Source organism: Lolium perenne, chromosome 1 (genome assembly GCF_019359855.2).
Source record: "Lolium perenne isolate Kyuss_39 chromosome 1, Kyuss_2.0, whole genome shotgun sequence".
In the NCBI taxonomy this organism is placed as follows: Eukaryota; Viridiplantae; Streptophyta; class Magnoliopsida; order Poales; family Poaceae; genus Lolium; species Lolium perenne.
This window is the reverse complement of record NC_067244.2, coordinates 175,010,676-175,081,837: the sequence shown is the minus strand read 5'-3', so window position 1 is coordinate 175,081,837 and position 71,162 is coordinate 175,010,676. Positions and strand designations below refer to the sequence as shown.

At 43.7% G+C, this 71,162-nt stretch overlaps 4 protein-coding genes, 1 long non-coding RNA gene and 1 pseudogene across 8 annotated transcripts; 3 read left to right on the top strand and 3 right to left on the bottom strand.

Annotated features, from left to right (window-relative positions):
* Positions 1-12,332: 12,332 nt before the first annotated feature.
* LOC127304900 (chitinase 2-like) lies at positions 12,333-13,507 on the bottom strand. The gene has a single exon (XM_051335473.1). It carries the CDS (start codon positions 13,455-13,457, stop codon positions 12,582-12,584), a length of 876 nt encoding a protein of 291 aa, XP_051191433.1. The 5' UTR covers positions 13,458-13,507; the 3' UTR covers positions 12,333-12,581.
* Positions 13,508-27,708: 14,201 nt separating this feature from the next.
* LOC127313410 (uncharacterized) lies at positions 27,709-29,936 on the bottom strand. The gene is made up of 6 exons (XM_051343918.2): positions 29,504-29,936; positions 29,234-29,345; positions 29,028-29,121; positions 28,423-28,604; positions 28,277-28,342; positions 27,709-28,155 (listed from the first exon to the last, which is right to left on the bottom strand). The coding sequence occupies exons 1-6, from the start codon at positions 29,848-29,850 to the stop codon at positions 27,820-27,822; spliced, it is 1,137 nt and encodes a 378-aa protein (XP_051199878.1). The 5' UTR covers positions 29,851-29,936; the 3' UTR covers positions 27,709-27,819.
* A 2,756-nt stretch (positions 29,937-32,692) lies between these two features.
* Positions 32,693-39,784, top strand: LOC127313419 (PHD finger protein ALFIN-LIKE 5). Its single transcript, XM_051343928.2, has 5 exons — positions 32,693-32,993; positions 33,117-33,149; positions 33,857-34,085; positions 39,081-39,210; positions 39,279-39,784. The coding sequence occupies exons 1-5, from the start codon at positions 32,879-32,881 to the stop codon at positions 39,555-39,557; spliced, it is 786 nt and encodes a 261-aa protein (XP_051199888.1). The 5' UTR covers positions 32,693-32,878; the 3' UTR covers positions 39,558-39,784.
* A 423-nt stretch (positions 39,785-40,207) lies between these two features.
* LOC127313429 (uncharacterized) lies at positions 40,208-53,775 on the top strand. Of its 4 annotated transcripts, none has more exons than XR_007858983.2 (5): positions 40,208-40,522; positions 41,294-41,401; positions 41,831-41,927; positions 49,867-49,962; positions 50,307-53,775. It is a non-coding gene; the product is annotated as an uncharacterized lncRNA (long non-coding RNA). The 4 variants fall into 4 exon arrangements; XR_007858984.2 differs by having other exon boundaries at positions 49,864-49,962; XR_011744889.1 differs by having other exon boundaries at positions 41,821-41,927.
* A 99-nt stretch (positions 53,776-53,874) lies between these two features.
* On the top strand, positions 53,875-59,204 carry LOC127313407 (wall-associated receptor kinase 2-like; annotated as a pseudogene).
* Positions 59,205-61,460: 2,256 nt separating this feature from the next.
* LOC127313399 (protein root UVB sensitive 6) lies at positions 61,461-65,824 on the bottom strand. Its single transcript, XM_051343909.2, has 13 exons — positions 65,426-65,824; positions 64,573-64,671; positions 64,376-64,489; positions 64,211-64,282; positions 64,011-64,121; positions 63,794-63,913; positions 63,573-63,674; positions 63,409-63,481; positions 62,748-62,828; positions 62,605-62,669; positions 62,399-62,500; positions 62,111-62,305; positions 61,461-61,971 (listed from the first exon to the last, which is right to left on the bottom strand). The coding sequence occupies exons 1-13, from the start codon at positions 65,783-65,785 to the stop codon at positions 61,903-61,905; spliced, it is 1,563 nt and encodes a 520-aa protein (XP_051199869.1). The 5' UTR covers positions 65,786-65,824; the 3' UTR covers positions 61,461-61,902.
* Between the last annotated feature and the right edge of the window lie 5,338 nt (positions 65,825-71,162).

The following is a 71,162-nucleotide window of genomic DNA, read 5'->3' as shown; positions in this document are numbered from 1 at the left end:
AAAGTAAAAGATTGACCCTTCGCAGAGGGAAGCAGGGATTAACATGCGCTAGAGCTTTTCATTTTTGAAATCAGGAGTAAAATTATTTTGAGAGGTGTTTGTTGTTGTCAACGAATGGTAATGGGTACACTAACTACCTCGCCAACCGGACTCCCAAGAGCGGCTCCCATGAATTATTTGCATATTTATGTGGCACTCCTTCCAGCCTTTCTTACAAAAACCATGGCTAACCGAATCCTCGGGTGCCTGCCAACAATCACATACCATGAAGGAGTGCCTTTTTATTTTAGTTTTATTATGATGATGACACTCCCCCCAACCTTTGCTTACACAAGCCATGGCTAACCGAATCCTTCGGGTGCCGTCCATCAATCACAAACCATGGAGGAGTGTCTATTTAAGTTAATTAATTCGGGACTGGGAATCCTATTGCCAGCTCTTTTTGCAAAATTATTGGATAAGCGGATGTGCCACTAGTCCATATGAGAGTCCGTCAAAAGTAAATGATAAGGTTGAAAGCTAAACACCACATACTTCCTCATGAGCTATGAAACAAAAACACAAATTGAGAAGCATTTTGAAGGTTTTAAAGGTAGTGCATGAGAATTTACTTGGAATGGTTTGAAATGCCATGCATAGGTATTTATGGTGGACACTTTTGGAACAACTTGGTTTTCAGGTGTTTGGAAGCACGAGCAGCGTTCCCGCTCAGTACAAGTGAAGGCTAGCAATAGACTAGGGAGCGACAAATCAAGAGAGCAAGAATCGTCATAATCATGCTTGCGGCAAAATAAATTAACGGAGGCATAAAAGTGATACAAGAACTCTGAAGCAATATAGATCATCGAGGCTTAATTGACTTTTTGTTCAGTCATATGCATGCGTGAGCATGTGCCAAGTCGATATAAATGAATTATTCAGAGGAGGATACCACAATGCCATACTTACTTATGAATAAAACAATGCAAGCAAACATCCATGACATGCTACTCATATTAATAGATTGGAGCTAAACATGAGAGATCATAAACTACTAGACTTTCTCAAATAACATATACCTCACATGAACCAACTAAGCATGCTCACATGGATGAGTATATGTACAAAAATGAAAACAAATAGAGTTCATACCAGCCTCTCACCACAATCCAATTGTCGTAGATCGTCATTATTGCCTTTCACTTGTGTACCTTGGATAATATGAAATGAAAACCACGCTCCAGCCACCGAAGACCATTGAACTCAAGATGAACTTTACAAACCAAAGAAGAACAGCGAATATTTTTGGTGTTTTCGAATTTGGAAACAAGAACAAAAGGAAACAAGCGAACAAAGCAAAATCTTTTTGGGTTTTCTTATAGCAAACTAACAATAGCAAATAAAGCGAAACAAATGCAAGAAACCAAAGCAAACAAATTATGAAGAGAAACAACAGAAATATTTTTGGTCTTTTTGTGTTTTGGGAAGGAAACAAAGCGAAAACAAGAAACGGTAAACTAGAAAACTCACATAAACACAAAGCAGCAGAAATTCGTCAAACTTGACAGCAGTACAGTACCCGATTTTTAATAAATTCTTACACTGCTCAAATCGAAAAGTGTTCAACTAATGAAAGTTAGATAACAACCTGGGGAACATGCACAAAAATTGGCTTCGTAAAATACTGTTCTGGATATTTTTGAGAATTTTTTCGGTAACAGTCCAGAATCTGTTTTCAGGCAGCACTTCCCCAAATATCATCTCCCTCTCATTAGAAAACCACTCAAACAAACTAAACAAGTATATACAAGTATCCAGCAATCATAATATGCAAAGAATGAGTGATGCCGGTATACCTCCCCCCAAGCTTAGGCTTTTGGCCTAAGTGGAGTTCAACCCCAACGAGGGTCATTGTTCTTCGCCGGTGGATAATTCATGGCGTAGTCATAGTAAAGTTCCTGTGCAGAAGAAAAGCGTGGAGGCTCCACATGCCCAACATGTTGATGCGAAGAACTTGCTGCATCGGATGATGAGTCGAGGTGTTCCTCGGCCTCCTCCGTGTTGTCTCTTGCATGATGGCCTCCTCCCTCTACGTGTGCATTCAGTGCACCTTCTGTGACCGACCAATCTTCCCTGGAATCAAGGTTAAACAGAACAGGCGCAGGCAATCTTACTAGTTTCTCAGTTTTCTTAGTTATTCTCCAGACTTTCTTATAAAATGTCATCTTGTAAAACAGGTTACCCAAGTTGGAGGAGTCAGAAACAAATTCATGTCTAATCATAGAGACTATGTCAAGTTTTTCTATGGAAAGTGGAATGTCAAGATGATGAGGTTCTACATTATGCAAAGCTAGTAAACGAGAGGCAATGAGACCTCCTTAAATTCCACCTTTCTCACGGTTAGTAGCAAGTCTATAAGCTATCAATGCCCCCAAATTATAAGTCCTACTACCTTGCAGTGCCGCAGCTAGAAAAACTAAATCCGGGATAGATAGTTTACCACCAATCCTTCTAGCAAGAACGCATTTAGTAATGAAATAGGCAAAGTAGCGGATAGCCGGGAGCTGAATGCTAGTGATTTTACCACTATCCTCTGAAAAACTCCTTCCATAACAAATCATCTTGAAGAGGCCTAAGAGTTCTTGCGGCGATCCCCTTATCTTCTCGCATGATCCCCATTGCGGTACTCTAATTTCTGCACAAAAATCACTGAATGGCAAGTTGACAGTTTTATTATAAATCTTATATTGAACCATGGGGTTAGATCGCGACCAATTGAACTTAAAGTCCTGCACAACAGACATAGTTAATTTCGCATATTGGCTTGGCTCTCCTTCAACAAAACCACTCAGCCCTGCACGAGAAATTAGACTCTGGACATCTTCCAATATTCCCGCGCTTCTCATGAAATCCGCGCACGGGTAGTAAGAGGGGTATACTCCCTCTTCACAGTTCACTCTCATGACTTGTTGGACCTCCAATTCTTGTTGGTTAAGTTGATATCTATTCCACTCCATTTTCTGAAATTTTCAACAAACAATATAAAATTTGATTTGGTGACATATAATCAAGGGGAACTACTATAGGAACTTGCTAGAGTACTAATCATGCATCAAAACTAGTTTATACAACTTAGAACAAGCATGCAAGCTCACTAAACATGTTACCTACAGCAGCAAAATATTCAAGATATACTCAACCAAACAAAATTCTATTTGGATAATCGGAGGAGTCACACACCGGAGAGCAAATGTGCCAAATTTCAGACAGAAATCTGGGCTGAGCAAAGAGATCGAAAAATCCTGAGCTCTTGAGCAAAAACGCGAGTGAGAGAAAGCTGGTTCGAGTTTTTTCGGGAGAGAGAAGATGCTGGGAGAAAGAGATGAAGTAGTGGGGCAAGGAGGAGCCCACACCACAGGGTGGCGCGCCCCCCTCCTTGGCCGCGCCGGCTGGTGGTGTGGCACCCTGGGGTGCCCCACAGGTCATCCTCTGGTGCTCCTAGGTGCCTCTTCGAAAAATAGGACCAACGGTATAATTTTTGTGAATTTTTGAAAACTTTGAAAAATGCACATTTCTGGGTATTAAGTTTATTATTACTGGCCAGGAAATATTTTGAAAACTCTAATTAACTAAGGAACTTTGCAAATCAAAAGTGCTACAGCAAGTAAGACAAGTGGAGGAAGAAAGAGATGTTGTTTACCTCCTCTATGCATATAAAAAGTATTCGTTAACAAGGTTGATCAAGTCTTGCCACCGAATAATTTTTACATAACATAAGAAGAAATAAACCTCAAATCAATCATGTTACCTTGAATTGTATTGATATGGATCCAATCATAAGATTTTGATAACCTTCTTTAGGTTCATATATAGGACAATCGATAGTTCCAACTTTGATAGTTCTCACATTAGAAATAGTATTGACTCCACATACTTTATCAATCTTCTTGGGGAAATAGACCGTATGCTCTTTATCATCAACATTGAAAGTAACCTTTCCTTTATTGCAATCAATAACAGCCCCTGCGGTGTTAAGAAAAGGTCTCCCAAGAATAATAGACATATTATCATCTTCAGGCATTTCCAACACAACAAAATCAGTTAATATCAAGCAGTTAGTAGTAACTTGAACAGGAACATCCTCACATATACCAACAGGAATAGCAGTAGATTTATCAGCCATTTGCAAAGATATATCAGTAGGTATCAACTTATCTAGATAAAGTCTCTTATAAAGAGAAAAATGCATAACACTAACACCGGCTCCCAAGTCACATAGAGCAGTTTTAACATAATTATTCTTGATAGAACAAGGAATAGTAGTAATACCTGGGTCACCCAATTTCTTCGGAACCTTGCCATTGAAAGAGTAATTAGCAAGCATAGTGGAAATTTCCTCATTGGGGATTTTTCTCTTGTTAGTAACAATATCTTTCATATACTTTGAATAAGGAGGCAATTTAATAGCATCAGTCAAAGGGATTTGCAAGAATAAAGGTTTCATCCAATCGCAAAATTTATTATACTGTTCTTCTTCCTTTGATTTTAATTTCTTAGCAGGAAAAGGCATTTGTTTTTGCACCCAAGGTTCTCTTTCATTACCATGTTTCTTAGCAATAAAATCTTCTTTAGTATACTTTTTATTTTTAGCATGTTTTTCAGGTTCATCTTCTACCTCTTCTTTATCAGAAGCATCATTCTGATCATTATCATTATCATTATCATGTTCATTACCACTTTCAGTTTCAGCATCGGAAATAGAAATACTATTAGGATCATTAACAGGTTCAGAGGATTCTACAGCATTTTTATGTTCCTTCTTCTTTTTCTTCTTAGAATGAGCACTAGGTTCAATGCGTTGAGAATCTTGTTCAATTCTTTTGGGATGCCCTTCAGGATATAGAGCATCCTGGGTAGAGACACCACCTCTAGTTGTTACTTCATAAGCATGTTTCTTCTTAGAATTATTATTAAGCAAGTCATTTTGCACTTTAGTGAGTTGATCAATTTGAGTTTGAATCATTTGAAAATGTTTAACAAGCACCTTAACATCATTGGAGGTTCTCTCCACAATATCATGCAAATTGCTAATAGCTTGGGAATTTTCCATTAGATGATTCTCTACTCTCATATTAAAATTTTCTTGCTTAACAATATAATTATCAAACTCATCTAAGCATTGCGCAGGAGGTTTTGAATACGGAATATCTTCCCTAGTAAAGCGTTGAAGGGAGTTTACCTCAATCATGGGTGAAGGGGGAATTATCTCACATATATCTTCTATAGGAGGTAGATTCTTCACATCTTCGGATTTAATACCTTTCTCCTTGAGAGACTTCTTAGCTTCCCGCATATCTTCATCATTCAATTCAATTAAACCCCTCTTCTTCAATATTGGCGTTGGAGTTGGTTCAGGTGTTTCCCAATCATCATGATTCCGGCTTATTCTAGCCAATAAATCTTCAGCTTCTTCGGGAGTTCTTTTCCTGAAAACACAACCAGCACAACTATCCAAATATGCTCTAGATTCAATGGTTAGTCCACTATAAAATATATCAAGTAGATCATTCTTTTCCAAATCATGTCCAGGTCTAGCTCTGATAAGAGAACAAAATTTTGCCCACGCCGTAGGCAATTTCTCTTCATCTCCCTGATCAAATCTGTAAATTCTCTGTAAAGCAGCATGTTGAGCACTAGCAGGAAAGTATTTTCGAAAGAAAACATCACGCAAATCAGATGGACTTTTAATAGAACCAGGAGGCAAATTATTATACCAAGTTTTAGCATCATCCTTTAATGAGAAAGGAAAAATTTTAATGACAAAGTAAGTACGCATCTTGATATCATCAGAAAACAAGCTACTCATAGAAGAAAGTTCATTCATGTGTTCTACAGCACTTTCTTTTTCAGTACCACAAAAGGGTGTTTTCTCTACAATAGCTATATGAGATAGATCAAGAGAAAAATCATAATCTTTATCCTTAATGCATATAGGAGATGTGGCAAATTTAGGATCAGGAGACAGCTTATGTCTAATAGTATATTGTGCGAGAAACTTTTTAATGCTTCTTGCATCAGTAATAGAATTGCATTTATCAATAAAATCATCATTAAGCTCCACATAATCTTCATCAGGATCATCACTAGAATAATCAAGTTCAGGTGAATTAACAGGCGTAGTGGCATTTTCATCAGGAGTTTCAGCATTTTCAATTTGTCTAGACCTAGCAATTGTAGCATCTAGAAAGGATCCCAGTGAACCACTATCATCAAGCACAGCAGAAACATTATCAATATTATGAGAGTTTTCAGATTCAGCAGACGTACCAGCTTGTGGCGGTGAAACAAGTTGACTTATCACAGATGGTGAATCAAGAGTAGCGGAGGTACTCGGAGTTGTACCTTTTCTTGTAGTGAATGGTAATATGGCGACTTTAGAATCGCGAGCTTTACCCATGATGGAGAATTTGCAGCGAACAATATCAATCCAAGTGAACTTCCAAATAAAGCTATGCTCCCCGGCAACGGCGCCAGAAAACAGTCTTGATAACCCACAAGTATAGGGGATCGCAGCAGTCTTCGCGGGTAGTATAACCCAATTTATTGATTCGACACAAGGGGAGACAAAGAACACTTGGAAGCCTTAACAATGGAGTTGTCAATTCAGCTGCACTGGAAACAGACTTGCTCGCAAGAGTTTATCAAGATAATGTGAGTTTTATAGCAGTAGTAGTAGTGAAATAATAGCAGCAGAGTAACAGAGACAGCAGTAGTGATTATAGTAAACAGCAGGATTAAAATACTGTAGGCACGGGGACGGATGACGGGCGTTGCATGGATGAGAGAAACTCATGTAACAATCATAGCAGGGCATTTGCAGATAATAATAAAACGGTGTCCAAGTACAAAGCAATCAATAGGCATGTGTTCCAATTATAGTCGTACGTGCTCGCAATGAGAAACTTGCACAACATCTTTTGTCCTACCAGCCGGTGGCAGCCGGGCCTCAAGGGAAACTACTGGATATTAAGGTACTCCTTTTAATAGAGTACCGGAGCAAAGCATTAACACTCCGTGAACACATGTGATCCTCACATCACTACCATCCCCTCCGGTTGTCCCGATTTCTGTCACTTCGGGGCCATCGGTTCCGGACAGCGACATGTGTATACAACTTGTAGGTAAGACCATAAACAATGAATATCATGATGAAATAATAACATGTTCAGATCTGAGATCATGGCACTCGGGCCCTAGTGACAAGCATTAAGCATAACAAGTTGCAACAATATCATCAAAGTACCAATTACGGACACTAGGCACTATGCCCTAACAATCTTATGCTATTATATGACCAATCTCATCCAATCCCTACCATCTCCTTCGGCCTACAGCGGGGGAATTACTCACACATGGATGGGGGAAGCATGGCTGGTTGATGGAGAGGCGTCGGTGGTGATGATGGCGATGATCTCCTCCAATTCCCCGTCCCGGCGGAGTGCCAGAACGGAGACTTCTGGCTCCCGCGAGGGAGTTTCGCGATGTGGCGGCGTTCTGGAGGGTTTCTGGCGACTTCGACTTCTCCCCGTGCGTTTTTAGGTCGAAGGCAATATATAGTCCGAAGGAGGGCGTCGGAGGCCGGCCGAGGGGGCCACACCATAGGGCCGCGCGGGCCCCCCTAGGCCGCGCCGCCTTATGGTGTGGGGCCCTCGGGCCTCCACCTTACTTGTCCTTCTGGCTCCGTCAGTATTCTGGGAAAATAGGGCCTTCTGCATAAATTCCGAGGATTTTCCCGAAAGTTGGATTTCTGCACAAAAACGAGACACCAGAACAGTTCTGCTGAAAACAGCGTTAGTCTGTGTTAGATGCATCCAAAATACACAAATTAGAGGCAAAACAATAGCAAAAGTGTTCGGGAAAGTAGATATGTTTTGGACGTATCAACTGGTATCATAATTTTCTTATATTAATTGATTTGTAGAATCTCAATGAAGATCTATATACAAGATATATTTGACATTAAATTTTCTAGTACTACGTGTTATGATACAGTATCTACCTATGCAATCCTCTCTCTCATCTTTAATTGCACTTTCACATCAGATTTTTTGCATGCATGAGATGCATGATACTACCTATAACACTCCCATTGTGGGTAGTTACTCCGTCAATCTCACTTTGTTAGACCAATGTGAAGTAACATTTGTACCAGATCTATTACCTCCATTTTAAAATATAAACCTTTTTAGAAAGCTAATGGTACTATATTTTAAAACAGGGTAGTACTTTGCTATTAATACTCTTTAATTAGTCTCCACCGCTTACTTCCACAACCACTTGGTGCATGCATGCAGTAGACTAGTCACAATGCATAGTATCATATAGAAGTATCATGCGTATGATACTGCTACATGTTACTATCTCCACAATGTATGGTAGCATAGTCTCCATATATTAATTATTTTGTAGAATCTCAATGCAAATATATGTACAAGATTTACTTGACATTAATTTTTCTAGTAGTATGTGCTATGATACAGTAAAACCTATGATACTAGTATCCTCTCTCTCATCCTTAATTGCAGTGCCACATCAGCATTTTGCATGCATGAAATGCATGATACTACTTATGAGGCCCTGTTTGTTTGGGCTGCAGCTTTTGAAAAGCAGCTGTAGCTGGTGAGCTGTGAAAAAACAGCTGTGGAAAGCAGCTGTGAGAAGCAGAGATTTGATGTTTGGCAGAACTGCTGTTGATGGCTGTTGTTGCTGCTATGAAGGATGAAATGTCTGAAATAACCCTGAAGTCTGAAGAAGTTGTATAAATGTTGATTTGACACGAATTAGCTACTTCTGATTGTTTATAACATTATTGTCATGCTTAAGGGTTAATTTTGCCGTGCTCATATTAAATATAAAACATCACATTTATCTGAAATTTGATTGTTGATTTTAAAAGTAAAATATTTGAAATACACATAAGTGCTGAAGATGTTGTATATATAAGTACCATGTTTAATAACCGAAATACCTCAATTTATCTTGTATCACAAAAATAATTTTAAACACGATTTGTATGGGAATAATTTTGGAGTGTTTGGTTCACTGTTCAAAAAATCGTCCGATTCAACGATTAATCGTCCAATTAATCCCTATTCAGTGGTCATCGATTAGCCGATAAATTCATTTATCGTCCGATTAACTCATTTATCGCCCGATTAATCGTCCGATTTGCCTATTAATCGCTTATCGTCAGCCGACCGAGTTGAACCCGATAAGCGATTTTCTCAACATTGGTTTGGTTAGAATTTGTTTTGACAGAATATTCGTGGCTTTTGTAAAAAAAAGTATAAATAATGTTACAAGAGATATCCATATTATCAAACCTATAACATATTAACATCGTATATATATTCATCATAAGATAATACAATTCATTTATACTGGATAGTTCCAAGAGTGTTTGAGCACAAGGGGAGTAGAAGAGTTAATCATCGTTTTTTTACAGTAAATAATCATCGTTGGTGGAGAATCTTCCGTGAAAGATTAGCATTAGCGCTGTTAGCTTGTACACCAAATGGTTTGAAGTCATCCATGTACAAAAACAATCCAAAAGATGGGAGGTGGTGGGGCTGCTGCAGATGAACTCGATCCCGTGCGGCTGCTGGAGATGAACTCGATCCGGTGAGGTAGCAGTGGCGCCCCGGAAAGGACTCGCTTCGGTAGCGAGACTCGTGTCGGCAGGAGCATGACTCGCATCTGAGCTGATCTTGACCAAGTCGACAGGCAGGATCTCATGGACGGCAGCGCGACGGAAGTCAACGCTGGCCTGAGCTGATGAAGATGGCGCCGATTCCCTTTGCCCCGACCCGATTCCTTTGGAGGGAAGGAGCGGCACCACGGGGAGGAGGAGATGCGCTGCTCGGCGGGTCCTCACTCCGGCAACGGCGGCGCGACGGAGGCAGTGAACGAGGCCGTCGATTCAGGAACGAGATCCACCGACGGCGGGAGTCGGACGAGCGGGAACGGAGAGGGAGGCGAGCTCAGGCGCTGGCGGCGTAGAACGTGGCGGCGGCTGGGAACGGCGGCGGCAACGGAAACCCTAACCTGCCATGGCTAGGGACGGGGAGGAGGATGGAACACGTGGGGAAATGGGGGTCGGGGCTGGTCGGTTCGACCAAATACACGGGCAGGTTGGTTTATAAGGGAGTGGCATAAATTTTGTAAATATGCTGAAGTGTTGAGACCAGTTTAGTCCAAGCCAACTCGGGAAGCGGCCAAAAGCTCGGGAAGCAGGTCCGAGGTTGCTTCCGGGTTATTCGTAGTTCATTTTTTAGGAGCGCTTCTGGCCAGCGCTTTTCAATTTCTAGGTGTTTGTTTGGACTTCTGCTTTTGGACACTAAAAGCAGAAGCAGAAGCCCAAACAAACGAACGGAGCCTCATACTCCCATTGTGGGTAGTCGTAGGAGTCCATATTATAATCACATTAATTTGTCAAACCGATTAGATGCCGTTTATTCAAACTTGAGTACGTACGGGTACACCATACATTAGGGATGAATATAAAGCTTGAAGCTCGGAGAGCTTAACAAGCGCTTATTTACTTGATTCGTTTGAGCCGGTACGTTTCTTAATAGCCAAACATCATTTTGTGCTCGTTAACTTTAGTAAGTTAAACAATCAAGCCAACAAGTTTTGTGAGCTACTTGTTAAGCTCACTAGCTGCCAGCAGTTGACAAGTATAATAACTAGAACGATACCCCGCGCGTTGCAGCGGGTATCTTTTTAGAAAATCTAATAAAACACATAAATTTGGTTTATAGAATATGTAATATTTAGTTGGTCATAGTAGCTGAGACACTAAATTTAATAGCCATGAAATGGATAAGTATTTGAAAATTTCAAGATTGTTATATTTCAGAGGTGTACGTGGATTGATTTAGATAAAGTGAAATCAACCGAGTGTAGAACCAAATGATATGGATGGCTTGCATGAAAAATGCATGCACATTGCGGCATTACGTTTTTAAATATCTTGTATAGTTATCGTATATAAGAGCTCATAAGTAACACTGAGTTTAATTTGCAAAGAGTTTATTTGGTTGCCAAAATTATTTGGTGATCAAGTTGTACATGACTTAACTATGTAAGGATATAGCATGAGGGTGCAATATTATCAATCGAGCAGCAAATAAAAAGAATGCCATTGCTAGTTTAATGGTTAAAAATAGATAATCTAAATATCTTGCATGTAGAGATAGATAATAAATAACAGAAATTCAATTCGACTCCCGGGTGCATATGCTCCCTCTATCAAAAAATTATATTTTAAAATGTCGAAAAAATTTGAAAAAAAATTCTACATGTACATCTCCACAATATACATACGTTCGTCAAGTTTCGCGAGGAACCAATATGTTTTGTGGTCTGTGTAAAAAAGAGAAAATTTATCTCCTGAAAAGCCTTATTTTGAGCATTGAATTTTGTCTTTTTTACACACATCACACGACAAGACGGATTTTTATGAAACGACTTTGTGAGCGTGTAGGACATGAAGATGTACATTCGAATTTTCCGTTTTAATTTTTTAATATTTCTAAATGTATGTAACATGCATTTCAAAATAAAGGGAGCATATGCTCCCATGTGTCAAAACACCATTCCCAATAAATAAGAACTATTATTAGTGGGATGAGGTGGATAAATCATTGGCTAAGGAAGTAGGTGATGTGGATTGCTTGCATGTTAAAATAGACAAATATTAATTGCACTTAGTGGAGTTTTGTTTTATAAGAAGTATAGATATGTCTCAAGAGAAGTAGCCGATCTTAGGTGACTTGACCGTGTATGGCAAGCAACGAAGCCATCTGGTAAGCGACCGACCATTCCTTATAATGACCACTACTCTTAATTGCACCTTTCTTATCCCGTAGTCTCATCTTATTGAACTCCTAGCGGGACGCTAGCGGTATCTGCTGACTGCATCCCCGCTCATGCTGACCTCCCAAGTAGCCGATCTTAGAGCATCTTCAGCCATGTCCCCGGAAAGGCCCCCGGGACCTCTTTTTTTCATCCGAACGGACGAAAACGGTCCAGTCACACCCCTAGCTTCTTGTTTTCGTCCGGATTTAGGCCTAAATCCGTCCGGACTCTCCAGGCCATCCTCGGTTTCCCGGGGTGCTGCCGGGGACTCCGGATGGAGCAAATTCCGCGCTCTGGCAGCGTGTCAGTGAAGATTTCGCGCTTTGACCCGCGCGAATTCCTCGGGACGGCTGGAAAATCGTTGCTCCCCGCCATGCCAAAAATAGGTCCAATCTGAATCAATTTTTGGGGACCTCCAACGACTAGAGATGCTCTTAGCTTAGAATTTTTCTTGCATGTTGAGCGTGCGTACTCCTTAACGACTTCATGAACGCTGGTTAGCGCACAATGAACCGAACCAAACTTCACTTTTACCCGTTAGAGATAATAAGTTTACCTATCCGCGCTTTCATGATCACGTGACTTCGTATACATGGTGCATGCAACAAACTTGTCTTATTAAGTGCATATAGATGACTAAGACGACGTCAAAGTGTGGCCGCAAACATGGACGCGTCCATCCGTCAATGGTTGGCGACGATCTGCTGAGCCTTGGTCTCGAACTCAAACCTGTAGGGGCTCGCCTTGGAGCTATCCGCTGACCAGATGAAGAACCCCGGCAGCTTGCCCTGCCGCAGCAGCTCCTTGGCTCCGGCGATGCCTTGCTCCGGCGAGAGCAGCCCGAGCTGCTGGGTGATGTTTCCCGTCTCCAAGCTGGCGAGCAGCTTGGCGCCGGAGCCGGGGTAGTTGCGCGCCTGCAGGTCGTAGAACTTGACGTAATAGTCGACGTTGGTGTTGGCGCCGTAGCCGTAGAACTGGAAGTTGATGTAGTCGATGACGCCGGAGTACTTGCTCCACAGTGCCTTGTAGTGCTTCTGGACCTCGACGTCCTCGAATGGCGCGATAGAGGTCTTGATGTTGGGGAACCGCGCCTTGAGCTGGGTGAGAAGACGGCCGATGCACTCCACGAAGGTGTCGACGTCGGCACCGCCGAAGTGCTCGTAGTCCACGTCCACGCCGTCCAATCCGTACCGGTTAATCATCGTCGACAGGGAGGAGACAGCGTTGGCCACCCAGGAGTCGACGGAGGTCGGCGCGAAGGCAACCTTAACGCCCGTGTTCTGCACGCTGTCGCCGCCGAGGCCGACCATGACGCTCAGGTTCGGGTGGGCCGCCTTGGTGGCGGAGATGGCGGCGGGGGAGAGGTTGGCCGTGTCCCAGAACGGGGTGAAGACGCCGTTGGTCGGCGCCGGCGGGGACGACGACTTGCTCGCCATGTAGTCGATGGCGAAGGCGAGGATGAAGTGGAAGCTGAGGCCGGCGTTCACGGGCACGTCGGAGAACCGGACGCCCGTGATCTGGGCGCCGATGTACTCGCGGAACACGTAGCCGTTAGTCATGGCTAGTTAAGCTCACTGGATCGAATCTCACTCCCGTTCGACGCTAGTTTGCTCCCTCCAAATTCGAATAACATGAATGGTCGCTTGTATCCAAATTTATAGCCAGTCAACGATAGGGTGCCGGTAGTCGCTTGGATGCCGCATATACGGAATTCTGGAACAAGTCAACAACAGGGTGCTGCTAGTTTCTACACTTCGTCTTGTTCAGCACTCAGCACTGTGGTTGTTTTGACAATTCTTACGAACGCGTGCCGCGAAATGCGCTGGAACAAATACCATCAGAATGTTGTGATACCAGCCTGAGGAGCCTGAGGAGACACGGGATTCGATTGCGAAGTGCAATTACACCACGTGTCCTCCAACGTGCCTTGTCAGCCCTTTCTGTTGGGCATGTACGTCACGACGAAATAGCAATAGGATAAGTGCATGAACAATCGTTGATAAAACTGTTTTATCTTAATCCCACCACGTAATCTAGATATAATAATAAAACATGATGTACAATGGACTATTTTTAGTCTTATTTCTAGTAATGAGGCATCCCTAAATATGTGGTGAGAGGGATTATGCTAAGAGATGATCTCTTAGCTAAGAGAAGACAAATCTTTTTTTTATTTCTCTCTCCTCCACATCGTCAATTATCCTAGGTGACAGTGCTAAGATATAACCATTGTACATGCTCTAAGAAAAATAGAACGGTAGAAACATATGATAAAATGAAAGTGGATTTTGTACTTACTCATGGGTGTGGGTGTGTTCTGAACCATCAATTTATTCCTTAAGATTTCCGCTCGTCTTGGTAGAAGGAAATATTATTTTCTATCTTCTCATTTTATCTGAATCTTAAAGCAAAATGAACGGTGACTCAAACACCCACATATATAGTGTAAGTACAAAAGTATTTGCTAAACTAGAAGAGTTCAAATTACAGCACCCGCAGTTTAGTAGGTGGGGCATATAAATTGATTAATAAATACTATGTTAAAAAGAGGTTAAATCAGACGATTAAAGATATAACCACAACAAGGAACCCTCATACTCATACTGGCACACATGAGAGTCAGTCCAGTTGGGAGCGACGTGCATTCAAGGGCGTTGTGAGAGTTGGGAGCGAGGAACTGCGCACACATGCATACACCATCACATTAAAAAGAAAGAAAAGGAAACAAACAAACAAAAAAGTACATGGCTACTCAAATTAGCAACGTTTTCATATTGTAAAAAATAATTATTTTGCTAGGCAGCTAGCCGCGTCGTTGCCGAACGTCTAAAGTTTTAAGTCGCGAATATTCACGTGAGGGCACGCGTTATTGATATGTACTTCATCTTAGTACTACTATCTAGAAGAGAAGCAAATGCCTCCTTAGTGGTCACCAGCTCTCTAGGGCACTTGTCCTAGGGCAGTTGTCCTTGCTAATTTCTATGGAGACTCGTGTATGGATAACTAACAACAATGTCTTTATTGTGCTAACCGGCACCATTAGTGATTCTTAGATATTTTATACAAAATATTTTTGCTTTTTCTAGAACACATTATGACTTTAAATGTATGTCTTTTACCAGCATTTTGTTCACTACGCAATCTTAACCAATCTACCTTTTCACTAATACCTATCATAATTTATCTTATGATTGTATCCCTAAGTAAACAATCATGTACTATCACACGAAATATTTTTCCTATTTTTTCAATGACAATATTTTTCTCGATTCTGTCTTCTAATAGACTAAATTGCATTTCATATATATGAAAAGTACAAAAGAACTCATGAAAGTGCATGGAGCCCCCATGTGTGGTTTTGGTAATTAATGACAATCCCTATGGACTAATGTTTGCATTGAGTTATATTTGTAGGAGTTGTCCATAGGCAATTCTTGAACCATTTGTTGGCTTCAAGGTTGCAATAAGAAGAAATTGATGAAGGATATCAAGTGTCAAGTATGTCTTGAAGATGAAGATGAAGTGAGCCCTCAAGTGACTTCAAGACATCAACATGATGAAGAATGAAGAAATGAAGTGCAAGTTCAAGATGAGCCAACACGAAGAGTTCATAAGCTTGAAGCTTGCCATGGAGAAATGAAGTGCAAGTTCAAGATGAGCCATCTCGAAGAGATCCTTTGCTTGAGTCTTGCCATCCATATGGTGATCATGGATATGTGAAGATGCGCCAAAGAAGAAGCTCTCCCATGGTGGTTTATGGGGGAGCAATCCACATGGTGGTCATGGTTATGTGAAGATGCGCCGAAGAAGAAGCTCTCCCATGGTGGATTATGGGGAAGCAATCCACAAGACTTCGCCAAGCAAGCACAAGCAAGAAAGACGTTCCATCTTGTTGCGGTCAAGATCGTCATCATCAAGCTCAAGTGGAATGCGCAAGGTTAAGGTTTGCTCTTGATAGGGTTTCTTTCTCACCGGTCTCATAGTGTAGTTGGAGACCGGTTTATAGTTTAGTTGCCGTACTATCAAGAGGGCTCTCGAGTGAGTAACTCGATCGTATCATTCGGAGAGAGCTCAAACCTTTGCATCCTTGCATCATCTTTCTTGGTTGTTATTTGGACCTTATCCATGTGATGTTTTAGAGCTTGTGCTTATTCTCATGACAAGCTCTAGTTCATCGAAAACGGATTTCGCATAGATCACTTGTTGCGTTTTCGAGTTTGATTCATCATCTTTCTTGGTTGTTATTTGGATCTTATCCATGTGATGATTTAGAGCTTGTGCTTATTCTCATGACAAGCTCTAGTTCATCAATAATGGTTTTTGCACGGGCAACTTGTTGCATTTTCGAGATTGGAGGTTTTACCGGTATGTCTTTTTTAGATAGGTCAAACCTTTCATCATTTGTTTCTATCCTCCCTTGTTGGACTATGATGGTTTCCTGCATGATCTTGTAGAGCTTGTTCCTAGCTTCAAAACAAGCCCAAGATCATCAAAATCGGAGTCCGGATGCTAAAGTTATGCCCGTTTTAGTTTTGGTGTTTCTGCAGTTTTGCCAGGCCGGATTTTTCAGAAATATCCGGGCCGGATTATCCGGGCCGGATATTTCGGAAATATCCGGCCCCCCCGAAATCGGCTATGGACCAGAAGAAAAGCAGCTCTGGATAGGGGCCGGATTTTTGGCCGGATTTTGACCAGGTTTTGTCCCTGAGGCCGGATAATCCGCCCCCCGGATAATCCGGCCCTTACTTAGGCCGGATTATCAGTTTTTGCCCAACGGCTCGATTTTATTGGGGGGTATAAATACCCCCCTTCTTCCTCCTTGGGCTCTGGCTTCTCTCACTCTCTCTCTCCTCCATTGTTGAACTAGAGAAGCTTGCTCTATCTCTCAATCCCTCCATGATTCTTGCCCCCATTTGAGGGAAAAGAGAGAGGAGATCTAGATCTACATTTCTACCAATCAAATCCATCTCTTTGTGAGTGGAACTCTCTAGATCTTGATCTTGGTGTTCTTTGTGAATTCCTTTGTTCTTCCTCTCTTATTCCCCCAATAGCTTTTGTACCTTTGTTGGAATTTGAGAGAGAAGGACTTGAGCATCTTTGTGGTGTTCTTGCCATTGCATTTGGTGCATCGGTTTGAGTTCTCCACGGTGATTCGTGGTGGTGAAAGCAAGAAGGTTGTTACTCTTGGGTTGTTGGAACCCTAGACGGATTCTAGGCCTTTGTGGCGGTTTGTTGGGAGCCTCCAATTAAGTTGTGGATGTGTGCTCCAATCTTTGTGTAAGGCCCGGTTTCCGCCTCGAAGGAAATCCCTTAGTGGAACCGTGACCTAGGCCTTTGTGGCGAGGGTCACCGGAGATTTAGGTGAGGCGCCTTCGTGGTGTTCGGTGTGTGGTGTGAGTACCGCATCTTGGGGTGAGGCCTTTGTGGCGTTGGTGTGCATCGAGCAACCACACCTCAAGGTGAGCCTCTTGTGGCGTTCGGGAGCACTAAGCCACCGCACCTCTCCAACGGAGATTAGCACTCGCAAGAGTGTGAACTTCGGGATAAATCTTTGTCTCCCGCGTGCCTCGGTTATCTCTATACCCGAGCTCTTTACTTATGCACTTTACCTTGTGATAACCATCGTGCTTGAAGTTATATATATCTTGGTATCACATGCTTGCTTGTATTGCTTAGCATAAGTTGTTGGTGCACTTAGGTGAACCTTTGCTTAGAATAAGTTGTTGGTGCACATAGGTGAACCATAGTATATAGGCTTTGGGCTTGACAAAGTAAACGCTAGTTTTATTCCGCATTTGTTAAGCCCATCTCGTAAAAGTTTTAAACCGCCTATTCACCCCCCCCCCCCTCTAGGCGACATCCGTATCCTTTCAATTGGTATCAGAGCAAGGTCTCTCATTCTTAGGCTTCACCACCTTGAGAGTAAAGATGTCGGTTAGGGGATTAGTGCACAATAACTTGTTTATATTTGATGGCACAAATTATGATCTATGGAAAATTTATGTGCTTAAAATCTTACGGGGTATGTCCCCGGACATGGAGCGATTTCTTGGCATGGGTTTTTCTTCTCCTAAGGATCCTCAAAATTTATCTCTTGAGGAGGATAAAAACTCTTGCCTCGATGCTCTTGCTTCTCATGTGTTTTCCATTGTTGTAAGCAATGTAGTTACTTCTTCAATCATGCCCTTTGGGAGCGCTCACGAATTATGGACAAAGCTTAAAGACAAATATGATGTGTCCAATATTATTGAGGATGATTGTGTTGCTTCCACTTCCGGCCGTGATGAGTTCTCATCTTCATCCACTTCACCAAAGTGTGTCAAGACACAAGGTAATGATATGGTGAGTGGTGATGAAAATTGCAATGTTGATATTGAGCTTTCTATTGATGATACTTCATCTCTATCTCATTGCAATGCTTCATCTTCGGACTTAAACACATCTATCTCTAGAAATGATTTACATGCTTGTGTTGATAGTCCTTGCATATCATGTGTAAGTTGCTTGAATAAATCTCATGATGATATGCTTGATTTGTCTTGTGGCCACGATAAAAATGCTTCTATTTCCTCTAGTTGTTGTGTGGCTAACAATGTAGAGGAAACCAAAGATTCTATTAGTTAAGACAAGATCTTGAAAGGAGCCTCAAGGAACTCCTCATCTTTATCTCACGGTTCTCATATATGCCTTATGGCCAAGGGTTCCACGGTACCTCCTACCATGGAACCTAATATTTCTCGTGGGGATAAGGATGAGGATGAATATGAAGAAGATGATTGGGTTGTCTCTCTACGCGATAAGGGTAAGAGTGTATTCAAGGTTCTTTGCAAATATAAAATTGCTAGCTCTCACTTCTTTGAAATCTTGACTACCGCTATTGAGAGCCAAAAACTTATTTGGATGCATGAGAACACCATTGATAAAATGGGTGCTCTTGAACGAGAGTATGCCGATGATGTGGCATCTCTAAAGGATGAACTTGAAGAAGAACAAACCACCAAGGAAGCTCTTGAGGAAACCTTTGCTCTAGAATTGTCTAGAGAAAAGGAAAACCATGATAGAGCTCTTGAGGTGGCAAATGAACTAAAGCTAAAAAATGATAAGCTTGTGTTTGTTAATGCTAAACTCCTTGAGGATTTTGAGCAACTCAAAAAGGAGTCAAGGGTTATTGAGAGTGCGCTCACCAAACTCACCGAGTCGCATGAGCAACTTAAAACTTCTTATCTAAAAAAGCATGACAGCTTGCCTTCTCCCATTACTATTAATAATGATGCTTGTGCTACTAACTCTACTTCTTGTGAAGCATCTATCTTGAAGGAGAATGTTGAGCTAAGGGCTCAACTTGAATTGCTAACTAGCAATTATGGGAAATTGGAAGAAAATCATGGAAAGCTTTCTAGCTCCTATGAGGATCTTCTAGCCTCTCATGATAGGCTAAAGTTAGCTCATGAGGCTATAATATCTAAGGCAACACCTTATGAGCCTCATGTGGGTACTAGCACTACTACTCAAAATGTTATATTGCCATGTGCAAGTCCTAGTAATTCATCCACTCATAATATTGCTAAATCTTGTGATGAATTATCTTTCTTGCCTTGTTGCTCTAACAATGAAGGTTCTACTTCCTCTAGTACTTGTGCTGTTACTAACCATGTAGAGGAAATCAAAGAGCTCAAGGCCCAAGTCTCTTCTTTGAAGAACAACTTGGTAAAGAGTCATGAAGGGAAATGCAAACTTGACAAGATGTTGAGTGTGCAACAATCCCCCAATGACAAGAGTGGACTTGGATTCAACTCCAACAACAAGATCAAGTCCAAGAACAACAAGATTAAGAAGGGCCAATTACAAGTCAAAGACTCGGCCAAGATTGTTTGCTTCAAGTGCAAAATTGAAGGGCATCATGTTAGATCTTGCCCTTTGAAGAAGAAGCAAAAAGGGAAGCGGCCTCAGGCTCAAACTCATATTCAACCTCAAGTTGAAGAAATGCCACTTCCCAAGAAGAATCAAGCCAATGCTCACATTGTGGAGAAATCTAGTGAGAAGAAGGAGAAGAAAAGAACTTGCTACATATGCCGTGAGAAGGGCCACATCTCCTCTTCTTGCACTATTGGTACCTCATCCAAATCTATCTCCATTGATGATGTTTATTCTCTTCGTAAGGATGAGGGTGGCAATGTGTTTGCCAAATATGTTGGTGCTCAAAGTGGTGTCAAGAAAAGAACCATTTGGGTTGCCAAGCCTATTGTGACTAACCTCTTAGGACCCAACTTAGTTGGGGACCAACAATCCAAAACTTGATCAATAGGTGCTTGTTGGAGGGCATTGGAGACTTGGCTACATCATGAAGAATTAATGGATCTTCATCATTTATATTATATCAAGCCAAGTCTTTTGATTATCTTGCTACAATCATATATCCAATGTTCCTCCTTGCGGTAACATGTTCTCAACTCATTTATATTGAAAGTTACTCGCCCCTTTGCATGTGTTAGTTTTGTTCCTAACATGTGTTTGTATATGTTGTGCTTCCTAATAGTTTTGCTTGAGAAATCAAGTCTATGCATGTTGGGTTGCACACCATGTATTTGTGTTTGTGTTGGAGCCTCTTTGCATCTTGTTGTATCTTATATGGCTCTTATGAGCGATTAATGGACAATCCCATTTTGGGGGAGTGATATTCGTTTGGTAATTTCATGATCCTAAACAATGTGTGTACATGAGGAATATCACTTAGAATTGATATTGCGAGATTATCTAGTCGCTATGTGGTATGTCATCTTCATGAGAAATTCAAATTCTAATGTCCATTAATATCTCTACTTGGATCTTATTTGCCTCTTGTGAAAATAAATTCCTTATCACATTATGGGGGAGTAATAAGCTTTGTGCATATTACAAGCCTAGAAAATATGAACATTTGAGGTTGTGTTACATAGAATTGATACCGTAAATTATCTCTCTCCTATGTGACATGTTTGCTCAAACAAGCTCCAATTTGCTTAAATGGCTTCATGGCTAATATATTTGTGGATCTTATTTGTGAAAGTTTTTCTTGGCATGGTTTTTCACAACGTGTCCTTCAATACATTTTTGGAAAACCATGTGCTTCAAGTCATACTATTAATTGCTTTGCATGTTGGTATGAATACTATTAATTGCTTTGCATGTTGGTATGACTAATTGAAGCTATCAAGAAACTATCTTTGCATGATGGTTAACTCTTATCTTTTACCATATGCTTTATTCGTTGTAAATATGATCTCATGAATTCTTACAAACTACCACCGGGAAATATTTCCTAATACCTCTTGTCCTAGGACAATTGGTAATCATTATGAGGTAGACATTTTTTGATCATATCTACATTGGCTCTTGTGTTTAAATTGCCTTATTTATTGCCATGAATTTGTTGTGCTTTGACTCCCATGTGTCTTCCTTGCATCTTATGAATCTAATTTGTCTATTCAAACTTTCTTAGCATTTTTGTAGATATAGGTAGCGTGATGATCCTAGTTTTGTGCATTTTGTATTCATATGCAAAATCCTAGGTAATGCACTAATCTTGGGGGAGCTCTCCTATATTTGTTAGAATGCTTGATATCTCTTGAGCATTATCAAAATTTGGTTTTGGGAGACATAAATCTTTTTGGTACTTTGTGCCATCATAAAAAGTTTCGAGGGTTTGGTTTATTTGTTGGAACCTTGCTCTCTTGGGAGTTGGTTATCTCATTCCTTTGTGTTTAGGTTTAATTAGCTTCTTATAATGAGATAATTCTTTGGAGTCAATCTTGTGTTGATTTGATTCTTTGATATAATTTGGACAACCATTGTCTCTTGGTTTATTTGGTGTTTTGTCCAAATTGTATCTTCCTTTGGTTCTTGAAAGTATTGTGCATGCATATTTAATATATGTATATCTTATGGCATGTGTCACTTTCTTTGATCCAATATATAGGGTAAACTCTATCAAATCCTAATTTGGCTAAGATGTGCATGAAATTCAATTTCATATCTATATGCACATAGAATTGTGGAGTTTGTCCTATATGTTGTAGTGTGTCTAACTACTTCGGACCCAATTAGTTTGGGGACCATTTTGTACTTACCTTTGTGTTAGGTACAATGGATATGCATTGAATGCTTGTCTCACTCTTGGAAAGAAGTGGTGACTCAATGGTAACTTGAGGCAAGCTAGGATGGTCAACGAACACATATCTACTACATCCACACCAATGCTATCTTGGTAACAAGTATCTTCTCATGCATACTTTTCTTGTATCCAACCTTATGGTTGCATCTTGGCATGAATCTCTTGATTTGCAAATGTTGTGCCTCTTGCAAAAGTCTTAATGAAACCTCTTTATTGTAAATGTGAGTAATTTGAGATGAGTGCATTTGTTGGGAAGTATTTTAAATCATGCTCATGATTCATCCATCCCAACTATGCATATCTAGCAATATTATTGCATATCAATTCCTCAAGGCTCTCACATGTGCAATATAGATGAAAGTGCAAATTTAGTTACTTCTTTTGGTATCCTCGTTTGTGATACTTGTTGCCTTTCTCAAATGCATCCCAACTATCTTCTATCCCTTGTTGATATTTGTGATGTATTTTAGTTGTTTGTGGTTGAAGTTAATGAATGTACAATAAGATAAAATTGAGCCTTTGGCCATGCTATTGAGCCTTTGAGCCTTCTTATTGGTATATTGCATGACTTCGTCTTGGATATCATACTATTCTTCCTGCGTATCTATTTTGTGTGTGCATGTTTCTTTGTGGATAAATATCTTTGTGATATTGCCCACTTAGAGAAACTTATACACATAAGAGATGATACATCTCCTTTTGATATCTTATTTATTTATTGCGTGTTGATTGGTCATGCTAAGCAATATAATTCATTTAAGACTATGATGATGCTTTTTGCTCATCCTTGTAATAGTCTTATAATATGCTTTATCATGCCTTTCACATATCCTCTTGGTTGAGCCTTCTTATTATGGTGCCTCTTACTTGTTGCTCAACTATTTGTTTGTTGCAAGTGTTAAGCTTATTTTTCTATCTATGATCTATTGCAAATGTTTGTGTTTTAAATGGTAATGAGGGAGTGAGGATTCCATGTTATGCATATTGTATTCAAATACAACATTTTAATTTATGCATGTACCTTGGGGAGCTTCCTCATTTGATTTAGAGCACTATCTTTTGGTGATCATTAGAGTTTGGTTCACTTGGTATCTTTTGTTTTTGAATGATATTATGGGAGTGATGATTCCATGTTTGTGCACTTTATACTCCAATGCAAATTGTCTAGTTTTGTGCACAAACCTTGGGGAGCTTCCTCATATTATTTAGAGTAATCTTCTTGATCTTATCATAATATCTATGTTTCTTTTGGTACCTTCTTTGCGGTTCATTTGGTTGCTTGCTCCATTTGTTGAAGCTTTTAGACTTTGTTATCTTTTTGCAATCTTTGATCCTATCTATAGTGTGATTCCTTCCGAATATTCGTCATTGGATACGTGCTTTTGATTCCACTCAAATTATGAGAAATGCACACGCTATGGAGGAACTCTCACTATATTGGCCTTCTAAATTTTTCACCCATTTCGGCAATTGGTTCCAATGGGGGAGAAGTTTGGAGGGTTTAAGGGAGTTTGGTTATGTCTTTGCTTTGTGCTTAAGCATGTGCCTTTATTGCATTGCATCTTGTTGCTTTGCATAGTTGAATAGTTAGAGGAAACTCCACTAGGCTTTGAATGCCAATATATGCAATGAAAGTCAAGATCATTCACACACGCATATATTATGGGGAGTTTGCTCTATATATTCAACTTGTTTGCTACTTCAATTCCTTATATAAACCCTCTCAAAGAGATTGTCATCAATTACCAAAATGGGGGAGATTGAAAGTGCATGGAGCCCCCATGTGTGGTTTTGGTAATTAATGACAATCCCTATGGACTAATGTTTGCATTGAGTTATATTTGTAGGGGTTGTCCATAGGCAATTCTTGAACCATTTGTTGGCTTCAAGGTTGCAATAAGAAGAAATTGATGAAGGATATCAAGTGTCAAGTATGTCTTGAAGATGAAGATGAAGTGAGCCCTCAAGTGACTTCAAGACATCAACATGATGAAGAATGAAGAAATGAAGTGCAAGTTCAAGATGAGCCAACACGAAGAGTTCATAAGCTTGAAGCTTGCCATGGAGAAATGAAGTGCAAGTTCAAGATGAGCCATCTCGAAGAGATCCTTTGCTTGAGTCTTGCCATCCATATGGTGATCATGGATATGTGAAGATGCGCCAAAGAAGAAGCTCTCCCATGGTGGTTTATGGGGGAGCAATCCACATGGTGGTCATGGTTATGTGAAGATGCGCCGAAGAAGAAGCTCTCCCATGGTGGATTATGGGGAAGCAATCCACAAGACTTCGCCAAGCAAGCACAAGCAAGAAAGACGTTCCATCTTGTTGCGGTCAAGATCGTCATCATCAAGCTCAAGTGGAATGCGCAAGGTTAAGGTTTGCTCTTGATAGGGTTTCTTTCTCACCGGTCTCATAGTGCAGTTGGAGACCGGTTTATAGTTTAGTTGTCGTACTATCAAGAGGGCTCTCGAGTGAGTAACTCGATCGTATCATTCGGAGAGAGCTCAAACCTTTGCATCCTTGCATCATCTTTCTTGGTTGTTATTTGGACCTTATCCATGTGATGTTTTAGAGCTTGTGCTTATTCTCATGACAAGCTCTAGTTCATCGAAAACGGATTTCGCATAGATCACTTGTTGCGTTTTCGAGTTTGATTCATCATCTTTCTTGGTTGTTATTTGGATCTTATCCATGTGATGATTTAGAGCTTGTGCTTATTCTCATGACAAGCTCTAGTTCATCAATAATGGTTTTTGCACGGGCAACTTGTTGCATTTTCGAGATTGGAGGTTTTACCGGTATGTCTTTTTTAGATAGGTCAAACCTTTCATCATTTTTTTCTATCCTCCCTTGTTGGACTATGATGGTTTCCTGCATGATCTTGTAGAGCTTGTTCCTAGCTTCAAAACAAGCCCAAGATCATCAAAATCGGAGTCCGGATGCTAAAGTTATGCCCGTTTTAGTTTTGGTGTTTCTGCAGTTTTGCCAGGCCGGATTTTTCAGAAATATCCGGGCCGGATTATCCGGGCCGGATATTTCGGAAATATCCGGCCCCCCGAAATCGGCTATGGACCAGAAGAAAAGCAGCTCTGGATAGGGGCCGGATTTTTGGCCGGATTTTGACCAGGTTTTGTCCCTGAGGCCGGATAATCCGCCCCCCGGATAATCCGGCCCTTACTTAGGCCGGATTATCCGGCCCTGTTTTTGCCCAACGGCTTGATTTTATACCCCCCTTCTTCCTCCTTGGGCTCTGGCTTCTCTCACTCTCTCTCTCCTCCATTGTTGAACTAGAGAAGCTTGCTCTATCTCTCAATCCCTGCATGATTCTTGCCCCCATTTGAGGGAAAAGAGAGAGGAGATCTAGATCTACATTTCTATCAATCAAATCCATCTCTTTGTGAGTGGAACTCTCTAGATCTTGATCTTGGTGTTCTTTGTGAATTCCTTTGTTCTTCCTCTCTTATTCCCCCAATAGCTTTTGTAGCTTTGTTGGAATTTGAGAGAGAAGGACTTGAGCATCTTTGTGGTGTTCTTGCCATTGCATTTGGTGCATCGGTTTGAGTTCTCCACGGTGATTCGTGGTGGTGAAAGCAAGAAGGTTGTTACTCTTGGGTTGTTGGAACCCTAGACGGATTCTAGGCCTTTGTGGCGGTTTGTTGGGAGCCTCCAATTAAGTTCTGGATGTGTGCCCCAATCTTTGTGTAAGGCCCGGTTTCCGCCTCGAAGGAAATCCCTTAGTGGAACCGTGACCTAGGCCTTTGTGGCGAGGGTCACCGGAGATTTAGGTGAGGCGCCTTCGTGGTGTTCGGTGTGTGGTGTGAGTACCGCATCTTGGGGTGAGGCCTTTGTGGCGTTGGTGTGCATCGAGCAACCACACCTCAAGGTGAGCCTCTTGTGGCGTTCGGGAGCACTAAGCCACCGCACCTCTCCAACGGAGATTAGCACTCGCAAGAATGTGAACTTCGGGATAAATCTCCGTCTCCCGCGTGCCTCGGTTATCTCTATACCCGAGCTATTTACTTATGCACTTTACCTTGTGATAACTATCGTGCTTGAAGTTATATATATCTTGGTATCACATGCTTGCTTGTATTGATTAGCATAAGTTGTTGGTGCACTTAGGTGAACCTTTGCTTAGAATAAGTTGTTGGTGCACATAGGTGAACCATAGTATATAGGCTTTGGGCTTGACAAAGTAAACGCTAGTTTTATTCCGCATTTGTTAAGCCCATCTCGTAAAAGTTTTAAACCGCATATTCACCCCCCCCCCCCCCTCTAGGCGACATCCGTATCCTTTCAACTCATCAACAAACTAATGCGTTCTTTTAGGAGTTTAATAATATTGATAATATATGTGTGTGTGTGTGTATATATATATATACATCTCTTGGCAGATCGCTTTAGAGCATACCGGCATAACAAATATCCAGAGAGAGGTTTCGAGAGGGCATCGAAGCGCATCTCTACCCTCTAAATATGTTTTGATGATTAATGCGGAGCATTACGGACCCTGCCAAATATTGCAAAGAAGTCAACTACGTGTTTACGAAGAATAATGTTCTTTGAAAGGAGAACAATGATGTGTACATGAAGAGTATGTAATTTCATGAGAGTTTAAGTGATTTGATAATCTCTTTGAGTAAAAGGGGTTATTTTAATATTATTAAGACTCATTTTACATTTATTTAACTATAGTTTACTAACTATATTTATCTGGTCTCTCTAGGGCTCAATCTACTAAACGTTAGGTTAGAGCTCAGTAGGCGCCTACTTCTTCTCCAGCGCCGGTGTGCCCCCGCCTCCACCGCTCTCCGGACCGCCGACCTGCCCGCTCGTGGCTGCCGCTCTGCCGCGACGCCTCGCCGCCCCGCGCGCCCCATCAAAGCTCCTCCTCCGCCTCGGCTACCCCTCTAAGCCCCGCCCCATTCTCCGGCGCCGGCACCCCGTACCCCAAACCCCAAGGTCCATCCTCGCCGTCGATGTCTCCGCCGTGGCCAGCCACGCCGTCACCGGCTTTGGCTCGGCGAACGTTCATGTTCCCCTGCCCCCTCCCTCCTCCCGCTCGGTGTGTGCAAGGTAGAAGATGACCGCACGAATCTTGGCGCGACTCAACGGCTGCAGATTCTATTGAGCTCTAAGGTAAATCTCAGTTTACTAAGAATTAGCAAAACCAATATTTATTGCCAGAAAATTGCTAAGAGGCAGAAGAGTTCGTTAGCAAAACCGGTAAGTAGGAAAAAATTGGTTGCAAATTAAGCTATATATTACCATAATCCACCTTATAAGTTCAAACGGACACTAGAACTGCTCTACTAGGAATGGCTCCATCCTTGCTAAAGTATAGTTCATATGAGTTTTTGTCAGAAGTCAAACGATACAAAGTTTGACCAAGTATATAGAAAAAATTATCAGCATCGTACTCCCTTCTTGTATATACACACATTTTATCGGCTTTGTGCCTTAAATATTTGTGTACATTATTCAAACGTGTAATATATGTGACACTAGATATAAGGTAGGAGATTTGTGTACATTTCCTAACATGGGTGGCTGCATAGTAGGAGATTTGAAGCCAACGGAGCGTCATAGTAGTTGGCTTTTATCTTTTTTTATCGCATTTTGATGGCTACTAGACTTCAGAACGGCTGTGTGCATCCTGGTTATGCAGAGGTTGGGTGTAATACTTAAAACTTTTTTGAGTAATAAAGCACCCCTTATCGAAAAAAAGATATAAGGTAGGGAGCCGTGGCGAAGCACGGGTATTCCACTAGTTATGTTAAAGCCACCTCAGGCTCGGCCGTGGACGGCAGATTTGCCAACCATGGGAGGAGCTTCTCATGCACGAGGTCCGGCCGATCATCGTGCGGGCAGTGGCCGACTCCCTCCAGCATGTGGAGCCTCACGTTCGGAAGCTCGGAGGGGAGCCCGGAGAAGTACTTCCCCACGGGCCCGTCGATCGGGGTGAAAGGATCCTGGTCTCCCCATAGAACCAAGACCGGGATCTTGATCTCGGGCATCAGTGCGATCGGGCTAGGACCTGGCGGGCCTGTCACAGTTGACACGAATGCGTCGAGAGCACCTTCGGTATCAGCTGGACCTCTTATGATCTGTACAGGAATTTGACAAGCATCAGACATCCTTTGCCAGTCAAAAGTAGTGTTTGTATTTTATCTCTGCTGAAATGCACTCGAGAATTAGCTGATAGTTTAAGATATATAAGCACATTACCTCGACTAATTCATCATCCACGGCGTCTTTGTTTCCATAGACAGACAGTAGGATGTCCTTCAGGTTCTGCCTGTTTCAGCTCAGCAGTAAGTACACATCACCATGTAAATCAACCGATTAGACTGGGTTAAAAACAGTGTAGTGACATGCCTTTCTTTTACACGCCCGAATAGTGCTGATGCTATGCTCTTTTGTTTCAGCAGAAAGTCAATTAGCCAAAGCAGAGGCAAGAGCAACTTGATCCTCCAGTCATCAACTATTGCCTTGTTGTTCATCCCACCTGAGCAATTCAGTAGAACAAGACCACGGACAAGATCTCTGGTAGAATCTGTTGTTCAGCATTGGAAAAACAATGTTATCATTTCTGAGTCAGATGAAATCCTATAAACATTAACAGCCTGTGTATATCTAAGCTTGGTGCTGGAGCAGTGAGCGGATTGAAATGGTTAAAGTTAGCATCTGCCTGGTTATAAAGACCACCATCTGAAGATTTAGAAGTAGGTACTCCTGCACCTACTCTATCGTGTCAGCAAGTAATTGCCGACAGCAAATCATTCTTCAGAAACAGCTACATAACTAAAGTAGTTTGAAGTAAATTTCTTCAATTTAGCAACCACCTCATATTGAACATGAAGACCACAAGAGCTACACAATAGCTTATCCCTAGGCATCGTTGTGACCAGACCAGAACCGTAAACTATGAAAAAATGCGGTAAGAAGAGCTAGCGCTTCTTGCCAGGATGTGTCTAACCTGAGGCAGCAATGACACAAGCAAGGCTTCCCACAGAGTTGCCAACGAGCACAGTGGGCCTCTTGACGACCTCGTCCAAGAAATCCAGGATCAACTGCTTGGCACAAGAAGACACCCAATTACATTTATGGAAACTTCACCAGGAAGAGCTCAATTAACACGCCATGATCTGCTGTTAGCTACTAGCAACAAAACCCAGGACTCACCTCTGCCCATGTTTCCATAGTGTAAGAAAATCCGGCAGGCTTGTCTGACGCCCCGAACCCGAGCAGATCAATCGCATATACCGTGTTGGATTCAGACAACACTCCAATGTTCCTGAAAAGAAATGTTGAGTAAACATTTGTGAGGTATCTGGCTGGTTCATCGATCGAGCATACTGCGTGCACACCCGATTGCATACAGTATGCGCTCGTTTTTTGTTGCGCAGCGCAAACATCGCCGGCCCTGATCAGGCTCGATCGGCTCTTGCTCACCTGCGCCAGTGCGCGACGGAGGCGCCGAAGCCGTGGACGAGCAGCACGGGCGGGCCTTCCCCTCTGACCAGGTAGTTCACGCGCATCCCTCTCCATGTCCATGTGGTGCAGCTCCGGGACAGCTCCTCTAGCGACGACGAGCTGGCGGCCGGGACCGCGCCGCTGCCACTTGAGGCGTGCCGGAGAGCGCGTGCGCCTCTGGGGCGACCATGGGCAGGAGGCGACGACGAGGACGGGAAGGTGAGCGAGGAGGAACGGCGGTGGTGGAGGAGCAGAGTTCTTGGAGTTGCGGAGGAGGCGGTGGTGGAGGAGAAGACACGGTGGTGGTGGGCAGCGAGTGCGGCCATATCCACCGCGGCCTCGTCTACTCTACTCCCAGTGGTCACCGGTTAGTTGTGTCCCGTATGTTTTTGGCGCCGTCGATCGAATATGCACTTGAGATTTGTGACTTTTCGCTCGGTTTTCCTTTGCCGTGGTAGGCAGTGGACTCAGCTTATACTTGGTGGAGATTTTGGTGCACGTCCTGCCACGATATCCTCGTTATGTAAACTTTTTGTCCGGCCTTTGATGACTGATGAGGTGACTAAAGCTTGCTACAGAGATTCAAATTTGGGCAATGTCTAGGATGACATACTCAATGATCTTAATTTTAGAATTCCCCTGGTCTTCGATTGAGGATGACAATTGGATAATTACGCTTTGGCCAAATCATATGAAGTTAGTGTCGGTGTTTGCTCTTTGTATGTTATTTTTGTATTGATTTTCTTAGTATTTAACAGTTAACATCATGTATATATTGTGTGCCCTATGTTGGGCATTCTTTTCTTTTTGACACAAAACACCCTAGGGTGTTTTATCATATCTGAGAAAGTTTAAGGAATGCAACGCAATCTAGGGGTAGGACAGATGTCTCGAACATTACAAAGAAGCCTCTGCACAAAAAAAGAAAATGCAAAGAAGTCCACACATGACACCGTCTTCAACCTTCCTTCTTCTCCATTGCACTTCCTCTTTGCATATCCATAGAGGTAAACCACGGAAGGAAGACAAAAGCTCATCAACTTCCAGCAAGTTTGCCCAAGTTGTCGCCACCATGGGCTTTGAAAACCCGCAAGAGCTAGAGGGCATGATTTTAACATCGACATTGGTGTGTGTGTGGGTGGGGGGGGGGGGTGTCTTATTCTCTGTTGGCCAATCTCAAAGTTGAGAACCAAAGCTTGTTTAACCCAAAGGTAATTAAATAACGTGTGGAAATATTTTTTTATTATTCCCCTTTTTTGAAAGATTGGGGAGGGCTTCAAAATGATGAAGACAAAAAAATGATATAGCATACAAGGAGCTGAAAGGTGTCGTCAATGAGGAGGGGCGTGAGGAGCGCTGTTATTCCCTACCTTGTTTGTGCAATTTTGGAGCTTTGAATACTCGGAGTATAAGTAATTATAAAGTGTTATGTAGCTGACAAATGTTGTGGTGCTTTTGCAATATGCTTTCTAGAGTGTTTAACTAGGTAGTTCGCGCTCGTGGGGGTCTGAAAGAAGAAGGGTTTGTATGTTCTTGGGTTATTGGTTTGGTTAATGGCTAGTTTGTAGATGTTAGCCTCTGCCTTGTACTTCCGTTCATGTTTTATGTTTTGCTTCTAGGGCTGTGAGCAATAAGAACTTCGTTTCCTTATCTTTCAGCAGCGAAACTCAAAGCTTTTCAACCTTCGTTTGAAATAAAAGTTTTTGAGCCATGATTCACATGTGTTTTACTTTTAAGTTCTACTAGTTGTTCTATTCCGTGTACTATTCGGTACCAATGTAGAAGGTGCGTGTTAAAGCCAGCTCCATGTAGTTAGGTAGAAAGTCCTGTACTGATATTTTGTTTTCATATTCTTGTATTTTGTTGTCATATTCTAAAATGAGCAGGTTTCAACTAGCATCTACATAAAAAAAATCCAATATAGGGATTATAAAGCCTACATAAAAATAAAAATAGACACGTTTTTTTGTTAGGGTTTTGCCAGGACTTTAAACGGTCTAAATGGGAATTAATTTCACGAATCACCGCATTGTAACCCAACAACATAGAAAAAGAAACAAGGAAACAAAAGCACATGACTGCACCCAACGTATAGGAAAAAAATTAGGAAGAAAACATGTCAAACATAGAACACACGAAAAAGTTACGAGTTCAGACAAAAATCACTAAACACATAGTCCCAAAGTCTCTGGATTTTTTTTTTGGCTTGTTCCCCTAAAATCAGGTCTCTAGTTTGTACACATCTATTTCTCTTAATACGAGTCCAATATAGGTTGTATGAAGTCTACATAAAACTCAAAATAGACACATTTTTTTGTTAAGGTTTGCCCGGGCTCTAAACGGTCTAAATAGGAACAAATCTCATGAATCACTGCATTGTAACCCAACAACATAGCAAAAGAAGCAAGGAAACAAAAGCACATGGCTACACTCAACTGTATAGCAAAAACATTTGGAAGAAAACATGTCAAACATAAAACACACGAAAAAGTTATGAGTTTCGACAAAAAGGCCTTTGGAGATTTTCTCTAAAAAAAAGTTTGTGAATTTTTTTTTGGCTTGTTCCACTAAAATCTAGTTTGTACACATCTAGTATTCTCTTAACACGAGTCCAATATAGGGTTTATGACGTCTACGTAAAACTAAAAATAGACATATTTTTTTGTTAGGGTTTGTCCGGATTCTAAACGGTCTAAATTGGAACAAATTTCACGAATCACTGCATTGTAACCCGACAACATAACAAAAGAAGCAAGGAAACAAAAGCACATGGCTGCACTCAACCGTATAACAAAAAGAAATAGGAAGAAAACATGTTAAACATAAAGCACACGAAAAAGTTATGAGTTTAGATAGAAAGCACTAACACATAGTCTGAAAGTCTCTGGAGCTTTTCTCTAAAAAAGAGTCTCGGTTTTTTTTTTTTTGGCTTGTTCCCCTAAAAATCAGGTTTTTAGATTGTATACATATATCTGGTTTTCTCTTAAATAATGAAACGGTAGCGCTTGTGCTGTTTTCTCAAGGAAAAAAAAAGAGTCCAAGAAATACAAGAGATTTTCTTCAAGAGAAAGGAAAAGGTCCAACAAAATTGACTTGACGCGAGTAGATATGATGACGATAATCCCATAAAGCCAAGAGATACGATGACACATGCCCTGGCCACGCCACTTCCGAAACCAAAATCTCAAATCCTCCCGAAAACGAACGCGAAATCCTTGCCGAAAATAAAAACCTCACCACTTCTGCGACTGCGCGACCCTGTCTCTCTGTCCTCTCCACCTCCTCCTGCTCGCCCGCCTCCACCCTCTCGTTCCCGCCGCCGCCGCCGCCTCCTCCTCCTCGCCGGAACCCTAAATGGACGCCGGTGCCGGCGCCGGCGCCGGCGCGCCCTACGCCTCCCGCACGGCGGAGGAGGTCTTCCGCGACTTCCGCGGCCGCCGCGCCGGCATGATCAAGGCCCTCACCCACGGTACCCGCCGCCCTTCTCCCTCCGCCTATTCCCCGCCTCCCGGATTTCCCCCGGCCGGCCGCTCGCCCCGACGTCGCTGACGTGCCTTCTCTGTTTGCTTGGTTGGTGTTTTTTTTTTTGCAGAAGTCGACAAGTTCTACCAGCTCTGCGACCCCGGTGAGTACGCTCGATCTCCCCTGCTGTAGGGTTTCGCGCCGCCCAGCCTGCCGCCGCTGCTAGGTCCGGGCCGTTACGTTGCTCCCCTGGGAATTCCGGACCTGATTTTGTTGAATTTTGCGCTGCCTGGAGCTCCGCGACGCTCTCGTAGCTTCGCAGCTTCCGTCAATGCGGCGATGAACTGGGGCGTTTGCGTGGGATTGGAACTATAGGCTAGAACGAAATACGGTTTACTAGTTTCTTATCTTAGCTCGGAATCTTCGAGTTGGTGGTACTTTGTGGTTACTGCTGGGTTGTTGGCTCTTTCAGAATTTGACGGTAGCCAGCCAGCCATCATTGCGAGGTGGAGGAATTTGAAAAAAAAAAAAAGGTGCTGGGGAGCTTTGAATTAGTGATGTACTCCTCTATCTGTTGTGTATTGTCTCTTTGTCGGTTTGCTCCTTTTGTAGCTTTTTCCTCCATAAATGCAGTCTAGGTTCACGGGCTCATAGTCTCATAGTACGTATTGGTGAAACCATTAATCTCTGGAGTAGGTGCTGTTGCACCATAGGGTTGGGTGAGAGGTGTGAGGCTACTTTATTTATCTGTTTTGTCTAATATTGTAATGAAGGCTATCTCTGTTTGGCCATTGCACTGAACTGAGGAAATTCTGCAAGTGCTACTCGTACAGAATTGGATGTATCTACTAATTCTGTTTATTTGAACAGAAAAGGAGAACCTGTGCCTTTATGGGTTTCCTAATGAAACGTGGGAAGTGACCTTGCCAGCTGAGGAAGTTCCCCCGGAGATTCCTGAACCAGCGCTAGGAATCAACTTTGCAAGGGATGGCATGAACGAGAAGGATTGGTTGGCGCTAGTTGCTGTTCACAGCGATTCCTGGTTACTGGCTGTTTCGTTCTACTTCGCAGCACGGTTTGGGTTTGACAAAGAGGCGAGGTAATGATTCCATTAAACCTTCGCAGTCTCTTCAAACAAGAATATATGTATCCATAGCTTCACGTCCTTCGTTCGTCATTCCCTTACTAGTTTCATCTACAATTCCGTTAGTCCTTGATCAGGGGATATGCAATAGGCGTTACAGTTTTCCCCATTGGTAGCTTTTGCTTTTCTTATTAAGATATTATTTATTCTCCTTTATTAATTTTTTACTTGTTTGGACTACCCTCTCTTAAATATATCTTCCTATAAAAAAACTTTGGTAGGAGATCTTTGTTTTAATGGTTTCTTCCATGTGCTGGTTTTCTCATTCTGAAAAAGGAACTGAGTGCATGCCCATATGCTCTTAATGGTATCAAAACAGAACACGCGTTTGGAATTATTAACATCAGACAATGTCTGGGAACACTAGAACACTTACTGTAGCATATAGTCCGAGCTATGAGCATTTTGGTTGTTAAGTTTCTTGTGCAGGACTACAATTGAATTCCACTGTTTTGAGGCCACTATGGTCTGTGAGGAGTCAACTTTCTTAAACATTGACCACTATTATACATCAAACTATCTAAAGTAGCCATGTAAAAATGTTTTTTTCAGCTTTGTTGAAATAGCCTCAAGAATAAGTATTAAGAATATCAATCACACGCACAACCTGGATACTGTCATGTCTGGAATAACATACATTCTATTGCTAGTGAAGTTCAAAACAAAATAAAGTTAAAGCCATTGAATTCTAGCACCAACTGTATACATAAGGCAGACTGGCCTGGGTTGGACTGGATTCAAATGAAGTTAGTCCCACCTCACGAGTATTTATCCAGATAGTCTAAGGCCTTGTTCGGTTAATCCCCTTGTCAAGTGGATTGAAGTGGATTGGAGGGTATTAGGGGGTATTTTGACGTAGATGGGATTTATCACTTCCAATACATTCCAATCCCGGTGAATTTGTAATAAGCTGAACAAGATTATCACCCTGAACATCATATCCTGGACTTGTAGCTTGATGCTTTGGAAAACATTGTGGTAGGAGCTGGGGTTGTACCGTGTCTAGGGCGTAGATTGTAGGGGAAGGAGGAAAGCGGGCGCGGCCGAGGAGGAGGTCGCCGGCGACAGGGCGCCGTGGCGGCAGGCAAGGCGGCGGCGGCTAGGGTTAGGAGAGAGACCCACTCCTTTGGGAGTCGGCAATAATGATATGATTATTGCTTGCTTGTTCACGTCTGATTACAACTAGTATTTATGAGCTGAAAAGAGATAAAATAAATGGGCTAAGCCCCTAATTGGGCCCACGGTTGGGCCCCCTCCTAGTATATGACAGGCTGGTCATAACACATTGACTTCTGCCTCAAACTAGTTTTCTTGTGTTTAGGTGGGAATAAAGTGGTTCCATTGCTCGCAATTTATTTGGAATCTTGCAAGATTATGTAATAATTAGGCAACATGCTAACTGACAGCTATCTCAGAATGTAATAAACTTTCACATTCTGATGAACCCTGGACTGGCTTTTTCTTTCATAGTGAAAACAAACATGATAGACTTTGAAGTTTTTCTTATTAGTATTCTAGACGAGTGGTATAATTCCAGATTGAATCATATAGTTAAGATTGGGTTGTGCAATTATCTTTGCCAGCATAAGTTGTAAATGCCAGATTGATTTGGAAATGACACGAGGATGTTGTATCTGCAAAGAAAGGTGCAGATAGTATCAGTATGGCAATTTATGTTTTTCAAACATGATATTGCATACTATGTTGCAGATCTAGTTCTCCAAAGTCCCCTGTTTTCCTTCAGTACTTGAGAACTTTGATACATTTGCGTCAACATGATTTTAGAACATTAGAAATTTATAGTTAAGAAAAGGTTTGGTTTGAATTGTTGAAAACTAGAGTACAAAGATGTAAAACAAACACAGATGATTATAATCCGAGTTTTAAAACAAAAAACATCTTGTTAGCAAATAAGATTCGAGATGCAAGAAGAAAATGCTGCAATGACTCATATCCTCGTGAAGTTGACTTAAACTCTAAAAGCTGAATGCTACATAACTGGAGTGCCTCGCGCAACAGGAACTTCAACATCAGGACATATCTAAAATGGCCTCTTATATTCAATACTAAGAAAGTTACGAGATTAACACGAAAAGTATTAAAGTACTTAGTGACTGGGTGGATGTTAGACTTTATGAGGATATGAAAGAATGTATCAAAGCCTAGATATCTCCTAAGCCTAATTTTGTGATTATGGGCCACTATACTTGTCGCGGGTCCTCATTGATGAGTTATTCACTATTCAGATAGGTATGGCTTGCCAGGCAAAATTAGCTGGGTGCAACTTTAGGCTTCATTATTTGTTCAAGTTCAAGAACCCTGTGTCAAAAGGCAAAATTGGTCAAATCCCAGGACTGATTGAACTGTATTTCAGCATCCAAAGTTGGAGTAAATTTGAATGCTATTATGGGTAAATTGCCTAACAGTTATTACTGGGCTACTTCTGTTTGATATTGGTGTGTTCCACTCCATGCGCAGAATTATTTGGGGCCAGCATGGGCCCTGCCCCCAGCCAACAAGAAATAATTGTTCAACAGCTACTATGTAGGGAAATTTGTCAGAGAATTACTTAATGAGCCCCTGCACCTGCAGTGTTCAAAAGCCCACGAATTGCCACTTGCTGCCATCCCTACCAGCCAGAGAAGCCACCAGTTCACTTGTCCACTGTCCAACAGTCCAAATTTGACTGATGCCTTCCCTACCAGCCAGAGAAGCCACCAGTTCACTTGTCCACTGTCTAACAGTCCAAACTAGACTGATTCCCTACCAGCCAGAGAAGCCACCAGTTCACTTGTCCACTGTCCAACAATCCAAACTTGACTGAATTTTATTTCCTCACTACAGGTTTTACCATATAAGACTTATGGTAGTTTGATAGTTTCAATACGTTGAATTGTGATTTGTCCCCTCATAGTAGGGAAATTTGTTCACTCAAGCTCTGCCACTGTTCCACCTGATATTTTGTCACTGTTTTTGCAATTTGCATGGCATAAGGATGTTGCAAGAGTTAGTGACTCCTTAGGTGCAGTATTTTTTTTGTTTGTTTTATGTTGATGGTAGTTAGTTAATTCTGATGTCAGCCTGTATTTTGTGGAAATGTGCAGAAGTCATTTGTGGAAATATAACAAATATCGGGGGCCAAGAAAATAAATGAACCATATCAATTTCGTAGGTTATGTAGCTTGCTTGAATTGATCTACTTCCTTTATGTTGTTCTACACAACTACGCCAATGTCATGTATCTCTTTGATCTACTCCCTCCGTTCCATATTAGTTTTCGCTGATTTGGATGTATCTAGAGTCTAGACACATTGTGTGTATAAATACATCTGAATCTGTGACAACTAATATGGAATGCAGGTAGTATTTGTTATTTTATAACCAAAATTGCTGTAGTATTTATTATTTTGATACTTTAGTTTGATTTTATGTTGGGTGGACAACATCCATACTACTGAATTAATTTTGGAAGAAGCTTAATTTGCTACTCTATGGATCCTAGCTATCGTGTATTATATGTCTCTGGCGATCATAGTTGTTTTTCCTATTAAGGTAAAATCCTTGTTGTCAATGACCTAAAAGTATGATCTCTGTAGCACCTAACCTCATGCAATTACAACCTCAAAGGGAAAACCTTATGCTCTTCGCGCTCAGCCATAAACAAACTAAGCTGCATCCGCAGGTGATTATGTCCGGTTTGAGGCTCCCACTTCCCGCTATAAATCAGATGGTTTCATGTACCTCAAGAGGGACTGGTATTCATAGGGATGAATGAAATTTAGGTGGTTTCGATGAAATATATCTAGGTGATGATCCAGTATCAGGAAAATTTCTGAACATGAAAATACACAACAGAAAGCAAAACCATTAAGGTGGCAGAACAAACCACAAACTGTGGTTATTGCTATACACCAGAAAGGTGACGATGGTACCTGGATTGGGCCCTCTGCACCAGAAACTAAACCTTGATTGAATCTAGCTAAGGTTGTTGTCTCCTTAGCTCTTGGTGATTTTGCCAAGGTTGCATGGATATATTATTTCAACTTATTCCTGTATGCATAATATGCAACAACAACAGCCTTTATTCCCAAACAACACATGGATAGCAAGCTTCCACGCGGCTCTTTCCATGGCTAGTTCTTTGGTGATACTCCAGTCCTTAAGATCTCTCTTTACGGACTCCTCCCCATGTCATGTGTGGTCTACCCCGTCCTCTCTTGACATTATCAGCACGCTTTAGCCGTCCACTATGCACTGGAGATTCTGGAGGCCTGCGCTGAATATGCCCAAACCATCTTAGACGATGTTGGACAAGCTTCTCTGCAATCGGTGCTACCCCAACTCTATCTCGTATATCATCATTCCGGACTCGGTCCTTCCTCGTGTGGCCACACATCCATCTCAACATGCGCATCTCCACCACACCTAACTGTTGAACATGTATGCATAATAGGCAACGGATTTTTTTAAGATAAGTAATGAAACTACTTGTGCAAGAACTATCCATATTATTGTGCATAAAACAGTGGCACTTATTGTGCTCTTACTGGGAGTTTGGGATACTGCAGAACTATCCATTTATGATCTGAAGTGTCCTTGAGTGAACTATAGACCTCTTATCTGCTAATGGAAGGTCGTGCTCCTATCGGTTTGTTTTAAAAAAATTGAAATATAGATGATTTTGTTGTTTCTGCCAACTAATACCACTGAAGTCCAAATAGATTTTTTTGATGAGTATCAGCAAATTGATCTTGACATTTAGTTGTGCCATTCAGTGGGGTTAGACTAAACTCTCCGTCGGAGAAACATGAAGCTTCAGTGCAATTTACCTTTGGGTGTTTGACAATCTGTGCTAATTAATGATATCGATGTACTGCCAGTTCAGTAAAAAAATGTTTCCTGGTTCCGTGGGTGTTTGACAACCTGTGCTGTGTTTTATCTCATACGCAGGCGACGACTTTTCAACATGATAAATAACCTGCCTACCATATTTGAAGTTGTGACCGGGGCTGCAAAGAAGCAAACCAAGGAGAAGCCCCCCAACAATACACACAAGAGCAATAAGCCAAGCATGAAAATGGTAAGTGAGACAGCTTTTTATGTGACATTTGCATCATAAGACGTCACTAATCACATTCTGTTTTGTAGCCATCAAGGCCCGAGTCCCATTCCAAGGCCCCAAAGATGCTAGCGCCCCCGAAGGATGAAGATGAGAGCGGCGAGGAGTATGGAGAAGAGGAGGAGGAGCGCGACAACACCTTGTGCGGGACCTGTGGAACAAACGATGGCAAGGATGAGTTCTGGATCTGCTGCGATAACTGCGAGCGGTGGTACCATGGGAAGTGTGTCAAGATCACGCCTGCTCGTGCGGAGCATATCAAGCACTACAAGTGCCCAGACTGCAGTAACAAGAGGGCAAGGGCGTAACGCCGACAAGCACCGGCAGGACCCGGAATGGAACAACCAGCACCAGCGCCAATTCCAAATCATCAGTGCCTGCAGATATGGCCTAGCCTTCTAGCTCGTAGACTTTCTTTCCGTTTCAACCGAACACTGTTAATTCACTCTTGACCCTGCAGTTCATGTTGCTCTTGACACTTGAGTTGTGTTTAAACCGTTGGTCGGTGTAGTAATTACCAGCTTCGATCTCTTCAGCGGATGTGTCAAAGACGTTCTTCAACTGAAAGGACCCGAAAGCTGACCATTGTTTCGGTCGTTGTTAGCCTCGTTCCAGGGTCATTGCTCAAAGGCATAGACAGTTTGTAGCAATCAAAATGTGTTCAATTGTAGACTTGTCTTGCTGTCTAATAGCTGCCACTATTCCGGCTCGAGTGCGCCGACGACGGCCACACAGCTGCGTCTGTCCGGTTCGCCGCTGCGGAGGCCACCATGCCTGCTACAACCGCACCTCCTCCGATTCTGGCCATCTTCTTCGCCATCGGGAGTAACCCATGACTCTCAACGGCAGCGCCTTCCCCTTCTCAATGATGAGCATATTTGTGGTGACGATCAGCTGCCCGGACCTGGCCTAGTTCGTGTGGCCGCCGTGCTGCCAGAGCAACGTCCCGTTGGGGGAGAATTCTTGGCATGGTGACACGGCGGCTGCCGCCACCGGCTATGGCGGCATGAGCCTGCCGCCCGACAGCTCTGCAGGGCGCTGATTCCCACGCTTAACTTTGCTGATTCCCACGCTTAACTTCGCTGATTTTCAGGCCGACGCGACCTGTCGGTTGGTGGCATGCGCCGCGCGGGAGGTCTTTATATCGGCTGATTCTTGCGCTCTCTCTGCACACTCTCGCCGACAGCTCTCTTTCACTCTCTCTCGCGCTGCCTTCTTTCTCTCGTCTCTGCTATAGTGCCATTCACCAAGAACACAGAGGAAGAACATCAAGGTACGAGCAACACAACGCATGGATATGTTCGTTTTGTGGCGTGCATGGTGTTGTAAATTAGTTGGTTTTTTCAGCTCGTAATTAGCTATGCGATGTTCTACACTTCTACTGCAGAAATTTTAGAAAAATTTCCGGACGAGATATGTTGCACTTACAGTTTTAGTTTCGAGAAGGTGTAGTTGAAGATTTCGTAGATCAATGCTGGGTTTTTTTTCTCACATGCAGGAAGTTGCTAATGTTGTCATTAAGTCGTAATTAGTAATTTTCCGTTATGAGAGTGAATTTTGTACTTACACGCATTACTAATTTTTGTCTAAGTTCAGGAAGGATTAGAGTAAGATTTCTTCACAACAAGTATAAAGTATTTGTCACGCCAAAAAAAAGTATAAAGTATTTGTAGTGATGATTTTGTAGATCAATGTTGGTGTTCTTTTTTAGAAATATTTCCGGATGAGATATGTCGTGCTTATAGCTTTAATTTTGAGAAGATGTACAGTAGTGATGATTTTGTAGATCAATGTTGGTGTTCTTTTTTCTCACATGCACGAAGTTGCAAATGTTGTCATTATGTCGTAGTTAGTAATTTTGGTTACGAGAGTGGATTTTATACTTACGTGCATTAGTAATTCTGGTTAAAGTTTAGGAAGGATTAGAGTAGGATTTGTTCACAACAAGTATTTGTAAATATTGTACGTATGTGCAAGTTCTATGTTTATAAATTTGTTAGCAGAAATAATTTTGTGGCTAATGTTTATGTTATCGTGATAATAGGTGGACTATGTTGACACAGTAATGGTGATTCGTTGGTGCCGATGGGTATTATTTGGAAATATCGTGACACGTAAATTACTTTTGAAGGACATCCATCTTGAAGTTGAGGTATAGATGACGCCGTGTGATCTTTGTGAATATTTGTCACATGAATGTTATTTTTAAACAATAATTATGTACTGTCATGAATGATGTTACTATTGTTATTACATTTTTTTACAGTGATGCTACTATTTTTCCGAATTATTGTATAGTTTGTTAATGTTGTGTTCGTATAAAAAAATGCAGTTGAAGATGTTGTAGATCAGTGTTAGCTCTGTGCAGCAGTGCTATTTTTTTATCACATGCACGAAGTTGTTAATGTTATTATTAAAAGTTGTAGTTAGTAATTTTGGCTAAAGTTTAGGGATGTTTAGAGCAGGATTGTCTTCACATCAAGTATTTGTAGATATTGTAGGTACATGCAAGTTCTATGTTTATAAATTTGTTAGCAGGAAAAAAAATCAGTGGCTAATATTTATGTTCAGGTGATAATAGGTGGACTCTCTTGATGGTAATGGTGATACGTTGATGTTGATTGGTACTTTTTGGAAATATCGTGGCCCGTAAATTAATTTTGGAAGAACAAGTTAAGGTATAAATGTGTTGCGGTCAAAACCCACCGGCGGGCAGCGACGGGCAACACAGTAGAGCCGGGAACAACTTAGGGCTGCGGCTGGCCCTGGTCCCTCCGAGCGACGGCCCGCAAAGCCTCTGGTACACACGTCCGATGCTGATGCAAGGGCGTGCCACCTGACCTATACCTGGTCAGGAAGGTGATGGAGATGCCTCGCTTAGTTTCCTGCATGGCATACACGTAAACATTAAATACGAGCATCGATCGGCTCTCAGGTTATCCTGTGAATCGGCTCAAGGAGCCGATCCACCCATGATTCGTACGAGGTGCACGAATATATGGTGGTCCTGCTTGATCAAGATAAAGCTAAAACGATCTACGACGATTTAGGGTTTTCACCGCATAATCGGATCATCCTACTCACGATTGGGCCTCGCGGCCACGCACGGTGATCGTAAGCCGGTCCTAGACAAGGCCTAAAAACCAACACGAGGTTGATCCCCGGAACATCCTGTCTAGGACTAGCAAACGACACCCTACGTGCCGCTGGATCCTCCAACCCTTTGTAAGGCCTAACTATTGCAGATATTAAACTAATCCTTGAAGAACAAGGAGCAACCGTAACGGATCGGATCTACTAAATAATGATCAAGCGGGGTGCCGCCCCCACACCTAAGATAGGTGTGAGGGCGGCTAGATATGCAAGGGTTGCACTACGATAGCATATGATACGAAGAACAATGCTAACCCTAACATATCTAAGATAACTACGTTGCTCGCCATCAAAAAGGCTTCAGTACGAGCAACGCATGAACAACATAAAGCTTGTGCTGCCTAGATCGCAAGATGCGATCTAGGCAGCATGATGCTTACCGGTAGAAACCCTCGAGACGAAGGAGTTGGCGATGCGCCGAGATTGATTTGTTGGTTGAACGTTGGTTGTTGTTTATTCCATAAACCCTAGATACATATTTATAGTCCAGGGGACTTTCTAACGTGGGAATAATCCCCACCGTGCACGAGACAAACTCTACCTAAACGACACGTATCCTACTATATTACAGATACACGGGCCAACTAGCCCAAACTTTGCATAACAGGCCGATTCACGTAATTCTTCTAGGTATATTCTTTAAATCCATCTTGATCGCGGCCCACCTCTGACTCGGTCAAATCCTGGTGATAACATATGCCCCCCTGGTTTTGGTAATGATAATTTCAAAACCACTCTGTTTTTCCTTCGAAGGGTCATGTCGTGGCAGAGCAGACCGTCGCAGTATTCTTCATCATGATGACTTGCCTTCTCACCTTCTCTATATGATTTGACAATTCTGGCTCCATCCCCTCGGAAACTGCAACGGCATTAAATCTCTACTAGGCTCCTCTTTATTTAACCGTGCCGATTGATTAGCCCTCTTCATCCCCTTTTCTGTTCCAGCCATCGGCACCAAAAAACCCTCTTCTTCCATGGCCATGTCGTCTTCTTCCTCCTCTTCCGTTTCTCTCCAATCCTCTTCCTCAAGCGAGTCGGTTCCAGAGCACGACCAGATGGAGGCGTACAACCGTCGTGCTCCCAAGCATTGGGACAAGCGAGAGTGGGACTTCGACTTCGTGCCAGAGGGTGAGGACCTCGTCTGGTCAGATGGGGCCATGCCCCTAACCGACGGGGAAGATGACCTCCGGTACCTGGTTGACGGAGTACTGGAGGCGGAGAGCGACGACGACGACCCTCCCTTCCGGGGTAAATTCACCTCCGTCACCAAAGAAGAGGATGATGAAGACGAAGACGTCTCCTCCGACCTGAAGAAGGAACAGGAGGACGACACCTCCTCCGACGAACCACCACCAAAGCGCATCCGGGGCTGGGCTTGGTCAGACGAGGACGATGATGATGATGAGGAAGAAGCCTCTGCTGAAGGTCACAATAGCAACAACGAGGAACTCGTCGTCAGCAGCAATGACGGCGGCTACCCCAGCGATGGCGAAGACAGCAACAGCCCTTAGGGTAGGGATCTACTAGCATAGGGTTAGCAGTAGTAATCTATCCCCTTTTGTCGAACAATCGGCTTCTCTTTGTAAGAAATCTTATTATCAATGAAAAATTCCCTTTGATTTTGCCGATGTTCTTTATGCTGATTTAGCCGATTTTTCCTCATCTGACTTTGACGATTGTTAGCCTAACCGATGCTTGATGACCAGATGGGGCCACGCCTTGGTCTCTCACGATAATCTGCGAGACAGGCCAATTCAATCATCCTTCCAAGTTAGCTAGCTCGCCGATATAGTACTTGGGTGCGGCCACGCAAAGCGGACCGGCGATTTGAGCTTGAGCGGGCATCTTTAAGAGAACCCGGAACCGTTCTTGAATCAGCTCGATCTTTGAAACTGATAACTCTGTAACAAAAGCATCATTCTTCAGAACAGTTGCGATGTAGAGCCAGCTGATTTCGACAAAATCGGCTCCCAAAGCCAAGAACCTCTCGGGCGAGTTGCCCCCCAAGCCTCATCCGAAGCGAGCCAAATACGTCGCCATCGGTTTCCAAGTTATAATGCAGAACCAGCCGATTCCAAACAAATCGGCTCTCCAGAGCAAAGATATTTCAGGGCAAGCTGCCCCCCGAGCCTCTTGATCTCTGGAAGAACCGTTGTACTGAAAAGCTTTGGAAAGATCAGCAAATCTGTTCCTTGAACTAAGAAGCCTCAAATATAACAGCTTCCCAACTCCTCCTTTGCGCCTTGCTGATCAGATCGGCTCATCATCTCTGGCAGACTAATGTAACTTCCGGTGAGGATGTTTTTGAATCTCTGATGCCCTCCTAAACTCTGGGCGTAACAACCCCTGAAAGTGACATTGATCAAGCCGCCACCTTGGTCCATGCCAGGCAAAACGCCATAGCCGCTTGACTCGTCATCGGCTGTGCTCAGGTTCCTAGGATAGGTATGCTCCTTTTATTGGACTCACCCTTAACCTGATCTGTATGCTTGCATTGGTACTGCTGAACTTGGAAACTTTGCAGAAGGAGTTGGAAGTCTTGAGAAGGAATTTATCCAGCAGAGCCTCTCCTTGTAACTCAACAACTGCTCCATCGGGCTTCTGCTTATATCAACTGTACCTCCCTTCATTCTAAAGTCGATGTCCTTGCATCGGCTAGAGATTTTTTTTTTATGGGGCCGATTTTTCTATCGGCCCCTAATGTTTTACTGCACACATGTTTATCTGCACATGTTCATCTGATTATTAGATGCCCCCCGAGCCGAATCTGCCAGGTGACTGCAGATATCGGCTTTGTGGTTAGCCAAGGCACTGTATTTGCACGTCGGCTCCGCTAGGATTCGTGTTGACTCTCATCCGCCGTCGTGACCGCCGCCTTGTAGATTGATGTTGAACATAAACAGAACATGTGGTGAGGATAATTTTGGCCGATGGCTGGAATCGGCCTCCATATTGATCGAAACGCTTAATGAAGGTTTCGTAACGTTCCTTCGTAGATTTTTTGGAGCCGATCGCAAGGATCAGCTTCGCCACATTTGCTCATCGGTTTGCTCTTGCTACACGGTCAGGCCGGTGGATAAGACCAGCCCATCCTCATCCTTTGTCATGTCGATGCATTCGCTGTCGTCCACCTTGAGTGCATCGTTTAATCCTGGAGCGCTAACCTCCGAAGGAAGGATGAACACCATATTTGTGCCAGCCGATGTATCATCATCGGCTCTCCTTTGCTTGGGGCGCCACTCCATTTTCCGTGGACGACCCTCTTCATCCAGGGTCCGCTGAACTTTCGCAGCCAGATCAGGTCACGCCTTCCTTAGCGTATGCAGGTATAACCTTTCGGCTTCCTCCAAGCCGCGCAATCGCTGAACCCTGCGCTTTTGGGAACGGCTGAGTCCGTCAGGGCACCACCTTGGACGGTGGTACCTGTCTTCTTCTTCTTCTCCCTCGTCTTCTGAATCCTCGAGATCTTCCAACCGAGGGGACTCAGCGCGTTTGCTTTGTGGTGGGAGAGGCCCTAGACGCTTGAACACGGACACGTTGGCTGCCTCCTTCTTCTTCTGGTTGCATTCTGGGCAATTGCCGATTGTGGGCAATCGGCTCATTCCTGAATCCCAGCAGTGTCTGAAGAAGGGGCAGTCCCAGTGCCTATCGTTGTCGTCTTGCTCCCTTGATTTTCCTTTGGCACGGCGCTCGTGCTCCTCCTCATCGCGATCATGCCGACGATGTCTTCTGGCTTCCCTAGCCAGACGATCTCTTTCGTCTTCATCACTGGATCGTCGGCGTTGGTCATACTAACTCACATACTTGTTGAGGAGGTGATCAGAGAGGGGTCGCTGATATCTTATGTTCTTCACTTCTCCCTCTGTGACGTAGCGCTTGCCATCATGACGGAGCCGATCGCGTGGAGCGGCCTCCTCTGTGTCCTTGCTATGAGAGCAGCTGCCCTCGTCTCCATCCTTGCCAGCGTGGTGTCCAAGTCCTACCATGTTGATGCTGAACGAGGATCCTGGCTGGCAAACTTCAGGGTAAGTGCATTCCACCATGTTAACGGCGGGAAAGGGTTGGGTGTCGACCTTCATGGCGTACTGGTTGAAAATCAGACGTCCTTGCTCTATCGCCATTTGGATCTGCTGACGCCACACCCTACAGTCGTTGGTGGCATGGGAGAGCGAGTTATGCCATTTGCAGTATGGCTTCCCATTCAGCTCCTGTACCGTGGGGAATTTGAGACCTTCGGGTATCTTCAACTGTTTCTCCTTGAGCAGGAGGTCGAAAATTTGCTCAGTTTTGGTCACATCAAAATCAAAACCCCTGGGCGGACCTGGTGGCTTAACCCATTTGCGGGACACGGGGTTGCCCCCGAGTCCATTCAGCCACCGCTACCTCTTGATCTCCCGCAGAAACTTCGTCTTCCTCTGCCTCGACCAGGACTACCGCACGCTTGAATTTGTCCTGGTACAAGTCCGGGTGGCGCTGTTCATATGCCGACAGTTTACGAACCGTGTGCGCCGGTGAGGGTAGTACGCAGGAGGCCATGTCCTTGAGCGGCGGCTGCGAGGCCCGCTACTGCCAACTCGATCGCTTCCTTTTCGTCACACGAACCGAATAACATCGGTTCCTAAGATTCCTGAAGCGCTGGATGTATTACGTCACGGTTTCTCCACGCTTCGACGTATTTGTGCTAGATCGGCAAGGCCGGACTCGGAAGCCTCTCGAATGGTAGTGCTGCGTATGGGCTGTTCTTCCAAGCGCTTCCAAGTCCGGATCGAGTTCGGTGGCAACGAGGTGTACCACCCGAAAGCCGATCCCGTGAGGGACTGTGAGAAGAACCTCACGCGTAGTGGATCCGACATCGAGGCCGTTCCTAGCTGTGCCAAATATCGGCTCACATGCTCGATGGAGCTGGAACCATCGATCCTTTGAATTTGGAGAAATCAGGGAGCCGATATTTAGGTGGCAGCGGGATCAACTCGTACTCGTCGGGGTACGGCTTGGAATAGCCGATTGCCCTCCTTTTCGGCACCATGCCGAACTGGTCTCTCGGTATGGTGCGATCTGATCCATTGTCTTTGGCTGCGGGAGTTGAACTACGAAGATTCGCCGGGGTGGCGTACTTAGCCAGCCATGCTTGCTTTTCCAGCTCTGAGCCAACTGCAGGAGCTGAGCTCGAGGTTCATCGGGTGGCATATTTAGTTAGCCACGTCGCTTCTCAAGATCTGTTGCTGACGTTCCTCCACCGGCTTTTCCCGAAGTCCCTGATGTCGCGGCCTGGTTTGTGAGCGCCCGATTCCGCGATCGGCACATACGTGCACATGTACCCGTGAGGGATCTCCTTAGGGCGCCTCATGCAAGAACCGCGCGGTCACTAGGGTCACCACCGATCTTGTAGACGACGAATGCCGGTGAATTCGGCACTTACAGTGCCGCCAACGCAAATGGCAGCGGTGGGCGGGACTGGAGTGGCATCTCTCCTTGGTGTGTCCCGAGAGCTGGTCCTGACGGAGATCGGGTGTCTCATGATCTCTGGATCACCCGAAGAGCGACACGCTCCAACGTGTTTACCGGGTTCTCGAGTGGCGGTGTAGCGAGTGAGCCACCAAGTAGTTGATCTCCTGCCGCAGGGACACTGGTACGTTCTTCGACGGGGCGAGAGGTCTATCCCATCGAGTGCACCATCAGGCGAGAACCCCTTCCACCTGATGCCATGTGAACGGGTTCTGTGAAAAGAGCCGATGAGGTCGGCCTCGAGGATTGCTTTGACCTCGTCATACTTCTTCTTGAGCTCGTCGGTCAGATCCTCGTACGTGACTGGAGTGCCGTCCGCCATCTGAGAGGTAGATGGCGATGTGGTTGATGACGAAGCTTGTCCCACCGGGCGTGCCAGAATGTGTTGCGGTCAAAACCCACCGGTGGGCAGCGACGGGCAACACAGTAGAGCCGGGAACAACTTAGGGCTGCGGCTGGCCCTGGTCCCTCCGAGCGACGGCCCGCAAAGCCTCTGGTACACACGTCCGATGCTGATGCAAGGGCGTGCCACCTGACCTATACCTGGTCAGGAAGGTGATGGAGATGCCTCGCTTAGTTTCCTGCATGGCATACACGTAAACATTAAATACGAGCCTCGATCGGCTCTCAGGTTATCCTGTGAATCGGCTCAAGGAGCCGATCCACTCATGATTCGTACGAGGTGCACGAATATATGGTGGTCCTGCTTGATCAAGATAAAGCTAAAACGATCTACGACGATTTAGGGTTTTCACCGCATAATCGGATCATCCTACTCACGATTGGGCCTCGCGGCCACGCACGGTGATCGTAAGCCGGTCCTAGACAAGGCCTAAAAACCAACACGAGGTTGATCCCCGGAACATCCTGTCTAGGACTAGCAAACGACACCCTACGTGCCGCTGGATCCTCCAACCCTTTGTAAGGTCTAACTATTGCAGATATTAAACTAATCCTTGAAGAACAAGGAGCAACCGTAACGGATCGGATCTACTAAATAATGATCAAGCGGGGTGCCGCCCCCACACCTAAGATAGGTGTGAGGGCGGCTAGATATGCAAGGGTTGCACTACGATAGCATATGATACGAAGAACAATGCTAACCCTAACATATCTAAGATAACTACGTTGCTCGCCATCAAAAAGGCTTCAGTACGAGCAACGCATGAACAACATAAAGCTTGTGCTGCCTAGATCGCAAGATGCGATCTAGGCAGCATGATGCTTACCGGTAGAAACCCTCGAGACGAAGGAGTTGGCGATGCGCCGAGATTGATTTGTTGGTTGAACGTTGGTTGTTGTTTATTACATAAACCCTAGATACATATTTATAGTCCAGGGGACTTTCTAACGTGGGAATAATCCCCACCGTGCACGAGACAAACTCTACCTAAACGACACGTATCCTACTATATTACAGATACACGGGCCAACTAGCCCAAACTTTGCATAACAGGCCGATTCACGTAATTCTTCTAGGTATATTCTTTAAATCCATCTTGATCGCGGCCCACCTCTGACTCGGTCAAATCCTGGTGATAACAAAATGACATCTTGTAATCTTTGCGAATATTTATCATATGAATGCTATTTTTTAAACAATAATCATGTACTATTATGAATGATGTTACTATTGTTGTTAGATTTTTTTAGAGTGATGCTACTAATTTTTCTGAGTTGTTGTATAAATTTGTAATATTGGATTTTTATAAAAAAAATGTAGTTAAAGATGTTGTAGATCAATGTCAGCTTTGTGCGGTTGTGGTATTTTCACGAAGTTGTTAATGATGTTATTAAGTTGTAATTAGTAATTTTGATTAAAATTCAGGAAGGTTTAAAGCAAGATTTTCTTCATAGCAAGTATTTGTAGATAGTGTACCTACGTGAAAGTTCTTTGGTTATAAATTTGTTAGCCGAAAACAATTCCCGTGGCTAATATTTATGTTCACATGATAGTAGGTTGACTCTCTTGACGGTAAGTTGATGCTAGGGTATTATTTGGAGATATCACGACGCATAAATTATTTTTGGAAGGGCACCCATCATCAAGTTGAGGTATAAATGATGTTGTTAGAATTTGTTGAGTGATGCTACTAATTTTCTAAGTTATTGTATAGTTTGTTAATATCATATTCATATAAAAATAGTATTATTATGTTATTATTATTTTTAAAGTATTAATCAACTTTTCTATAAAAAATAGTAAAAGAATAATTTAAAAATAAATATAATTAAACTACTTGTCACTAATATTTTTACTGAAAATCTGGCTGTCCAGTAGGTATGATGAGAAATTTGTTAGTGTTTTATGGGAACGTTGTACGTGACGATGTCTCCAGCGTCGATATGTCCAAATGTGACTCGATGAAAAATTATAGTGAAAGTCATGGTCAATGTAGGTTTTTTGGAAGCCGAAGATGCATCCGAGCGAAGTTTGGTCCTGGGATGCGAGGAAAGAAGATGACTGTTAAGGTCCTTATCTGTGTAGGATGGAATGATGGGACAATTCCTCGTTGGGGTCTATAGGAGGTTATTAAAGGTGATAAGTGGTAGACAAAGAGCATGACGTTTCCAAGCACACCTAGTGTTTCTTTGTATGGAGAGCTGATGGTGTATGTGCAGTTTATATTCCGGCAGTGGTGATGTTAGATGCGGTAGCGGCACTGCTTAGGTCGAGTTAGCCATCACTGAAGTCCCTAACGATGACCCATTAGAGCCGATGGGCGGCCACCATGTGTCCGACCTAGGATATTGTTCTGCGGTTGTTGACATCAATGAACATGTGGAGGGAATGCCGTAGGCGCTAGATTATGACGATGATGGTCACTCTTCTTTGTCATCATCCTCAGACGAATAAGGTGTTGGCCCCTCTCAGAGGGAGGTTGCGGCACCGATGGACCCTGAGTTCTATGACCGTCACCAATGATTTTTTCTTTGTTTCGAGCCTAGCAGAGACAAGTCTGTAGGTTGGGCAGAGTTTCATAGACAAATACTCCGCTGACCAGGAAATAAAGAGGCATGAATTAGCCATTTTCTCCATCATAGAATGAAATAGTCAGACTGAACTCAATTGAAGTCATATGCATCCGTTTGAATAAGGTTGCAAGGGAGAGTGGTCGCTCGCAAGAACCCTAGGGTATGCCACCGCTAAACATGTGTCACATGGCATGTCAGCGGTGGTGGAAAACATCAACATTGGTGTTAAGGTTCTGCGAAAAATCTACCTAAGATCTAATTGGCTTCAAAGTCGGCTACAACAAGGCTAGAAGTGACAATAAGAAAATTTTCCAGAGATTGTATGGCATCTATGAGCAGTCTTATGCTTGTGCCCCCAGAATGCTTCATAATATAGCGGTAGGTAACAAGGCACTCGGGTGCTCATGAAAGCTTCCGCACCTAAGTGAGGAAAACAAAATTATCTTTTACCATTTATTACGGGGATTTGCACCAACTATAGAGGCATTCCAGTATTATCATCCAAAACTATCAATTGATGGTATCTTTCTCACTTGAATGTACAAGGGCACACTGCTAGTGGCGATCCCAGCATACGGAAATAATCAATTACTTATATTGCCCATGCAGTGGTCGAGGGTGATAACAAAGATGGTTGGTTCTGGTTTTTTAGCTGCTTAAACCTTGGAGTCGTGAAAATCGTCCCAGTGTTTGCTTCATCTCTAGTCGCAATATAGTATTATTGAGCGCACTCGACAGAATCAAGCAATCAACGAACCCTGACTGGGGTTGGCTGATCTAGAGACAAGGTGGTGAATGAGGCATTTGGCCAAAAAAAATTACAAAAAAGTCAAGAATAAAGATTTGTTCAAGCTATTCAATAGGATGTACATGTAGAACATTGATGCGAAGATCAATGCAATTTTGGCAGGAATCAATGGATAAATCGAGTGATGTTGGCTTGCCAACGAAAGAAGACAGGAGGAATCGTAGGATGGCTATAAATTTTCCTAGTGGATAATAGAGAACTTCCCTCATTTATATAAGTGGGCACCATCACATAACGCCAGGCACGCTATGACATAATGACCAGCAACATAGATATGTACAATGTCATGCTTAAAGGTCTGTAAGCCCTCTCTCACACATCCTTGATTAATGAAACTTAGAACCGGAGTCTGGCATACTTTGTAGATATAGTACAGGTGGCCAATGCACAATTTACAATGAACAAGTCATAGTCTGAAAAGATGTATCGACATCAGGACGAGAAAGCAACGAAATTCCAAAGTCATGGTTGTAAAACGAGCTAATTTTTTGAAATCCCACCACAGAGGAGCAAGTAAGCGGGTTGTCACCTTCGGTCCCGCTACGTATGAGTGCACTTGTTACAAGCGAGAGCTTCTGCGATATCCGTGTAGTCATTACCTCAAGGCGGCTGCGGATCATAGCATCAGCGTTGAGAACTATACATCTTCTTACTTCAACACGTACAATACATTCAACACCTAGAGCGGTGAGTTGTCGACATGGGAAAATGATCAACTCTATATGTACCTCTGGCCGGAAAAATAACCCAATGGGTTTTCGGCCCGACGTTTATGAGAACCGCAAAGGGAAAATATTCATCTTGGTATCATAGAAACGACATAGATCATAGCCAGTCAGGAGAACCAAGCTAGTGTCGAATCTGCACGTGCCCATTCACTCGTGAAGAGAATGTCGGCATTGTAGCAAAAAACCCTACATGATGTACTTTTTACTCGAGATGTACCCTAATAAATTTTTACTCGTGATGATTATGTTTATCTGTACCGTGGGGTGTACAATAATATGTTTGTATTCGTGATGATTAGTTTTATGTTTTCACTGTATGTGTCGTAATACATTTGTACTAGTGATATATTATAATAAATTGTTCTCGTGATGCCATGTTTTATTTGTGTTGTAATAAAATGTCTAGTTGTACAAATATTGTAGTGAACTTACTGTAGTAATCTATGATTATGTGTGTACGGGTTACAGTGTCGCTTGTGCCAGACCTTTTACAGGGTTGTGGGATGTCGGACACCGTTGCCACCTCTCGTTAGACCCTCTCACATCCACTTGAACCCCACTCCAACCTTCAGGCTTCGAACCATCAAGAACTGAAGGTTTGTTTACGATATTTTTGAGGAGCACACTAGGGTTTATGGACCTCTTGCTTATTCCAAGATTACATCTAGCAAGGACAACTTAATCTTAGACCTCTCTCTTCTAACAACCCTTGTTGATCGTTGGAGACGTGAAACACACACATTTCATTTATGTTGTTGGGAGTTGGCGCCTACCCTTAAAGATGTATCATTGATCAATGTTGTTCCAATCAATGGTAAGCCATTGGTCCCCGTAATATATTCCAGCATTTGGCAACACAAAGTGTCAGACTGAATAGGCATGAAAATGATTGAATCCACCCGCACTAGAGGGTATCATATGGGTGTCCCTCTAAACTGGCTAATACTCAATATTTGTGACTTACCAGCCGATACAGATCATTAGACGGTGAATATGCATATATTTGTGTATCTGTTCTATCTCTTCGGTATAATGTTCCCTTAGTCACACGGTGACGTTGTTCTCCTCAGTCTCACTAAGATTATCGAGCAGATAGTGGATGCCCATTTACCTTCTAAACCCATATACAGCTTCAGTTCTGCTATGATCGCTCATACCTACAAAGGGTTGTGTGACGCTACAAAAAAAAGAATAAAATACTACTAAGGACAATATACTTGGTGTGTGTGCTACAAGTCTCTCCAGTTATCATCGTGGGAGTACATCCTAGTTGGATGGCCCCAAGTAGTCAACACAAGTAACCATACAATAATAGACATGAAGAACAGGGCCCTGTAACTATGGGAAGTTGGTGAATACACGTTAGCAAATGTTGTTCTACAAATATGCTACACGGTTGCTACCCCAAACACCACGAGGAGTTTGAGCTTCTATATGTGGTGTTCGGGGTAGCAACCGTGTACCAAATTTGTGGAAACACGGTTGCTAACATGTATCCACCGTCTTCCCATAGTTAGAGGGTCATGTTCTTCCTATTTGTTATTGTATGGGTGAATTGTGTTGACTATTTGGGGATATCCAAGTGGGAGGTACTCCCACGACCATAACTGGAGAAACTCATAGCACACAACAAGCATATGTCCCTTGGTAGTATTTTTCTTTTCTTGGTGCCATCACACAAACCCTGCAAATATCAACAATCATAGCATAACCGAAGTTGTATATGGGGTTGGGAGGTAGAGGGGCATCTACTATCTTCTCGACAATCTTAATTAGACTGGGGAGAACAATGTCACCGTGTGATGAAGTGAACATTATACTGAAGATATAGAACATATACACAAAGAGATGCTTCTTCACCGTCTCCTGGTCTGCATCGACTGGTGACTCACAAAAGTTGAGTATTAGCCAGTTCAGAGGGACACCCCTAGGACACTCTCCAATGCGGTTGGATTTAGGTATTTCCATGCCTAGCCGGCCTAACACTTCGTGCAACCAAATATTGGAACATGCTGCAGGGACTAATGGCTTACCACTGATTGGCAGATCAGTGATCAATGACACATCTTTAAGGGTAGGGGCCAACTCCCCACAACGTATGTGAAAGGTGTGTGTCTCAGGTCTCCAACGGTCAACAAGGGCTGTCAGAAGAGAGGCTTCTAACATTAACTTATCCTTGTTAGATGTATTCTTAGAATAAGCAAGAAGTCTGTAAGTCGTAAGGTGATCCTCAAAATCGTAAACGAACAATCGGTTCTTCATGGTTCGAAGCATGAAGGTCGGAGTAGGGTTCAAGTGGGCATGAGGGTCTAACCAGAGGTGGCAACGGTGCCCGACATCCCACGACCTTGTAAAAGGTCTGGCACAAGCGCCATCATAACATGTACACACATAATCATAGCTTACTATACTTAGTTCACTGCAGTATTTGTACAACTTAACATTTTCTTATGAAACAAATAAAACATGGCATTACAAGAACAATTTACTACAATACAACACTGGTATAAATTTATTATAGTACATATTGTGAACATATAAACCTAATCACCATGAGTAAACATTTATTATAGTACATCCCAAGTATAGATAAACCAAAGCATCACGAGCAAAAAAAAATTAGAGTACATTCCGAGTAAAAATAACATCATGCATGGTTGTTTTTGTTGTGCTACCGGCATTCCCTTCGGGGGTGACCGGAGCACCTGCAAGCCTAACACCAGTATAGTTCTTCCGACTGGCTATGGTCCATGTCGTTTCTATTATGCCTAGACATGTACCTTCGCGGTTCCCATCAACGTCAGGTCCAGAACCCATTGGGTTATTTTTTCCATCCAGAGGTACCTATAGAGTGTGTCAATGTCCATGCCTAGAACTACCACTCTGGGTGATAAATAGATTGTACGTGTTGAAATAACAAGATATGTAGTTCTTAGCGTTGATGTTATGATCTGCAATCGCTACGAGGACATGACTACACGGGTAGCACAACACCTTTGGCTTATTGCAAGTGCACTCTTATGTGGTGGGGCCGAGGGTGACAACCCGCTTTATTGCTCATGTGTGGTGGGCTTTCACAAACTTAAGGCTCATACATTGACTTGCCACTTATTTCTAAGTTCTTCATCTAGACTACAACCATAACTTTGGATTTTTTTGCTTTCTCTTCAAAGTGTGATTGCACCTTTTGATACAATGGTTTGTTCATTGAACTTATGCATTGAAGACCTGGACTGTCTGCAAAGGATGTCAGAGTCCGGTTCCAAGTTTCATTATTTAGGGATGCGATAGGAAGAGCTCGCACACCTTTAAGCACGCCATTGTATACAACTAACATGTTGCGGGTCATTATGTCGTAGCAAGCGTAGTGTCATCAGCTTGTGCCCACTTGTATAATGAGGGAAATAATCGGTTATCAATTGGGATAGACTTTTCCGTCGTAAGATCCTCCAGTCTTCTCTCGCCGGTAAGGTAGCACGCTCGATTTACCCATGGTTTCACATCCAAAATTGCATTCATCATCACACCAGTGTTCTGCATGCACATCCTCTTGAATAGATTGAATCAATCCTTGTTCTTAAAATTTTATGTAAAAAGTTGTAGCCAAAGGACTCATGCACCACCCTGTCTCTATATCGGGCCACCCCAGTTAGGATCCGTCGACTACTTGATTATGTCTAGAGTGCTCAATAGCACTGTGTTGCGATCAGAATTGATGCAAGCGTATGAAATATTTTTCACGACTCCAAGCTTCAAGCAGCTCAAGAACCACAACGAGCTACCTTTGTTCTCGCCCTGATCAACCACTGCATAGGTAACATGAAGAAGCTGATTATTTGCGTCTATTGCGATCGCCACCAGGAGTGTGCCCTTATACTTTCGAGTGAGAAAGGTACCATCAATTGATAATGTTGGACGATAGTACTGGAATGCATGTACGGTCAGGGCAAGTGCCTATAATAAACGATAAAGGATAATTTTTATTTTCCTCGCTTGGGTGTGGACGCTTTTATGAAAATTTGAGTCCCCTTCTTAGCTACCGCTATACGATGAAGCATTATGGGGCATAGTGATAAGCCTGCTCATAGGTGTCATACAATCTCTGGAAAAAATCATCCTTGGCATGCCTAGCCTTGTTGTAGCTACCTTTGAAGCCAATCCGATCTTCCCCAGATTTTCTCGGAGCCTTAACACCAATGTTGATATTTTCTTCCACCGCCGATGACATGACACATATTTAGCGGTGACATTGCATTCATTTGTAGGAGCCCCGGTTTGCTCGCAGCTATGTTCTATTTTTGAGATATGCCAGGCTGACATGCCTCATGGCTCTTGTGAATAACCACTCTCTCCTTGCAACCCTAATTTAAATCGATGCATACGACTTTCAACTTAATTCGATCAAACGGTTTCACTCTATGCCCGCGAGAAATAGCCAATGCATGCCTCTTTATTGCCTAGTCCTTGTCCGGGAAACTCTACCCGACCTACATACTTGCCTAAAAAACAGCGTGAAATTCGTTGGTGATGGTCATAGTTTGTGCGAACTCAGGGTCCATCGTTGTCGCAACCGGCAATCCATCCACTTGTCCGTTAATGTCAACGGCCGTAGACTGATATCCTTGGTCGGACACACGGTGGCCACCCCTCAGCTCTAATGTGTCGGTGTTGAGACTTCGATAATAGCTAGTTTGACGTTAGCAGCGCCGCTACTGCATCTGGTATCATTGCTAGCAGAAATAAACTGCACATCCAACATTGGCTCTCCATATACAACAACAACTAGGTGTGTTTGCAAACATCATGTACGTCATCCACAAGGTATCGCCTTTGACCAACCGTGGATCCCAATGGAAAACTGTCTCATCATTTCGCTCCACCTGGCCCAAGCTTCTCAGCAACGGGACTCGCCCAGCTCATCAGTTTGAATCACAGCCTAAGCGTTCATGGTGGACGCGTGGTGGTTTTGGTTCGCTGGTTCCCACTTCAACAAAACGGGAGACTTCGCGGCGCCCGTCGTGTTGGACTGGGCTATCGACGCTGCCGGGAGCTCCTGCCTCCTGCGCCACCGCAAGCAGAGCGTCTGTCTCGACTCGAGCAACGGTTCGGGGTACACCTGGTCACCTGCAACTACACCATCGGCAGCAAAGGTACTAGCACTCTCCTAAAAAAAAATTGTTTCATCGATCATCTCAGTTATTATTGACTTATGGCTCATCAATCGCTTACTCTCTGTCGATTTGTAGATATCGTGCTCAAACGGAAGATGTATGTGGAGGAATGCGCGCACAATGATCTGTGTGTATCAAGTATCAACACGCCAGCCAGGCAGCTACCTCTGCACATGTCCCAGGGGATCGAGTGGAAACGCTACTGTGCTGGATGGTTGTCACAAAAAAGACAAATTCACAGTGCCGTTGAAGGCCGTCACAGGTATGTACAAGAAAATGATAGTGGTAGTAATACAATCATACTAGTTTCTAAGATGCAATTCATTTGTGTGTGGATGTGTGTTCAGTTGTAAGCAGAAGCGTGTTGCTGGTGATCCTGGTGTGCTTCTCCGTGCACCTGAGTGTACAGAAGAGGGGGACGCTCCGAGCAAAGCAGAGGTTCTTCGAGCAGAACGGCGGCCTCCTCCTTCGGCGGAAGCTGGGTTCCCTGGCTAGTTCCGGCGTGGCCAGAGGAGGAAGGCCACCGGCAACTTCGACGAGGCGTAGGTCCTTGGCCGAGGAGGCAACGGCGTTGTCTACAGGGGCGTCATCGCCGACAGTTCCACCGTTGCCATAATGCCATCAAGAAGTACAGCTCAAGGAGTTCTCTCTGATACTCTCGCAGTCGCAGATCAACCACAGGAACGCCGTGAAGGGATGCTGCCTCGAGGTCGAGGTGCCCATGCTGGTCTACGAGTACGTCCCCAATGGCCAACGGCAGCCTCCACCGCTAGTACATCCACGGCTGCGACGGCATGGGCGCCTTAGTACATCCACGGCTGCGACGGCAAGGGCAAGGCGCCCATGCCGCCGGGTGAGCGCCTTCGCATCGCCCCGGAGTCGGCGCACACGCGCTGGCGTACATGCACTCATCCGCCTCACCGCCGATCCTGCAAGGCGACGTCAAGTCGACAAACATCCTGCTCGACGTACGGCGAGCTCACACGGACAAGGTGTCCGACTTCGGCGCGTCAAGGCTCGCGTCTGTCGACGAGGCCCAGGTGGCGACGCTTGACCAGGGAATGTGTACAGCTGACCTGCAAGAGCGACGTGTACAGCTTCGCGGTGGTGCTGCTGGAGCTCCTCACCAGGAGGATGGCGTTCTGGGTTCTGCCCGGACGGACAGTGTACAGGATGACACCAAGCCTCGCGTTCTGCTTCGGCACGGCTGTGCAGGGTGGACGGCACCGGGAGATCATGGACGGACATGTCAGGGAGGAACTCGGGGTCGAGGTGCTAGACGACACCGCGGAGCTGGTTATACGGTGCCTGAGCTTGACCGACGAGGAGAGGCCGGCCATGACGGAGGTTGCCGACAAGATCGAGAGATTGAGAAGCTATGTATGCAGAAATCCAACGGAGTAGTTTGCCTCCTATGGTCGTAAGGTGCAAGTAGTATTCACATATCACTCCGTTCTGTAATACTAATACGGAGTACATTAGTCTGGGCGTGCGCCGTTGCCTGAGAGAGCAAAAGAAACAATTAGATCCATCGACTGGCCGTGCAGTTGGGACTTGGGACTAGCTCTGTTGACTGTTGCCCTATATATTGGCAAAAAGCTTTGGTAACTAGTACACTGTAGTATGAGCTTGGGTAAAAAGGAGTAGTTCATAACAGAATATACATCACTATAATATTTATCTTTACTGTTGTGAAGATCTGAGTTTATGAATGTCCGATCACTCTCTATGTTAACTACGGACTAAAGTTGCCATTAACTATTGCAATTATCGTAGTAGTACAATTTTGTAGATCTGTGTATCGTAGTCTTTTGGTTAGTTCATTAGAGCATCTCCAGTCGCGTCCCCCAAACCGTCCCCCAAAGGGATTTGGGACGCGCCGGACAAAAAATGCGTTTCAGCCGCGTCCCCCAAAGCCCATCTTTATCCGGCGCGGCCCGATACGGTGTCCGGCGCCCCGAGCCCGTCCCCGTCCCACAGGGGACGCACCGGGGACGCCGGACACACCGAAAAGCGAGGCGAACCGACGCGGGTCCGACCCGTCAGCGGCACAGAAGGCTAAAACCACGTCGCCTACCTTTGGTCAAGCGACGTTAATGGCGTCCCTGTTTTCCCAGGCGACGCAGGGACGCGTCTCGTCGTGCATGGCCGCGTGGCCGTACGCGCCGGAGTTATTGCGTGCAACCACCCGCTGCCGCCGCTGTTTCAAGACGCCCTGCAGTTCTCGCCGCTCACAATCCTTCTCGTCCCCGCCGCCTCCCCCCTCCCAGATCTTCTCCTCGCCGCTCCAAAAATGTCGAGCTCGTCCTCCCGCAAGATCGCCGCGGCGAACGGCTTCGGCCGCGGCAGCCTCACCGTGCCGGAGGCGTGGGCGCTGTACCATGCCCGGTATCCAGTCCCGCCGAACATGCGGCTGCCAAGCAGCGGCGGCTGGAAGATGGCCGTGAACGGCATTGGCGTTCCGCCGCCGCCGAAGCCGCGCACGGACCAATGGAGGGACACCATCAAGGCCCGTCGGGCTCAACTCACCGCGCAGGAGCGGTTGGATCCTACGTGGGCGGTCGACAACAACGACGCCTGGTGGACGACGTACTTCCAGGCGAAGTACGATGTCGAGATGCACAGCACCGACAACCTCGTCGGCGGCCCCAACAGCTGGAACAGGGACGGCCGCGCCCTGTTCTGGGGCGTTCCGGGGCGCACCCTCGAGAACGTCATCTGCGGCATCCGCAACGGCGCTCCAAGGCTGGAGATGCCGTCGTCGCCGCCGCCGTCTCCTCAATGGCAGCCGAGGACTCGTCCTCCTCGCACTCTTCTTCCTCGGGACCGGCGCGATCGACGCCGTCCTCGTCGTACCGGTCGGCGCCCTACACCGTCCCCAAACGGGAGGTCAAGGAGGAGCCGGCGACGCCCGTCAACACGAGGCGTGGCGGCAGCAGCAGCAGCAGGCGGCAGCAAGGGAGGCGCGGCGGCGCCCTCCTCATCCCGAAGCCGGAGGTGAAGGAGGAGCCGGAGGAAGCGTCGCAGGCGGCGCTGCTGGCGGAGTACGAGCGGCAGCAGCGGCTCATCGCCAGCAGCGACGACCCCGAGGACTGCCCAGGGCTGCGGGCGATGTTCTTGGCGTCCATGGACGACAAGGACGCCTGGAGGGGCGACCTGGACGCGGCGATCGCCATGTCCATCCGCGACTCCGGCAAGCCGCTGGTGGACCTCTCCGACGACGGCGAGGCAGGACCAAGCGGCTTGGTGAAGGACGAGCCCGTCGACGAGCGTGTCAAGCAGGAGGTCATCACCGACGACATGTACAACTTCCAGCAGTACTACGACGCCTCCGGCCACCGCAAGTGGTTCTAGATTAGGTTTAATTTAAATTTAGTCAAATTTCGTTTGAATCTATGTAAGTTCGGACGAATCTTAATCGAATCTCGTTAAGTTTAAAATTTCCGAAATTTCGTTTGGAGGACGCGACTGGGGAGCGACGTCCCCCAAACGCGGCACGAACGAAACACGTCCCCAAACGCTCAATCCGGCGCGGTTTGGGGGACGCGGCTGGAGATGCTCTTAGATTGATGCATATTTCCAGCACCATGATCACACAAGCGTTCAATCAACTCAGGCAACAGAAAAAAATTGGCAATGCACAAGCATTATCTAACTTCTTAAGCAAATTAAGCACGACTATTTAGCTATTGATAGGTACATTAGATGATTTCCGGTGCTCTTTGCAGCAGGAATGACTAGCACCATAGGATAAGCTAATACTGGGATTTGTTTCTTAAGATATAACAGGGACGTAACCGAAGGTCCAATCACAAGGGATGGAAATGTAAACCCCGATTAGTGAAGAGAAGATTAAAACCCGAGAAGCGGTAATCAAAGAGAGCTCTTCTTTAGGTAAATCCCGCATTTACAGCAACAGGAGTCACAAAACAATGAGAAACCACAGCACCCCAAAGTTACTGGGAAACAAACTAGTCATACTCGATACAAGAACTCAACAGACGGACACCTAGACCGGCTACAAATAGGTCGGATATCTGTCTCCCTTATACACCAGACGCATATACAACTTGTTAGTCAGTTTTTTTCAGTTAGTTACAGGCTCCCTCACTTGTCCTTCCACGAGTCAGCAAAGCCCTCTGAGAGTTGACAGCTTGAGATGGTACCAAGCTGAGTACTATTCCTTCTAGTCTAACCAACTTGAATGGAAAGGGGTTGATTTCAGCTAGAACTTGCCAACTCGCATAGGCCCAGACTCCAATGTATGAAATGAACTATCTCATCCCGTTGGTCATCACAAATGACACTTACATCATTGTGGTACTACACCACACAGCCGAGCTTTGCCAGGATTAAGCAGCGACTCCGACATTATCCATCCCTGTGAAACCGAAAAATTAGAGTTGTTAGGTCGCATAACATTACAGTAGCCAATGGTTTTGATCAGGCTATTTGATCATTAGTAGAATAGCCAGAGAACATCGGAAGCATAATGTTGATAGATAAGGCAGTTACGTCACCTGTTCTCTTGCTTTCCTCTTGAATATTCCATACGATGATGTAACAATCTTGCAAGATTCTTCAATGTGTGGTAGAAAGTCCATGTTCAGAGGGTTTGGGTTTACATACTGGTGTGACCCTTGGTCAGAGTTCAAGCGCTTCCGTGCTTTCAGATTAGCATGTGATGCAGTAATAAAATGCAGCAAGACATGTGCCTGTAAACCAAAACACATTCGAAGAGGGTTAAATAGTTGCAACCAACCCTAACCAATGTAATATTATGAATGTAGTTAACAAGCACTGCTTACATGGAAGGCAGCTTTGAGAACGTCATCTTGCCTTGCTTGGTCCTTGAGCAAAGCATAAACCCTGTCCTTTGTAGGGTTATATGTAACAATGTACCTCTCATCCTGTAATCATACGCATCACAACTTTACATACTAATCTTTGACAAAACCAAAGAAGGAACAGAAACACCATGATGGAGGACTGAATAGTGTGAACAAGATTGTACCTCAAACAAAGGCCTCGTAGCAACAAATGAAGCAGGTTCTTGAAATGCCTCCCCAAATCTTGAACCTATGAAACTGAAACAGGTCATTAAAAGGTCACACAATCAAAATTCGCCGCCAAGTAAACATGATCATAGTTGCAAACCTATCGCAACCGGTTGATGTCTCCAAGGTGGATTAAATACTGTCTCCTCTGAGTTTCCTTCCTTCAATGAAGGAACATGCCCTGCATTGGGAAAATCAGAGACTCAAATATTAGACTGATACTCCATAGCTTTCATGGATTCTAAGAATAACCATGCATTACATATAATCACTATAGTGTATTATTAAGAAACTCCACACTTGTAAGTCTACTCAATAGAAATTAACAATGTTCAGTTCATGTACTAATGAAATATCTTCAAATATATTTGGCTTTTCTCAAAATTATACCATGTATCCAAAACATGATGTTACCAAAGATTGATTTGGTGATGCTTCCACTATATACTCCATATCTTTCATGGATTCTAAGAATAACTATGCATTACATATAAGCATTATAGTGTATTATTAAGAAACTCCACACTTGTAAGTCTACCAAGCAGAAATTAAAAATATCCAATTCGTGTACTAATGAAATATCTTGGAATATATTTGGCTTTTCTCAAAATTATACCCTGTATCCAAAACACGATGTTACCAAAGATTGATTTGGTGTGATGCTTGCACTATATTTGAGGAAAATTGTGATGTCCACTTTTCTTCGACAAATCATGAAAACATCTGACTAGGAGAGTTTCTAACAAACAGCGCTCGCTTACCAGTCTTTACGAACGAATCCACTGCCACAGTGAATCTTGCCGTATTTAGCGTGTTCAGCACAACAGACCTTACCTGGTAACAGAAATAATATTTCACATATTAGCATATAAGTTTATCAGAAATATTTGACCATAACAGAAGCAAACAAAACTAAGAAGCAAACCTCTTGATATGAACTAAGGAGGTATCCACAAGACAAGACTGCAAATGAAGCCACCAATGATGGATTCCTCTTGGAGATTAGAATGCTCATACCAGTACCCAACTTCACAAAAGAGGTAATAAATAAAAATTAGATTAGGCAGTATATGTATATTTAGTAGTTCAGTCGGCATGGCACAAATATAAAAACAGGAGCAGTAAATGTAAAACATAAATGGTTACCAGATCAGCGATGTTCCCAACACTTTCTCCTTTAGCAGTAACATCTCCAATGTTTTCTCCTTTTGCATATGCCTTGTAGATTGGTGTGCGGGTTGAGGTTGATGTAACAGCAGCAACATTCTGAAAAGAAAAAATTAATATATCAGCCCATTTGCAATAATGGAACAATAGGTTGTACTATTGCCATAAATTGTTCTAGTAAGGCACAACGTCAAACCTTGACAACATTTGCCATGCAAGCCAATGGCAGGAAAAGTTGAGGGAATGCTGCAGTAGCTAACTCTATCCCAGCTCCTAGTTCCATCATGAGATCGCCAGAGAAGCGGAGCTGTAGTAAATTTTGATTTGAATGAGTCTACTTGAGCAGAACAAAACAAATTCAAACCCACTACAAACAATTGGTTTCAAATATTACACCTGCTTTAGATCACAGTCAAATTTCTTCCCTTGACGTGCAAAAAGCATTTTTCCGACACGCCCAGCACCATCCTGTAGTAACAGAAAACAATAGAACTGTCAAGACAACAATCAAATTACTAGTAGCACTGGATAAAGACACCAACAATGGAAAGAACATTTTACCTTGAGTATCCAGTTAATAGCCACGGCACCAGATGTAGCCCTGCTTTGTGAGACTCCCACAGAGTTTAACAAGGCTCTTGTTGTAAATACACTCATTGCTCCACCAAAGAAATGCTGAGACGAGGAAAGCAAGATTAAACTAGGTATATTCAAATCCAGTATCGCGATGCAACTGAACGTAAGTCTGTACAACATACCTTCAGTGCTCTCCATGTCATGTATGGAACATATGAAGGAGTGACACTATCTGGAAAACCTTCGGGCACGACATATGACCTTATGAAGTTCATAATTTCCTGCGATATCATAGTTTACATAGCGCATCAGTATTGTAGTTCGCCATGCTTAGTTATGGTCAGTCAACAAGACCTCAAAAGCCATGATGAACAATAGCTGCAGTAATTAAAACAAAAAAATCTCAAGGAGCTTAGCACCATCTAGCAAGCAATTACTACTCCTAGCTTACAAGATACATATGCGTCACTTTGTCTGAATATTGCAAGTTTGCCCCTGAGCAAAGGCCCTAGAGCAGATAGGCTGGAATCAATCAAATGTAGGATAACCAGAAGCTAGCGAGATGGAGACAGAAGTGATGACGGAATGAAATATAAACTGCGCATTAAACCGGAATCAGGTGAATCGCAAAAGTACAGAGCCAGTCATCACCATATCCACCAGCATAACATCCCAATTGAACTAATTAAACGACCAGCCAAAAAGAGACAGAATCAATCAACCTAGAATAACAACACCTAACCTAGAATTCAGGATGCAACATAGAAGCATTAGGAAACAAGTATTGGTACCAAATCCTAAACAGGATTCGCATCTCATCGAGTCTACCAAATCCGCGTACGTAGCAATCAATTCCTCCGCGAGGAAACGAAACTATCCCCAAAAAACAGGCACGAGGAGACCTAGAGAAGCGTTCGCCTCTTTTCGTCCGCATCGGATCTAGGTCTAGGCATGTAGCGACGGTCACACGCATGGGGCACGGCAATCGCCAAATCAAACACAGGAGAGGCCATAAGCAGGCGCTAGGAAACCAACCTCGGCGGGCGGCAGCGGGGACTGGAGCGGCACGGCCCTGAAGGTGGCCCCGACGGGCGCGGCCCTGGCCCTGGCCCTGGCGCTGACCCTGCCGGGCTTGGGCTGCGCGGAGGAGGCGGAGCCCTCGACGACGTAGCTCCAGCGCCTGCCGTCCACCTCCTCGAGGCAGAGGACCCCGTCGACCGCGGCGGGCGGCGCCGGCGCCCTGGCGGCGGAGGAGGGCGGCGATGCCTCGGCGTCCCGCAGCGCGCCCCGCACCGCGTCCCTGACGGCCGGCGCGGGGAGCGTGATGGTCTGCGTGGCGCTCCCCGCCGCCGCCGACACCGCCGCCGGCCGCTTGAGCCCCATCGCCGGAGCCATGCGTCCCGGTGGTGGTGGTGGTGGGGGGTGGGTGGCTGGGGGGTGAGATTTCGATGGGTTTGCGAGTGGTGCGCGATACAGCCAGGCAATCTCGACACGGGGAGAGAGAAAGAGCTTTATACCCGAGGCGCTTCCCGGCCGTGGAAAATATTGCGGGGGAGACTTGCCAGTCAGCTACGTTACGTTCTTTCTTCTATCTCAATGACGAGTGGGTCTGGGGCGAATGGGGCCCAGGTGTCAGCGGGTTGGGAGTGATTGGGCGGTGCGAAAGTGGTCGGCTGCTGGTGCCAGCTTTGCTTCCAAGTTGTACCGCTGTGATCTTCTGTCAAGGCAGAAGCTGTGAGACCAGATGGATAGCTGGGCCCATGTGTCATCGGATAACGGATGCCTGTGGCCGTGTGGGGGCGAGAGGTAAGCGGTTGGCTGGCGAACCGTTGGAACAGAGGGGGAGAGGAAATGGTGGAGCCCTGGGGACGGAGGGGCTTATTTGGCTTCTGATGAATACTTGTTTTTTTTTTTGTTTGTTCTTCCTTTATTACATTAGATTTTTCGTGGCGTCGGGGCGATATGATTCTGACGTTGCTCTCACCAATCGACATGCCATGTGTGGCTGCTTTTAATTTGAAATATCATTGAGAGACACATCATGTGCGTTGTTTGGATTTTTTAGTTAGTGTGGAATGCGAATCTCAAAGCACACCGTGGGACCGAGATAGCTTGCAGACTATTTATCAAGGATTATACAAGCATTTTCTAAAACATATATTTTGCGGTTGGTTTACTTTTCGATTCACGGACATGTCACGCTCACGGTATGATGCATCGATGGCATACATCTTGTCGGCACATGGATGACTTTTGGAAGATCCGTGAAATATCATTTACTTTTTCCCTTTATAGCGTGTGGTTCTCGGATTTTTCTTTTCTTGTATTGCACGGAAAACCCACAAAATGTCGTAGGATTGAGGTACACTGAGGATTTGGAACACGTAGTTTTTTTGTCATGGATTATCTCGTGATTCACCATTTTCTAGAATCTCCATTTGACGTTGGTTTATCTTCCGATAGACAAACACGACACGCTGGTGATATGATGCATCGGTGACATACATTATGTTGATACATCGACAACTTTTGTCTTTTTGTGATTTTCCTCTTTCCGTTACAAAGAGGCATAAGATGTGCGGGTCTTGGACTTTTGTTGTTGGTATATTGAATACACTACCCAAAGCACATCGTGGCACTTTGATAGCACAGCGATTCAACCTTGCAGATGCGACATGTTGATGCACAGAGCTTGGTGTCATGGATTATGTCATGATTCACCATTTTCTAGAACCTATCTATATTTAGGAGTTGGTTTTATGTTTTTGATGTACAAACACACCACGCTCACGGTATGACATGGTAGTGGATGCAAAACCCACATAATGTCACCTCAAGGATCCGAACTAGCCGATGCGAGATTTTGAAACACTTAGTTTCTTTTTCCATAGATTATCACATGATTCACCCTTTCCTAGAATCTACATTTCGATGTTGGTTTGTCTTTCGATGGACAAACACGACATGCGTGTGGCATGATGCATCGATGACATACATTATGTCGATACATCCACAACTTTTGTTTTTTATGTCGATACATCCACAACTTTTGTCGATACATGCTTTGATACCACTGTTGGGCCACACAGAAATGCAACGCTTGGAAAACATTTTTTCCTATGGGGTAAACCCAAAATCAAGCTGAGGAGATAGCTCACAATGATTACTGCTAGATGCGCAGATGCAGAACTTGATGTAGCACGTTGGGGCAGTGCAATCCGATCCCAGGAATTTCTCTGTCTCGAGTGTCACATGTGCAACGCCTCTACTGTGTCCACAAGTATGGGAGGGGCACAAGCAGAGGACTTGTAGATCCAATCTTACCCGATATGGGAGTGAGACCGAAGTGATGGCTATGGTTGGAAAATTTTTCCACCCATCTCACTTATGTAGTGTTCCTAGATGGGCTCGACTCTTGAGGCCCATTTGGACCACAATTCTAGTGTCCACACAAATCCAATCTAGGAGGGCTATGTCCTTATAAGTGTGTGACTATATAGTTTAACGATCAATTGGATACGACTGGTGTTACTCCTCCAAATATTCCGTCACGGATCTGAGTCCAACTAACTTACATGAACACTCGGTCTTAAGTTGATAACTGGTGGTGGCTCCTAGCAGAACATGTCAGTTTCCAAGTGAAATAAAGTCATAAGACAAACCTTTTTTCAAATGTGACTTTCATCCAAGTCCCTTTGCCTCATGATATACTTTGTAGAATTATAAGCGAGTACTTGTCGTTTCTTTAATATCTCAACTATCTTCTCAATCCATGATATGTGATTCAGTAGACTAACACTTTGTCTAACTCAACAATTAACCCTTAACCGAGTCACGCATGAGCATGATTTTGAATCATATCACTCGATAGGGACCAAAAGCTATCTCTCCAATCGGAGGGGCAAATTCCCGTCATGGTCATCCACCTTCCGCAACTTGATTCTCAGCCGCCCCAAACTCTGTCTTTATAACTCCCTTATAGAAGAACAACGTTTGATAGAACCTAAGTTAGATGATTCACAACTCGGATTGTACGATCACGTCAGGTTTAAGGATTTCATCAATTGAGACACACAAAGAGCAACTCGCTAGATATGTCTCAATATGGGTCAGTCTAACTCACTGAACACTTTAGCCGAGTCAGTTGGATTAGCATCTTCATGCTCATGACTAGTGGAATTGGTTCATCACCCCAATTGCACATTACTCTAGGTTGTGTGCCTGACACAACCTTCTGACTAAGGACAGTCTAGTATGAACAATATATATACATAGTTCCACAGTTGAATCCCATATTCATGATGCATATAAATGTTCATACAAGCAAAGCTTATTAACTTTATGAATACTATAGAAAATACATCATCAATTATTGCCTCTAGCTAGGACATATTTCCAACATATGTGTCGCTAACATACATCTTGTCAATATGTAAAGCTCTTTTGGGGGGAATCCGTGAAATATGTTTTGTTTTGTTTCCTTTACACCGAGGCAGAGCGTACCTATCTCTTGGATTTATTTATACTATCAAAGTATATGGTGGACTTATATAACAGAATGATCCATTCTTGCCAAATGCAACACATAAATACACACAATTTTGTCATGGATTTTTGTGAAGAATCACCCTTTTCTAGAACTTGTGCTTCAGTTTTGTCTATTTTCTGGTGCACGGACAAAATACACTCACGCATGACGTGCCACTGATATACATCTTATCGATAGATCACCGGCTATTCGAAATTAGTGTAATGTTACCTCTTTGTTTTTCTTTATAGATAGATATAGTATGTTTGGCTCTTGGATTCTCTATACATAGCCCAAAGAATATCATGGACTAAGATAATACTGAGATCCAAACTTGATCATACATCATGATGATACACATAACCTTTTGTCATGGATTATATATGGCATGATTCACCATATTTGTAACTTATGGTGAGGTTTTGGTTTATTTTCTAGTGCACATACACAAACGCTCATAATATGACGTGTGACTAACACACATTATGTCGATACGTTGACTACTTTTGCAAAAAAAAAAAAGAGACTTGAAGAATGCATGGCTCTTGGATTTCCTTATACAAAGCCCAAATCATCTCATGTACTAAGAAACATGAGGATCTAACCTTGCCAAAACAATTTGTGAACACACACACAATTTTGTGGTGGAATTTGTCAAGAATAACCCTCTTCTAGCACTTGTGCTTCAATTCTGGTTTATTTTCCAGTGCACAAACACAACATGTTGACGGTATGGATTGTCACTGACATATGTTTTATTGATACATCACCGACCTTCAAAAATTTGTAAAATATCAACTCCCTCTTTTCCTTTGTAGAGATACATAATATGTGTGGCTCTTGGATTCTTTATACATAGCCCAAAGCATCTCCTGGGTTGAGATAACTTGAGGATCTAACCTGAGTTGACGCACCACGATGGCCCATGTAGCCTTTTTTCATGGATTATGGCATCACTGGCCTTTTCCCTAACTTGCGTTGCGGGGTTTGGTTTGTTTTCTAGTTATAGTCAAGACACACTCACGGTGGTATGCCGTGACACTAACATGCATTTTGTCGATACATGGATCGTTATTGAAAAACCATTAAATATTATTTTCCTTGGTTTCATCCTTTGAGAGGCAGAGCATATGTGGTTTTTAGATTTTCTGTGTTCAGAGCACAGTGCATATCGTGGGCCGAGATAACTTGAGGGTCCAACCTTAGTTGATGCACCATGATGGTACATGTAGGGTTGTTTGGTTCCCAACCACATTTTTCCAAGGAAAAATTTGGCAAACTAGTATGTGTTTTTTTGCCAAATTTTGCCACACTTTGCGGCTTTCATTTTTAGCCAGAAAACAAGCTCATAGTCTTTTGTATGAATTATGGGATGGCTAGCCTCTTTCTAGAACTTGTGTTGCGGGTTTGGTTTATTGGTTTATTTTCAGTGATAGACGCAACACACTCATAGTATGATGTGTTAACATACATGTTACTGACACATGGACTGCTATTGAAAAATCGTGAAATGTTATTTTTCTTGGTTTCCTTTGTAAAGAGGGAGAGCACATGTGGATTTTGGAAAAACAATATTGTTTTTGTAGATCCCAATGCATCTTGTGGGTAATCCAACCTTGCCAATGTAACACATAAATACACACATTATTTTGTATTGGATTTTGTCAAGATTCACCCTTTTCTAGGACTTGTGTTTCGGTTTCGGTTTAATTTTCGATTCATATTATGATGTGTAACTGGCATGCAATTTGTCGATAATGCTCTTAGGAATATCAAAACATTATTTTGCATTACACATAGCAAACGTGGCTCTCGGATCTTCCTCTACATAGCCCAAATCATCTTGTTACGCGTGGACTGAGATAACACAATGATGCAACCTTGCATGCAACATGTTAATGTGCATACCAATTTCGTGTCTAATGTTGTCAAGATTCGCGACACAAATACAACTTTATCAATACGTCGATTGCTTTTAGAAAGATTGTGGAATTATATATTTTTTCCGTTAACATAGAGCCATAGCATGGACGGTTATTGGATTTTTTTATACTCCCTCTAATCCACTATAAGTGGCCCAAAGCATTTGTTGGGTTGAGGTAACACGGGGATCCGACATTGCCAATGCAACATGTTAATGCACATGTCTCTTTATCGAGGATGTTATCAAACTTCTCCTTTAATTGAACTTATAGTTCGGGTTTGGTATGTTTTAAATGTATATGCATTTTATTGTCAAGTAGT

Excerpts from the sequence above, each read along its gene's own strand:
- LOC127313410 (XM_051343918.2), bottom strand. The coding sequence starts at position 29,850 with ATGGCCGCACTCGCTGCCCACCACCACCGTGTCTTCTCCTCCACCACC. Across the intron at positions 29,122-29,233 it reads CTATGGAAACATGGGCAGAG|TTGATCCTGGATTTCTTGGA; the intron begins GTGAGTCCTGGG and ends TGTGCCAAGCAG. Across the intron at positions 28,605-29,027 it reads TTGTGTCATTGCTGCCTCAG|ATTCTACCAGAGATCTTGTC; the intron begins GTTAGACACATC and ends GCTGAACAACAG.
- LOC127304900 (XM_051335473.1), bottom strand. The coding sequence starts at position 13,457 with ATGACTAACGGCTACGTGTTCCGCGAGTACATCGGCGCCCAGATCACG.
- LOC127313399 (XM_051343909.2), bottom strand. The coding sequence starts at position 65,785 with ATGGCTCCGGCGATGGGGCTCAAGCGGCCGGCGGCGGTGTCGGCGGCG. Across the intron at positions 64,283-64,375 it reads CTATTAACTGGATACTCAAG|GATGGTGCTGGGCGTGTCGG; the intron begins GTAAAATGTTCT and ends CTGTTACTACAG. Across the intron at positions 61,972-62,110 it reads AGAGGAAAGCAAGAGAACAG|GGATGGATAATGTCGGAGTC; the intron begins GTGACGTAACTG and ends TCGGTTTCACAG.
- LOC127313419 (XM_051343928.2), top strand. The coding sequence starts at position 32,879 with ATGGACGCCGGTGCCGGCGCCGGCGCCGGCGCGCCCTACGCCTCCCGC. Across the intron at positions 33,150-33,856 it reads CTACCAGCTCTGCGACCCCG|AAAAGGAGAACCTGTGCCTT; the intron begins GTGAGTACGCTC and ends TTATTTGAACAG. Across the intron at positions 34,086-39,080 it reads GGGTTTGACAAAGAGGCGAG|GCGACGACTTTTCAACATGA; the intron begins GTAATGATTCCA and ends TCTCATACGCAG.